Here is a 72,089-nt window from a genome sequence, read left to right on the forward strand (position 1 = left end):
AGAGTAAGTTTCCAAGTCAAGGGAAGTTAAAAGTTGAGTCTAGAAGTTCAAGAAGGAAGTCAAAGCAAGTCTTTAAAGCTTTCAAAGAGTCTTTGTTGAATGTTTTAACTTCATTTTAAGGCTCAAGTTTCAAGTTAAGTCAAGTTTCAAGTTAAGTCAAGAGTTTAAAGTTGAGTTCATTTCTCAAAAGTTATTAGGGAACTATGTATTCCCAAAGAAGTTTCCAAATGTTTTACATTTGAGTAAGAAAGGAACTATGATTCCAAAAGAGCCTTTGGGCTAGTTTTCAAGAAAAAGGAACATTGTTTCCAAGTGAGCCTTCGGGCAAAGTTTTGAGTAATTATCTCAAATTAAGAAAGATGTGTTTAAAACACTTATGAGCTAAGTATTTTTGGGAGTAGTCTTGAGCACCGAATTGGGGACACGAGTTCATATAACTCAATTCTCCATAAGAACCATGCGCCAACATGGGAGTTAACGGGTCATACTTTTTAGATGAATCCGTAAGATTAAGCTAGTGGATCCACTTAGTAAAGTTAGCTTCCTATATCACGGAAAGGTATAAGATGGTCCTTGGGCAACGTGAGGTAAAACGTTGTACACCACTAGGGCTCATAGTGGTGGTTGTCGGTTAAAGAATCTCCCACTAAAGTTATATTACTTTTATATAAGTAAAATTGAGTTTGTTATTGTTTTATCTTTAACAAGCTAACTTAATTACACTATTTTACAAGCTTTATATATTGCATGTGTCTTATTGCTTTATATATTGAGTTCAGTTATTCATGAGTTGAACAGAGCCAAGGTAAGAGGTCCTTTGTACTCCTTCCAAGATTTAAGTTGGGGTTTAGCTTTCTAGCTCGCATACTCGTACATTCAATGTACTAATGCCAGTTGGTCTGCATCTTATTATGATGCAGACACAGGTACCCAGGGCCAGCAGCCGGTTCGTCGTTGATCCAGTTGAGTACTTCGAGTCAGTGGTGAGCCTCTTTGTGTTCCGGAGGACTCGATTATGTTGTTCTCTTAGTTTTGTTTTATTAGGATGTTGCGGGGTCTGTCCCAACATCCATCTCAGTATTATAGAGGCTTATAGACAGTCAGTCAGTTAGTTTGGAGTCTCTCATCTATGTATATATGTAAATATTCTATTTTGAGACTCGAGTTGCCTTTTTGGCAAGATTTTATTTCAGTCAGGTTGTTTTAAAACCTTGCATTGCATTGAGTTTTTCACTGAGTTAAGAAAGCCAGGCCAAGGGTTCGTTTGGGGGCCAGCATGGTCTTCGAGTGCCAGCCACGTCCAGGGTGTAGGCTCGGGGCGTGACAAACTTGGCATCAAAGCAAGTTCAGAGCCCTAGGGAGTCTATGAAGCCGTGTCTGTAGATTCTTAGTTATCGGTGTGAAGCGCGCCACATCTATAATTGGGAGGCTACAACATTTAGGAAATTTTATCATTTCTTTCAGACTCATCTCATGCGTTAGAGTTGATCTCTAAAAAGTTTCTGTCTAATCCGTGCTTACGCATGTTTCAGATAGTCATGCCTCCACGAAGAGTTGGCAGAGGGCGTCTTCCTAGACGTTATGTTGATGAGCAAGAGTTACCATATGCCCCGGGAGTGCAACCACAAGGGAATTTTCAATCCCGAGTTCAGAGAGACAATTAGAATTCTGAGTCAAGCAGTGACTACTCAGATTGGTCAGCAAAGGGGAGTTCGACAGGAAGGAGCTGACACTTCTAGGATTCGTGAGTTCTTGGGGATGAATCCTCCGAGTTTTATGGGTTCAAGCACTACTGAGGATCCAGAGAATTTTATTGAGGATTGAAGAGGATTTTCGATGTGATACATGTGGCAGATACTGAGCGGGTTGAACTAGCTGCGTATCAATTGAAAGATGTTGCTAGAACTTGTTCGACCAATGGAAAGGGGGCAGAGTTGATAATGCACCACTTACGAGTTGGGCCTATTTTAAGGAAGCTTTCTTGGGGCGTTTCTTTCCTCAAGAATTGAAAGAGGCCAAGGTACGTGAGTTCCTCACACTTAAGCAGGAGTCTTTGAGTGTTAATGAGTACAGTCTGAAGTTTACCCAACTCTCCCGTTATGCTCCGGAGATGGTTGCGGACATGAGGAGTAGAATGAGTTTGTATGTTGCTGGACTGTCTCGATTATCGAGTAAAAAAGGTAGGGCTGCAATGTTTATCGGGGACATGGACATATCAAGGTTGATGGTTTATGTGCAGCAAGATGAGGAAGAAAAGCTGAGGGACAGAGAAAAGTTTAGAAATAAGAGAGCTAAGACCGGTAATGAGTCCGGGCAGCAGAAAGGTAATGCGAACTGTCCGTCCTTTCAACAAATGCAAAGGGGACCTGTTCCATCATCTGCTAGTGCACCTGTACCCAGAAATAAAAGTGAGTACACTGGACAGAGTTCGCAGAATTTCAGAGCTGGACCTGCACAGTCTCAGAACAGTGTGGCACAAGGAAGTAACCAGGTTCTTGGATGTGCTAGGTGTGGTAGAGTCCATCCAGGGAAGTGTCGTCAAGGCCAGACGGGTTGTTTTAAGTGTGGACAAGAGGGCCACTTCATGAAGGAGTGCCCAAAGAACAAGCAAGTTAGTGGAAATCTGGACAGTAGGGCCCAATCCTCTTCAGTTGTCCCACCAGACAGGACGACACCTAGAAGAGCTACTTCTAGTACCGGTGGAGGAGCAAATCGCCTCTATGCAATCACTAGTCGCCACGAGCAAGAGAGCTCTCTGAATGTTGTCACTGGTATGATCAAAGTCTTTGTTTTTGGTGTATATGCTTTGCTAGACCCAGGAGCAAGTTTATCTTTTGTAACTCATTATGTTGCAAATAAGTTTGATGTTCTTCCTGAAAGACTTTGTGAACCATTTTGTGTTTCTACACTTGTTGGGGAGTCTATTCTAGCAGAAAGAGTTTATTGTGATTGTCCTGTTTCCATCAATCACAAGAGCACCATGGCTGATTTGGTTGAGTTAGACATGGTAGATTTCGATGTCATTCTAGGTATGGATTGGCTTCATGCTTGTTATGCATCGATAGATTGTAGAACTCGAGCAGTCAAGTTTCAGTTTCCGAATAAGTCAGTCATAGAATGGGGTAGCAGTTCAGCAGTGCCTAAGGGTCGTTTTATTTCGTACCTTAAGGCGAGAAAGTTAGTCTCAAAGGGTTGTATCTATCACTTAGTCCGAGTTATTGACTCTAGTGTTGAGATACCTCATTTGCAGTCAGTTCCTATAGTAGGAGAGCTTCCAGAAGTGTTTCCTGATGATCTACCCGAAATTCCTCCTGAGAGAGAGATAGAGTTCAGCATAGATCTCATTCCAGATACTCGTCCTATCTCTATTCCTCCATATAGAATGGCACCAGCAGAGTTGAAAGAGTTAAAGGAGCAGTTAAAAGATCTCTTAGAAAAGGGTTTCATTAGACCGAGTGTCTCACCTTAGGGTGCTCCAGTTTTGTTAGTGAGAAAGAAAGATGGTTCCCTTAGGATGTGTATAGATTACCGCCAGTTGAATAGGGTTACCATTAAGAATAAGTACCATCTTCCGAGGATTGATGATCTTTTCAATCAGCTACAGGGTGCCACTTGTTTTTCAAAGATTGACCTCAGGTCAGGCTATCACCAGTTAAGAGTAAGGGAATGTGATATTCCAAAGACAACATTCAGAATCAGATATGGTCATTTTGAGTTTTTGGTCATGTCCTTTGGTTTGACCAATGCACCGGCAGCTTTCATGGACCTTATGAATAGAGTCTTCAAACCTTATTTAAATGTGTTTGTTATCGTGTTCATTGATGACATACTAATCTATTCAAGGAATGATGAAGATCATGCTAGTCATCTCAGACTAGTCCTTCTGAATTTGAAAGATAAGGAGTTGTATGCCAAGTTCTCTAAATGTGAGTTTTGGCTTAAGTCTGTGGCGTTCCTAGGCCACATTGTGTCCGGTGATGGTATTAAAGTTAATACTCAGAAAATTGAAGCAGTGCAGAATTTGGCCTAGACCCACATCTCCTACAGAAATTAGGAGTTTCTTGGGATTAGCTGGCTATTATAGAAGGTTTGTTGAAGGTTTCTCGTCTATTGCATCTCCTTTGACAAAGTTGACTTAAAAGACAGTGAAGTTTCAATGGTCTGAAGCTTGTGAGAAAAGCTTTCAGAAATTGAAAAAAAGGTTGATTACAGCTCCAATTTTGATGTTACCAGAAGGTACTCAAGATTTTGTGGTGTATTGTGATAAATCTAGAGTTGGTTTGGGTTGTGTCTTGATGCAGAATGGCAAAGTTATAGCTTATGCCTCCAGACAGTTGAAAGTTCATGAGAAGAACTACCCAACCCATGACTTAGAGCTAGCTGTTGTAGTGTTCGCTTTGAAGATATGGTGTCATTACTTGTATGGTGTGCATGTTGACATATTCACTGATCATAAGAGCCTTCAATATGTGCTTACTCAGAAAGAGCTTAATCTCAGACAGAGGAGGTGGGTTAGAATTACTTAAGGACTATGACCTGAGTATTCTTTATCACCCAGGTAAGGCTAATGTTGTTGTTGATTCTTTAAGCAGGTTGTCTATGGGTAGCACCGCCCATATTAAAGAAGAGAAGAGAGAGTTAGCAAAAGATGTGCATAGACTGGCACGCCTAGGAATCAGACTTACGAATTCCGCAGAAGGAAGTATAAGAGTGACGAGCAGGGCCGAGTCATCAGTAGTGTTAGAAGTGAAAGAGAAACAAGACCAAGATCCCATTTTGCTTGAGTTGAAGGCAAATGTTCAAAATCAAAGAGTATTAGCTTTTGAACAAGGGGGAGATTGTGCTTTGAGATAAACTCCAAGAGAGGGTGATGGATGAAGCTAATAGCTCCAGATATTCCATTCATCCAGGTTCCACGAAGATGTATCGTGACTTGAGAGAAGTTTATTGGTGGGATGGCATGAAGAAGGAAATTGCAGAGTTTGTTGCTAAATGTCCAAATTGCCAACAAGTGAAAGTGGAACAGCAAAGGCCCGTTGGTTTAGCACAGAGGATAGAACTTCCAGAATGGAAGTGGGAGATGATCAATATGGATTTCATCAAAGGGTTGCCAAGGTCTCGCAGGCAACATGATTCTATTTGGGTGATTGTTGACAGAATGACAAAATCAGCCCATTTTCTACCGGTAAAGACTACCAATTCAACAGAAGATTATGCCAAGTTGTATATTCAAGAGGTGGTGAGACTTCATGGAGTCTCAATCTCAATTATTTCAGATAGAGGTGCACAGTTCACTGCACAGTTCTGGAAATCTTTTTAAAAAGGCTTGGGTTCCGAGGTGAACTTGAGTACTGCCTTTCATCCTTAGACTGATGGGTAAGCCGAGCGTACTATTCAGACTTTAAAGATATGTTGAGGGCTTATGTGATCGATTTCAAAGGTAATTGGGATGATCACCTACCTCTCATTGAGTTTCCCTACAACAACAGTTATCACTCCAGCATCCAAATGGCTCCATACGAAGCTCTTTATGGGAGACGATGTAGATCTCCTATTGGATAGTTTGAAGTTGGTGAAACAGGGTTGATAGGACCAGATTTAGTTCACCAAGCTATGAAGAAGGTGAAAGTGATTCAAGAGAGATTGAAAACGGCACAGAGTCGCCAGAAATCCTACACTGATGTTAGGAGAAGGGCGTTAGATTTTGAAATAGATGATTGGGTATATTTGAAAGTTTCACCCATGAAAGGGGTTATGAGGTTTGGTAAGAAGGGGAAACTTAGTCCCCGGTATATTGGACCTTACCACATAGCCAAGAGAATTGGCAATGTTGCATATGAGTTGGAGTTGCCGCAGGAACTAGCAACGGTTCATCCGGTATTTCATATCTCCGTGTTGAAGAAGTGCATAGGTGATCCTTCACTGATCCTGCCAACTGAAAGTGTTAGGATCAAGGATAACTTATCTTATGAGGAGATTCCTATTCAGATTCTAGATCATCAAGTTTGTATGTTGAGAACGAAAGATATAGCCTCAGTTAAGGTCCTTTGGAGGAACCAATTTGTTGAGGAAGCCACTTAGGAAGCCGAAGAGGACATGAAGAAGATATACCCATATCTCTTTGAATACGGAGGAAATGCAGACCAAGGTACTAATTTCCTTCTTAGTGCTCTTTAAATTATAGTGAGCATGCCGCAGTTATTTTTGCATGATTGCTTGTTGGGTGTTTGAGTTTGACGTTACAGCCTTAGCCTAGTAAGAGTAACCTCATTTGAGGATGAATGTTCCCAAGGGGGAGATATTGTGACATCTTGCAAGTTGGGGACTAGGAAGAAGCTTAAAAAAAAATTGGAAATAGTCTTTTCGGAAAGAATTAAAAATCTGGAAAATTTGGCTAAGTATGGAAAATAATGAATTTTTGGCCAACTTTGAACAGTTATAACTCCTAGCTCAGGATGATCTAGGTGTGGTTCCAGTTATGGTTGCAAATTTCGTGGATTGGTCTTTCCAACGCCATCGAGTTTGCTCGTTTCTGACTTCGTATGAGCGAGTTATGCCCTTTGAAAGTTGGGCAGTTGGCAGGGAATCCGTCCGGAAATTGTAAGGGTATTTTGGTCTTTTCCCTAGCCTTGTTTTTGGATATATATTAAGGTGTAAGACTGATTTTTGATCAGTTTTTCCTTTTATAAAAAGAGTAAGAGTTAGGGTTCTTGAGAGAAAAGAAGAGAAAGGAGAAGAAGAAGCAAACTTCATAAAGATCGTCGTGGTTTTCTTCGGGGGTGATCCCTAATGAGGTATGTGAGTTCATACTGTTGGGTTGATTCTTTCTGTAACGACTCGGAAAATGATAGAGTGAAACTAGAGCCTCACATGTGAGTTTGGAGTTGAGAACTTAATGAAATGATTATATTTGAATTTGACCCAAAAGTTCTTAAAAATGTGCTTCGGAAGTTACCGGAAACTTGTTTAGCTGTATATAAAGAGATCCGTTTCGTTTTTCGAAAATCCGACTTCATATTCTTGTTTAGGGGGTCAAATTGAGTGGGAAATGGGTCTAACCCAAATTTTAGAGCAACCGTATCAAAATCCGAAATTTCCAAGTGAAGCCTTTTTCGAGGGTCTACTTTGGAGGGTCATATCTCCTAGCACACAAATTATTTGGGTGGCCAATAATATATCCATGGAAATCCCTTTGAGTTAGCTACCTAACTCACTTCGTTTCACCTCATTCGGAGTTCGGACGAAGAAGTTATGCCCATTTTCGTAAAGTCTGTCCGGCAGAAAATGCAAATTCCAGTAGCTGATTTTACTGTTCATTTACTGTTCACCCGCCTGATTTTTTCAAAGTGTTGGACCATTTTTTTCAAAGGACTTATATTATTTCCTAGATACCATAATCCAATTCCCATCCCTAAAAACATTTCCCTCTCTACAATCCTCCATTTAAGAAGAAGAAGAAGAAGTGGGAGCTAGGGCTTTGGATTCAAGGCTTTCTTCATCAATTTTCGTGGGAGATCATAGCAAAGGTATGGCGGTCTTGATCCTTGTCTAATTTTCCATTCAAAGAGCCAAATCCAAAGTTACTTCAAAGTATGAAAAATCTAGGTTTTCACTCAATCTCATGGGTTCTTCCACCAAATGGTTTTAAAAGGTTTCTAATGGCACTTTATGGTTATATTGTTGTTGTATTGACGATTTAAGATGAAAATACTCCATGAACCCATGATTTCTCTCTATTCCTAGTTTATGCCTTTATGAAGTGGGTTGCTAGATAATGAATGTATATGAATCAAACTTGTTTAAAGGTCTTTAGATTGTTGAAGTATGTCATTACCCATGCTTATTTTATGGTGTATTGTTGGTGTATTGGTATGTGAGGCTTATGGCCTTAAAGACATAGTATGAGAAATTGGAGTGTTATCATGACATTATATGAATGAGAATTCAATGAAGATAATGTGATCATGTTATGAATGTAAAGGTGTTGTTGTAGGTTGTTCACTGGTTTGGTTGCATAATTACTACCCTAATTTCCATGCTCTTTGATTTCATTACATGCCTTCAAGGTGTTTGACAAAATGTCCAACTATGGAAAATTGATGAATCGATGCTTTAAAGTTTGAGTTATGAGATGTATGGAAATCCAGAAATGTGTTGATGACACTCATGAATGTTGATGATATAATATGAAGGATTCTTCAATATAAAGTATACATTGAATTGGTAGGGCTTATGCATCATTTTCTTGTATAAATGATTATATTGTTGATTGTTGAATCCTTGGATCGGTAGGCTTATGGCACCCTTCCACACATGCTTATAATGAACCTTGGATCGGTAGGCTAATGGCACCCTTCCATTAATGATAAGTAATGAACCTTGGATTCGGTAGGCCTATGGCACCTTTCCATAAAGGTTAATGATGAGACTTGAATCGGTAGGCCCATGGCACCCTTTCAAGAGGAGTTAATGAGCTTTCCTAAATGTACCTTGAATCGGTAGGCTTATGGCACCCTTTCATGTGTTAAATAATGTACCTTGAATCGGTAGGCTTATGGCACCCTTTCATGTGTTAAATAATGTACCTTGAATCGGTAGGCTTATGGCACCCTTTCATGTGTGATGATGTCAAAGTAATGAACTATTCTATGGGAATGTAGGCTAAGCACCGAGTGGATTTGGTTAGATGGAAACTCCCCCGACAGTTAGGCATGAGTTTCAATGATCGTCTACCTTATCCCATAAACTATGTGCCCGCATAGGAATCTAGTGGATCCATTAAGCTATATATACCGGTCTTCCTTAGGCAAGTAGACCACCTCTTTTCGGTGTGGGGACTCATGACACCGGATTCCATGACAAACTCTCATGGTCTATGTCGGTTAAACGCTTACTTCCCATCATGTGAGATTTCATTATGGTTTCTTGACAGGTTCTACAAAGTGTAGGTAGTAGTATGGGATGCTACCTATACATTGCACGAGTAGGCTTGGAGAGGGTCATAGTGAGTTTCTCTAAATCCTAATGACTGTGACATGAATGTACCCTAAATGAGGTTATTAAAGAATGTTGGCTCTTAAATGCTTAATATGTTATGCATGTTATACTTGGGTTATATTACGAGTTATTTTCCCTTGTCATGTCTTAATTAATGATATACCTCTTATGTATGAGTATTGTGCAAAGGTGAAAGAAAGGAATGATAGGTTACTTTAAGTGACCTAAATGTGGTGCCTTAGTATGGATGGTGGTATGGGACGCCATCCATACATTGCACGAGGTATAGCATAAGGGTTTCTTGAGGTGAGGGTCCAAGGTAAAGGTTTTCATGTTGATATTGTTTAAAGGTGATATTATGACTTACTTGATGTTATGCTGTCTTGTATGTCTTTTATGCTATTGTTCATGATATTTCAAAAAGGTGGCATAATGCATGGTTTCTAACTAAAATGTCCCTTTTTAAGCATTCTTGCATGGTCATCATACTTAGTACATTTTGTGTACTAACCCATATTCTTCATACTTTTACTATAAGTGTAGGTTCTGGCAAGTGATCCCTCCTAGCTAGTTTGAAGTGTTGGATTGCTTTCCTCCAAGACTTGGTATGTCCTCATGGATTCGAGGATAAGACTTTTAAGTTCTTTTGTTCATGTAATAGACTTCTTTTGATTGTAAAGGGTCGTGTCCCTACTTATGTTTTGCGACTGTGTCTAAGATGGCCATGTGAGACTTAGACTTCCGCTGTGTGTTTTTAAAGTTGTTTTAAGAAGTTTAAATGTGTGGATGTAAATAAGTTTTTTTTATTCCGCACTATTTTCATTATTGAATGCAATGAATGACTATGTGGCTCGTATAAGACCCCTTCGGGGTCGAGTACGCCTTGTTACGACTTGGGGGTGCTCCTGGGTCGTGACAAACATGGTATCAGAGCATAAGATTTTGGAAATGTTTTTTTAGGATCGATGTCTCACATGCCACATCTTGTAGAGTCTTGTTCATCGGTGTGAGTCGCGACACATCTATGAGCGAGAGGCTATAGGATGCTAGAAGTTACACTTCTTTCATATTTTTAAAGTCGTGCCTTAGAGTGTGGTTCTATAAGTGTTCTTATCCTTATCCTTCTCTTGTGTTTATAGGATATGAATACAAGAGGGAGACCCGCAAGGAGAGTAGGAGAAGAGGATGTGAATGAGGAAGTTCCTCCCCAAGTTGTGCAAAATGGTCAAGGTGTGCAATGCAATCAAGTTCCTATAGGTGAGCAAGAGAATGAGGTTCCGGTGGTTCCCCCGGATATGACCAATGAAGAGATTAGGTCGGCTTTCTTAATCTTGGCCCGAGCCATGGCGGCTCAAGCGACTAGAGATATGGGGCCTAGGGTGAATGCTAATGAGGGTACTATGGCTTCTAAGTTGAGAGACTTTGTGAGGATGAATCCTCCGGTGTTTCTAGGTTCTAAGGTGGGAGAGGATCCCCAAGATTTTTTGGATGAAGTGTATAAGGTAGTGAGTGCTATGGGGGTGACTTCAAGAGAAAAGGCGGAGCTTGCCTCCTATAAATTGAAAGATGTTGCCCAAATTTGGTTCACTCAATGGAAGGCTAATAGGCCGGTGGGAGCGGATCCTATAGAATGGGAGGAGTTTAAGGAAGCTTTCCTTGGTAGGTACTTTCCCCGTGAGATGAGGGAGTGTAAGGTTGAGGAGTTTATCAATCTTCGGCAAGGTAATATGAGTGTGCAAGAGTATTCCTTGAGGTTTACCCAATTGTCTAAGTATGCCCCATCTTTGGTGTCAAACCCTAGGGATGAGATGAGTAGGTTTGTGACCGGCGTATCCGACCTAGTCAAGGAAGAGTGTCATACGGCAATGCTCCATAATGACATGAACATTTCTAGGCTCATAGTGTATGCTCAATCCATTGAGGAGTCCAAACTTAAGAGGATGAATAGGAATGTGAAGAGGGGTAGATCCGATGAGCAAAGTCAACCTAGGTTCAAGAAGAGGGCTCAAGATCAAGATTTTTCAAGTGCTCCTAAGGTTAACCAAGATAAAGGTGGTGGATCTCAATTTTCTAAACCTACTTGCACCACTTGTGGCAAGAGGCACTATGGGAAGTGCCTAGCCGGTACTAATGGATGCTATGGTTGTGGGAAGAATGATCACAAGGTGAAAGATTGTCCTACTTTTACGGCTAGAGGAAGGGAGGCAAAGCAAGCTTCTAAAGATGGAACGGTTCCTATTCCTCCAAATTATGGTCGTTTCTATGCTCTCCAAGCTAGCAAGGACAAGGAAGCTAATCCGAATGAAGGCGCCGGTAAGTTTTAGTTCCTTATGGTCATGAATGTCTTGATGAGGTTTCTATGGTGTTGTTTTTCATGTTTGCCTTAATTGGGTTTTCTTCTAAGTGGGGGATGGTAGGTTGAATAGCAAGGTTGTTGAGAGTGTTGATATCCTTATCTCATTCCTTCTATTCTTATTCAAGCTTGAGACCAAGAGTTCGTAGTAGCTTGTTTTATGTTTTGGAGTCTTGGGTGAAAATGAGTTTCCATGGTCTCCTTATGTTATGCATGTCCTATTTGAATTCTTGTTAAATGATAAAATGAGTTTTCATAAACGTGTTCCTCGTGTTGATGTGCATTTAGTTGAGTTGACTATATGCTTCATGAGGATAAATGTTGAACATGCTTAAATGTTGCTTGAGTTGATTTATTAGGCATGCTTAAATGTGTTCTTGAGAATGTTGCATAATTGTACTTTTGTGAGAAAATTGCATAATGTGCCTAATAATTTTGGGATGAGTGTGATGTAAATTGGAGAAGGAAGTTCATCCAATGAAATGAGAAATGGTAAAGCTTGATGCATAAGGAATTGGTAGATGTATTCCTAATTTCTTGAATTGCATGAAGTTGTTTGAGCCTCATTGATGTGGAGTTGATGTTTCCTCCGATATTTATGTACTTGTATTGATGTTGTATGCATGTTGATGGGCTGTATACTTGAGTTGTTACCCCTTATGTGTTTAAAGTGTCATTCGAGGACGAATGTTCCTAAGTGGGGGATAATGTAACGACTCGGAAAATGATAGAGTGAAACTAGAGCCTCACATGTGAGTTTGGAGTCGAGAACTTAATGAAATGATTATATTTGAATTTGACCCAAAAGTTCTTAAAAATGTGCTTCGGAAGTTACCGGAAACTTGTTTAGCTGTATATAAAAAGATCCGTTTCATTTTTCGAAAATCCGACTTCATATTCTTGTTTAGGGGGTCAAATTGAGTGGGAAATGGGTCTAACCCAAATTTTAGAGCAACCGTATCAAAATCCGAAATTTCCAAGTGAAGCCTTTTTCGAGGGTCTATTTTGGAGGGTCATATCTCCTAGCACACAAATTATTTGGGTGGCCAATAATATATCCATGGAAAGCCCTTTGAGTTAGCTACCTAACTCACTTCGTTTCACCTCATTCGGAGTTCGGACGAAGAAGTTATGCCCATTTTCGTAAAGTCTGTCCGGCAGAAAATGCAAATTCCAGTAGCTGATTTTACTGTTCATTTACTGTTCACCCGCCTGATTTTTTCAAAGTGTTGGACCATTTTTTTCAAAGGACTTATATTATTTCCTAGATACCATAATCCAATTCCCATCCCTAAAAACATTTCCCTCTCTACAATCCTCCATTTAAGAAGAAGAAGAAGAAGTGGGAGCTAGGGCTTTGGATTCAAGGCTTTCTTCATCAATTTTCGTGGGAGATCATAGCAAAGGTATGGCGGTCTTGATCCTTGTCTAATTTTCCATTCAAAGAGCCAAATCCAAAGTTACTTCAAAGTATGAAAAATCTAGGTTTTCACTCAATCTCATGGGTTCTTCCACCAAATGGTTTTAAAAGGTTTCTAATGGCACTTTATGGTTATATTGTTGTTGTATTGACGATTTAAGATGAAAATACTCCATGAACCCATGATTTCTCTCTATTCCTAGTTTATGCCTTTATGAAGTGGGTTGCTAGATAATGAATGTATATGAATCAAACTTGTTTAAAGGTCTTTAGATTGTTGAAGTATGTCATTACCCATGCTTATTTTATGGTGTATTGTTGGTGTATTGGTATGTGAGGCTTATGGCCTTAAAGACATAGTATGAGAAATTGGAGTGTTATCATGACATTATATGAATGAGAATTCAATGAAGATAATGTGATCATGTTATGAATGTAAAGGTGTTGTTGTAGGTTGTTCACTGGTTTGGTTGCATAATTACTACCCTAATTTCCATGCTCTTTGATTTCATTACATGCCTTCAAGGTGTTTGACAAAATGTCCAACTATGGAAAATTGATGAATCGATGCTTTAAAGTTTGAGTTATGAGATGTATGGAAATCCAGAAATGTGTTGATGACACTCATGAATGTTGATGATATAATATGAAGGATTCTTCAATATAAAGTATACATTGAATTGGTAGGGCTTATGCATCATTTTCTTGTATAAATGATTATATTGTTGATTGTTGAATCCTTGGATCGGTAGGCTTATGGCACCCTTCCACACATGCTTATAATGAACCTTGGATCGGTAGGCTAATGGCATCCTTCCATTAATGATAAGTAATGAACCTTGGATTCGGTAGGCCTATGGCACCTTTCCATAAAGGTTAATGATGAGACTTGAATCGGTAGGCCCATGGCACCCTTTCAAGAGGAGTTAATGAGCTTTCCTAAATGTGCCTTGAATCGGTAGGCTTATGGCACCCTTTCATGTGTTAAATAATGTACCTTGAATCGGTAGGCTTATGGCACCCTTTCATGTGTTAAATAATGTACCTTGAATCGGTAGGCTTATGGCACCCTTTCATGTGTGATGATGTCAAAGTAATGAACTATTCTATGGGAATGTAGGCTAAGCACCGAGCGGATTTGGTTAGATGGAAACTCCCCCGACAGTTAGGCATGAGTTTCAATGATCGTCTACCTTATCCCATAAACTATGTGCCCGCATAGGAATCTAGTGGATCCATTAAGCTATATATACCGGTCTTCCTTAGGCAAGTAGACCACCTCTTTTCGGTGTGGGGACTCATGACACCGGATTCCATGACAAACTCTCATGGTCTATGTCGGTTAAACGCTTACTTCCCATCATGTGAGATTTCATTATGGTTTCTTGACAGGTTCTACAAAGTGTAGATAGTAGTATGGGATGCTACCTATACATTGCACGAGTAGGCTTGGAGAGGGTCATAGTGAGTTTCTCTAAATCCTAATGACTGTGACATGAATGTACCCTAAATGAGGTTATTAAAGAATGTTGGCTCTTAAATGCTTAATATGTTATGCATGTTATACTTGGGTTATATTACGAGTTATTTTCCCTTGTCATGTCTTAATTAATGATATACCTCTTATGTATGAGTATTGTGCAAAGGTGAAAGAAAGGAATGATAAGTTACTTTAAGTGACCTAAATGTGGTGCCTTAGTATGGATGGTGGTATGGGACGCCATCCATACATTGCACGAGGTATAGCATAAGGGTTTCTTGAGGTGAGGGTCCAAGGTAAAGGTTTTCATGTTGATATTGTTTAAAGGTGATATTATGACTTACTTGATGTTATGCGTGTCTTGTATGTCTTTTATGCTATTGTTCATGATATTTCAAAAAGGTGGCATAATGCATGGTTTCTAACTAAAATGTCCCTTTTTAAGCATTCTTGCATGGTCATCATACTTAGTACATTTTGTGTACTAACCCATATTCTTCATACTTTTACTATAAGTGTAGGTTCTGGCAAGTGATCCCTCCTAGCTAGTTTGAAGTGTTGGATTGCTTTCCTCCAAGACTTGGTATGTCCTCATGGATTCGAGGATAAGACTTTTAAGTTCTTTTGTTCATGTAATAGACTTCTTTTGATTGTAAAGGGCCGTGTTCCTACTTATGTTTTGCGATTGTGTCTAAGATGGCTATGTGAGACTTAGACTTCCGCTGTGTGTTTTTAAAGTTGTTTTAAGAAGTTTAAATGTGTGGATGTAAATAAGTTTTTTTTTATTCCGCACTATTTTCATTATTGAATGCAATGAATGACTATGTGGCTCGTATAAGACCCCTTCGGGGTCGAGTACTCCTTGTTACAACTTGGGGGTGCTCCTGAGTCGTGACACTTTCCCCCACATGCCAAGCTCGTTTAATTTTGAGAAAAGATTGAATGTGTTTGTTGAAGTTGTTGGTTATAATTGTTGAAGTTGTAGTCGTGTTGTGTTGAAGTTCTTGTTGGTTTGGTGTATGTTTCGGTTGGTGTTTGTGAGTTGAATCTATTGCATGTTGAGAGGTTTATGATCTTAAGTGTTTGAGGCTGGAAACTTTGATGTGTAGAAGGTTTAGAGTTGGAGAAAACTAAGGAGAAAAGTCAGTTTTCAGGGAAAAAGGGTGGGGCGTCGCACCTGTCAGTGAGCCCCAAGAGGAGCTCTAAACTTCCCCCCTTGGGGCAGCGCGCCCATCAGAGCGCCAGCAGGCTTCCTCTAAAGTTTTTGGTCTAGCGCTCCGCGCCTCTCAGAGCGCCATGTTTTCCCATTCTTTCCCCATTTTCCCATACATGTTCCTAGGTGTTGTACCTATGTTCCCTAGTTGTTTCTAACACTCCAAGGTACGTTTAAACGTCAAGAACTCGTCCATAACACGTGATCAAACACCTTGAATCCATGATTCCAATTCAAGGAGAGTAAGTTTCCAAGTCATGGGAAGTTAAGAGTTGAGTCTAGAAGTTCATGAAGGAAGTCAAAGCAAGTCTTTAAAGCTTTCATGGAGTCTTTGTTGAATGTTTTAACTTCATTTTAAGGCTCAAGTTTCAAGTTAAGTCAAGTTTCAAGTTAAGTCAAGAGTTTAAAGTTGATTTCATTTCTCAAAAGTTATTATGGATCTATGTATTCCCAAAGAAGTTTCCAAATGTTTTTACATTTGAGTAAGAAAAAAACTATGATTCCAAAAGAGCCTTTGGGCTAGTTTTCAAGAAAAAGAAACATTGTTTCCAAATGAGCCTTCGGGCAAAGTTTTGAGTAATTATCTCAAATAAAGAAAGTTGTGTTTAAAACACTTATGAGCTAAGTATTTTTGGGAGTAGTCTTGAGCACCGAATTGGGGATGCGAGTTCATATTAACTCAACTCTCCATAAGAACCATGCGCCAACATAGGAGTTAACGGGTCATACTTTTTAGATGAATCCGTAAGATTAAGCTAGTGGATCCACTTAGTAAAGTTAGCTTCCTATATCACGGCAAGGTATATGATGGTCCTTGGGCAACGTGAGGTAAAACGTTGTACCACCACTAGGGCTCATAGTGGTGGTTGTCGGTTAAAGAATCTCCCACTAAAGTTATATTACTTTTATATAAGTAAAGTTGAGTTTGTTATTGTTTTATCTTTAACAAGCTAACTTAATTACACTATTTTACAAGCTTTATATATTGCATGTGTCTTATTGCTTTATATATTGAGTTCAGTTATTCATGTGTTGAACAGAGCCAAGGTAAGAGTTCCTTTGTACTCCTTCCAAGATTCAAGTTGGGGTTTAGCTTTCCAGCTCGCATACTCGTACATTCAATTTACTGATGCCAGTTGGCCTGCATCTTATTATGATGCAGACACAGGTACCCAGGACCAGCAGCCGGTTTGCCGTTGATCCAGTTGAGTACTTCCGAATCAGTGGTGCGCTTCTTTGTGTTCCGGAGGACTCGATTATGTTGTTCCTTATTTTTGTTTTATTAGGATGTTGCGGGGTCTGTCCCAACATCCATCTCAGTATTATAGAGGCTTTATAGACAGTCAGTCAGTTAGTTTGGAGTCTCTCATCTATGTATATATGTAAATATTCTATTTTGAGACTCGAGTTGCCTTTTTGGCAAGATTTTATTTCAGTCAGGTTGTTTTAAAACCTTGCATTGCATTGAGTTTTTCGCTGAGTTAAGAAAGTCAAGCCAAGGGTTCGCTTGGGGGCCAGCAGTGGTCTTCGAGTGCCAACCACATCCAGGGTGTAGGCTCGGGGCGTGACATTTTCAAATAGCTGGTTCAAGTTTGTATTCTTATGTTGTTTTTCACTAACTTGTTTGCTCGTACCTGCAACTGTATTTAAACAAACATTATGGGTTTTAAGATGTTTCCCAACGTCACCTTTTAGGTCTGGATTTTTAAAGTCTTCCGATCGACTTAGCTCCGCATTTTTATAGTCATGCTGCTGACTTCGTATTTGTTGTTGCTCTTTGTCAATATTTTCTACTTTTGTGCAAAGTAGGTTCATAGCTTTGAGTATTTCTTCTATAGTATTTTCTTTTTCAGTCTGTTTAGCTTTGTCTTGATAAGTAATCTACAATAACATTCTTGTCAGTTTTTATCACTTCAATAGTAAATGTAAAGTTTAATATATTTAATACCAATCTTCTCATTTCTTTTGTAGTTATCGAATCTTGTATTTTTTTTGTTAGCCACCATTTTACTTGTGTATTATCGGTCCTTATAATAAATTTGTTATATACAATATATGGTTCAAATGATAGTAAACATTTATATACTGAATATAATTCTTTCCTATTTATTTCTCATCTTATTTCTGTATTAGTAAATGTTCCTGAATAATATCTACAATGATGTTCTATTTTTTCTTTATCATACATGTATTTTAAGACTCCTCCATAACTTTTTTCACTGGCGTCTGATTCTAATATATAAGTAATTTTTTTGTTTTCATCCAGAAAATATAGTTTAGGTAGGTTCTTACATAATAGTTTATTTTTTGTATTTGTGTTTGGTCTTTTTTATCAAACTGGTATTCTACATCTTTCTTTAATTTTTATTGTAATAGTTTTAAGTTCTCTGCTAATTTTGGTATGTATTCTCTTACTTGATTTACTAGTCCTAGAAATGATTATAATTTTTTTTTTTGTATCTAGTTGTTAATTTGATTTAATTATTTTTTGTACTATGTGTGTTTGCACTTTTATTCCATTTTTATCTATTTGTATTCCTAAAATTTCTATTTGTTTTTTCATTATGTTTGCTTTCTTTTTATTTAAACTTATGCCTGAATATTCTATAATATGTATAAATTTTTCTAATAATCTTATATGTTCATCTTGTGTTTTGGAATATAGTAATATATCATCAATATATACTACACAATTTTCTAGTTGTTTAAAATAGTTATCCATAAAGTGTTGATATCTATCTGGTGCATTTTCATATTCAAATGGTAATACATTCCATTCATAAAATCCTTGTGATACTGTAAATGCTGTAAGTTTTTTAGATTCCTCTTCTAACTTTAAGTGGTAAAATCCTGATTTGCAGTCAAATTTACTAAAGTAATTATATCTTTGTATTTGTCTTATTTTTAATATTTTATTTTGTATTGGTAGTTATATGTTTTAGTTTTTGCATTTAAATTTCTATAATCAATAACCATTCTACTTTTTCCTCTTTTTTGTTCACTATGTTTATTTACTATAAATGCCGGGCTTGTATGCTTGCTATTGCTTTCTTGTATGTACCATTTTTCTAGTAATTCACTTATATGTATTTTAAATTCTGTTAAATCATTAAAATTATATTTTAATGGTTTTTGGTTATTATACTATTATTATCAATTAGCTCAATTTTTACTTTTGTTTTATGTTTTTCCCATCCTTGTAAAGGATCTTCACTATATAATAATTCTAACTTATCTTGGATTATTTTTACTTTATCTATAGAGAATATAATTAATTCTATCGTAGGGTATTATTTTTTTATATTTTCTAATTTTTGTGTAATTTTTTCACTTCCTTTTATCCATTATGTTGTTTTTCCTTTTTTGTTATTTACTCTTTTTGCTCATATTTTTTGTTTACATGGTGTTGTGAACCACCAGTGTGTTTTTGTTATTATATGTGGGTATAATTTTTCTAAAAATGGCATTCCTAATAGCATATCTTTTGTGGTCAATTCAAAGTTATATATTTTTTCTATAGTTAATATCTTATCCCATATTTGTATTTTTATATTTTTTGCCTTATATGTAATCATGCTTCCTTCATTATTAAATCATGTTACTACTATCGGTGTTTTTAATTTTTCCCATTTATCTTCTGGTAAACAATTGTATTTGCATATATTAGCTTCTGCTCCCGTATCTATCATTGGTGTATAATATATGTTGTAATATCCTTCTATTATTATCTTTGCAAGTATATATATTTTCATATTTTTATCATACTAAAGTCCTTTTTATTATTACTCTTTTATTTTCATAATTTATTATTAACTGTTTGTCTTCTAGATTATATGGTTTTACTTGTTCTAGCCATTTTATTCCTAAAGTGATATTTTCATCTCCTTGATATATTTTAAATTTTATTACTATTGGTACTCCTCCAATGATTATTTCCTTTTCTGTAGTTTCTTCGGTATACATTAATGCTTTTGGTAGTTCGGGGCATTATTGTTCAGTAGTTATTATTTCATCTTCCGTCACTAATTCTCTTGTAATATAGTTTTCTTCTTGTCCTGTATTTATTAATATTAAATATTTTCGTTGTTCCATTACTCCCGTTATATAGTAATGATGTGGTTTTATTTCTTCTTCCATTGATATTTGTGGGGTTTTATCTATTCTTCTTGAGGTACTCATTTTTTATGAAATTTGTGGTATTTCACAGTTTATTCTTTTTGATGTGCTTAATATTTCTTTTACTATTTCTAAATCTTCTTCTATATCAATCTCATTATAACTATAATTATTATTATCTATGACTGTAACTATCCTTTCAAAAGGATTTTCTATTTTTATTTTTTTTATTTTATTTTTTGTTGTTATTTTATGTTTTGTTGTTAAAACATATAAGTTTTTACATCTAACTGTAAATATTTTACTTCCCGGGGCTAGTTCTATTCCTGACATTTTCCAATATAATACTAGTGATTTATCTATGTTTCTGTCATTTATTGCTACTGAGTAGTTAATACTTATTATAAATTTAAATTTTTGGTATATGAGGTTGCCTTTTACTGTACTTATTATACTTTTTTCTATAGGTTGTATGATCCTATCATCTGCTAAGTATATTTCTATGGGTGTATCTATCCCTTCTCTAAAACATGTTTTTATTAGTATTTCTGTTCCTCCTAAATGTACATATTTAATTGAATTTTTAGCCTTAATTTTTTGTATTTCTTTATTTATTATTCATTTATTTATTATTGATATTTTAGCCTTTCCTTAGGTATATTTGCAATCTATAATATGTTCTCTTTGACTTACTACATAATATTCTTCTTTTTGTCGTTTAAATCAATTTTTTATTGTTGGTATTTCGAATATTTTTTCTACGCTTAGGTCTAATTCTTTTCCTTTTATTTGTTCAAATATGCTATTATCAAATATTATTTTTTGTTCTAAAGATTCTTCATCTTGATGATTTTCTTTAGTTATTATTTGTATGTATGTTTCAGTCATTTATATAGTATTCATTATCTGATTCTGTTACTGAATTATTTTCTATTTCATTTTCCTATAATTCATATATACTATCATTGCTTTCTAATTCATAATCTATGTATTCTATTTGCATATATTTTTCATCGTCTATTATTATTTATGATATTTGTTTTTTCTTTGGATTTTTAGGTAATTTACAATCTCTAGCTATATGTCCTAATTTCCCACAATTATAACAAGTACATTCCGTTAGTTTTCTTTTTGGTCTATATGGTCTTTTGGTTTTGTAGTTTTTTACATAGTATCTTCTTCTTGATTTTTTATATTTATATTTTGACCTATATTTTTTGTTATATCTCTTTTTATAGTATTTGTCCGTACAACCAAATTGGGGTGCCGTTTTATTTTTGCAACATGCTAAGTTTTTTATTAGTATTTTTTTCACTTTTATTTCTTCTTTATAGTTTTCACATAGTTCTATAAACCATCGTTGTAAGAATTTTATTCTAGCTCCTAAGGTATCTGTTAATCCTGCTTCATTCTAACTTTTTATTACTTTTGAATTAAAAGGTTCCGGTAATTTTGTAAAATATAATTTTCTTATTTCTTTACTTTCGTCTATGTTATATGTTCCTTTATAATAGTATTCTCTAAATGCACATGTATATTCATCTATATAACACATGTTACATATTGCTAATTTTGTCATTAGATTCCGGTTTATGATTTTTTCTTTATTTTGTTCTTCTACTTCTGTTGTCATACTACTAAATTCGTTCCTTATAGCTATTTCATATTTATATAATATTTCCATAGTTGTAGTAGCTATTTCACCATCAAATTTTTTATTATTTCTTAGAGTTTGTAAACTTTCATCTGATAAATTTTGTAGCCATAATTTTACTGTTCCTATAAGTATTCTCTTTATATATCCTGGTGTTTCTATCATTACTATTTTGTTATCTATTATTGGATTGTTTTATTTATATCTGCTACACAGTCTAAATCTAAAAAAATATGTTGTTCAGTTATTGGTTTAGGAGTTCATTTTTTATTTCAATCTTTTATCCCATATAGTTTTTTCTTTATCATATTGTTCACAGTTTGTATTATAATATTTTAATTTTTTTGGGTTTTTTATTCCTGATGTACTAGGTTTTTCATCCATGTCTATGTCTCCGACATTTACTTCTAAATTCTTTGTATTATCTATATTTGTTAAAAGTTCCGTATATGTTTCGCTTGTTTCTGAATGTTGTTCATCTAGATCATCGTCGTTTATTTCATCAATTCTTATTTCAGGTAGATTATCTTGGTTATTTTCTTCTTTTCCTTCTAATTCATCTTCTAATTGCAATTTTTCTTTAAATTTAATTATCTCATTTGCTAATTTTGTTTTTTGTTCTTTTTCTTTTTGTTTCATTTCATACATTTCTTTTAACATTGCCAGCTCTTTTTCTAGTTCTATTATTTTAGTATTTTTTACTTCTTCTAATTGTTGTACTTCCTTTTTTGCTTGTTGTTTTATTTTTTCAATTTCCATTTTTCTATCTATTTCTTTGTTTTCTTTTGTTATTCTTATCATAGCAGCTAAACTATCTTCTAGTTTTACTGTTTCTTTTTTCTAACATTAAACTTATATTGTCACTTATTTTTTTTGTATCTTCTTCCTAGATTAGAAAATATTATCTTTATTTTTAATCCGTCATAGTTTTCATATATTTTTTCGTCTATGGCATATTCTTCCTTATTCATTTATAGATTGTGTTTGAAATTTATATTCTAAACTTTCTATCTGTATTTGTAGATATAAAATAGTTTTCCTTTGTGCTACTATAGATATTTTACAAGTTCCTGCAAATATATTATTGTTAAGTCTACTTTGCCTATGTGCTAATTCTTGTCTTTTTGCTATAATTATTTCAGTAAGTTTTTATCTATATTCGTTATTCTTGTTATTCATTGTATTTTAAAATATTGAATATATTTATATTCTATTTTAGATATATTATCTATTAATTGATCTAATTTTCCGTTATTACTTTTTGTGATATGAGTTGTTTATATTCCGGATACAATTTGTTTAATTTTCTTCTTATTTTTCTTAATTTTCTACTAGTACGTTTCTTCTTATATTTCTTTTCATCCATAAAGTTTTTTTCGTTCTTTTCAGTTTAAGGTTTATTTCTTTAAAAAGTGGCTAATGATCATTGTTCTTTTTTGTGAATTTTGAAATGAAGATTATTCAATGAATATTCGCATCCAAATGAAAATCAACGAAATCAACTGGGTAGGAAAATAGGGCTTAGCTTGACCCTAAGCAAATCATGATTTGGTATCAAAACAAAATGACTCAAACAGAGGTAATATTAATTAATTTGTCCTTCTTCTATAAATGTAGTTATACTTAATAGATGGCTTATAATTGTTTTTAGCATTATTGTTGTTGTTGTTCTTGTTCTTGTTATGCAATAATTAGAAATGAATGACTAATTAAAAGTAGGGAAGACTCCATGGTGTGGCCAGTGCATCTCTTTTGTTAGGCCCCAAAATTTCTTCTTCAAACTTGCTTACGTTGTTCGAATGTGTTGTTTGATACAACAATTTATTCTTATACTAAGAATTAGTACATTTACTTCCTTATTTTATTTTTCTTCTTTCAATTTACAATCAACTCTATTATGGATGATTTGACTTTTTCATAATGAAAGTAAAAAAAAAATGGTTTTACAAGTAGGAACTAATGATTTTCCTGTTATGAATTTTTTGACTAATTAAAGAAATCTTGTATTATTAAATGTGTGGTTTGAACTAAGTCCAAGATAGTCAAAATGGTTTGAATAAACAAATTATTGGATTGATAAATTATTTGGGATGAGGTGGACTTAAAATAGACCACAACCCAATATTCCAACTCTAACCAAAATTTACTTTTTTTTTTAGTTTGTTTTGATGTTATTTGTTTATTACCAAACACATTAGTTAATTTTTTTTTATCATGATCATATTTAATATATCTTTCTAGCTAATTAATCAATATTTTGAAAAGAATCATTTTACACCTTATCTACTTTAAAGACAGGATTGATCTGTCTTTATTTCCCAGTCTAATCAGGATGGTCTGAACAAACAAATGAGCGGGTTAAAAATTCTTTGGGATGAGTTGGGTTAAAAATGAACCACAACCTATTTTTTAACTTTAACCATAATTTTATTTTCTTAGTTTTTTTTATTGTTATTTCTTTACTAACAAAAACAATTAATTAATTTTTTCTTTATGGTTATATGTGATATCTCTTTTCTAGCTAATTCTTTAACAAATATTTTGAAGGAATCATTTATGCCTCATCTACGGTAAGACATGGTTGATCTGTCCTTATTGTTTACAACACTCTCAGGCATTTTTGTCACTCAATTTACCATTAGTGAAAGGTTTTCTAAATCATGTAGTACTTATTGTTTATTCCTAATGAAATTGTATACAAGAACTCAATATGATGAATGGTGAACCTATAATCGTCCACGCAAAGTAAAATTTCAAATAATAACTATATTTATGTACTTGTTTTATATCAAATATTTATCTTGATAAATTTCTCATTTTGATATTTCAATACACAATTTATATTTGAATATGTGCAAACTTAGTTATTATTCTAGATATTTCATGTCTAAACAATTATGACTCGTCTTTGAGAAATGTAGTCTCCTTTTAAAGTAGATAAATATCAAGAAGTTCTCACCAAATAAATTTAGCATCTTGTACGAGTTAAACAAAAATACGATTAATATATGTCTTCTTTAAAATGTCTAGTAGATCATATCAATTTTGCGTACATAAAATTCACAAGGGACTAATAAGAACAACATAAAAGATTTTTATGTTGATATAACTTGCAGATAAGTTTAATAAAATAGTATATGATACAAATTTCATCAAATTATATATGATGATAATGATATGATGATGATGTGATATGCTTACTTAGTATAGTAACTAACTTAAGAATTTGTTTTTTGTTTTGCAGCACGAAAGAATATTGAATATCATCCCAAGTGTTCTTGAAAGGTCTTCTGTTATGGGTTCAAATTTCGCACCACAAAAATCCTCTCTCGGATATCCATCAAATTCATCTAATGAAAGTTTGTTGAGACAAAATATATGTGGATCTCTCAATGCATTTCATCCTACTTTTCCTCAAACTAATAATACTAATGTTAGAGAACATCCAATAAATACTAAAATATCCCAATAATTTTCTCATCACTACAAGAAAATTATGAATTTCATCATGATAATAGGGATAAATCAACTATTATTTAGATTGATGTTGCAGCTATGAATGAAATGGTTGAACTTTTGAAATTGAATAATCCAATTTGGATAGAATCGCCATGTGATGAGGGGTGTTTAATTCATCGTGAGGTTCATGACAAGCTATTTCCAAATCAATATCGACCTTGTAAATCACCAACTACTCGATTTGAATCATCGAAGGTTTGTGGAGTTGTGCCAATTCATGCAATTGAGTTGATTCAAAATTTTCTTGATTCGGTAAGTTTCTTGAACATTTTCATGTTATAATTGTTATTATTTGCATTGGACCTAGGTTGGTACAAATTTAAAATGTGTTAGTACTAGGGTCTAAGTCGTTCTTCATTTTATATATATAGCTTTCTCTCATGTGTTTAAAAGGGCAAAAAATGTGCATCCTAACAACTTTTTTGATGGATTTATCGGAAGTAGCCAATGATTTAGAATTTGCGATAAACTAAAAGCTTTTGATGCTGAAACATACCAAGCTAGAATCATCACTTTCAAACTTGGGAAACTGAGAGATCGAAGATACTAGTATGACTTTGTATGTTTTAATGACTTTTGAATTTTATCGTTATTTTAATTGACTTAAAATTTCTGACTATTTTTATATTGGCCATTTTATTTTAATTTTCTTTCACAATATAATTAATTAAGATGAGTTCAAATATATTGACAAATATGGACAATGAGTGGTTATATAGGAGTTTTAGGGCTAACCAAAAGAAAAATAAGTTAATTACATGAGTTTCAAACAGAAATTTGGATTAATAATCCATTTATTTGGTTTTATATAACTCTTATTAGTTGATTCTATTTTGAAGCGTAACTATTGCTCTTGCTTAATCATTAATCATATACTTAAAAATGATTGATTTTGTGTATGCAGATTAAATGGATGAACATGTTTCCTAATATAGTCACAAAAGCTAGGACTACGAAAGTACTTGATTTCGGAAATGTGGGAGGCTCTATACAATTGGTAAAATTATATTAGTTCATCTTTATATCTTTTTTCCTAAATATTAAATTTTATTAATAAAAATAAACTAATTTTTCATTGGTTCTTGAAAACAGATGTATGAAAAGTTACATATTCTATCTCCTCTGTTGGAAGCTAGGGATTATTTCTTTATACGTTATTGTAGAAAACTTGATCAAACAACATGGATTATGGTGGATGTTTCATATGATTTAATCAAAGATATTCAAAGTGGTGAACCTTCTCATGCTTGAAAGTTTCCTTCTGGTTGTGCAATTCGAGATATGGACAATGGTGAAAGTATGGTAAGAATCATCTACTTTCTTTGTTGTATGCAACTTTACCTTGTATTTCTATAAGACTTTGTTTCAACAACCTTATAAGTTGTATTTTGGGATTGCATTAGATTCAATCCATTTTTTTTACTAATCTTAATTTAATAGTGTTGAACCTAGCTCACATTATGTTATTCATGCCTAAGCTGTTGAAATTAAAACAAGAGTGGATGAATAGTTTTCTCCTTATATGATATTACAAAATCCTCATCTTATAAACCATTACTAAAAATACAAATTTTCAACGTACGTTCCTATCATAAATGTTTCCGATGGTCAAGAAAAATATATATACTTTTTTGCTTTCTTGATTGTTTTTTTCCTTGTAGGTTACTTGGATTGAACATGTTCAAATAGATGAAAAAATTCAGGTTCATCATATCTTTAGAAACTTTTTGATTGGTTGTGAAACATATGGAGCTAAAAGATGGATCATTACACTTCAAAGGATGTCTGAGAGATACAATGTTGAAGTGGGTGCAACATGTTTTACTAGGGATGCATAATCTCAAAGGAGGTTATGCTTTATGTACCCTTGTTTATATATTTACAGTCTTTTGGATGTAAAATGTAAATTTATATGATAAGATAAGGATTTATGTAAAAAACAAAAAAAGTTAGTCACCTCAAGTCGGTTTTGATTAAGAAAGAAAATCGTGATGGGGTCTAAATCCATCCTCTTTTCTTTGTTTGTTTGAAATATAACCTTTTTAAAAAAAGTTTCTTTTTCTATAAATGTGCTTCTACTTCCATATGGCTTCCTCATTCATTAAAAAGTGTTTTTAATTTTTTCAAAGATGTTAATACAAGGTGTCAGGTATGTTTGAACATCTTTATAGTGACGTGGTTTGTTTAAATATTTATTTAGTTGTTATATTGAAAATGATGATATTGATATCGGTATTAAGGAAAACTTATATGTTATACTTGAATGTTGTTATATATAGGTTTTCTTGTATGTATATTTTCGAAGATTCAACTTTTAATTCATTGAATCAAACATCTGATAAAAAATAAATTTTGTGTTATCAATTCTTGTACAACTTGTTTTTTAAACCAAACAAACCCTAAAACTACACTTATAAAAAGTAAGAGAATCTGAACTCATAATTTTAAAAGTAAAATGAGTTATTTGTTAAGAATCTTCGAAACCATTAAGTAATAGTCCTAAATTAGAGTAATCTACTAATACTCATACTCAGCTCTCAGATTATGTTATCTACATGTTTATTTCTTGACATTCATTTCACATAACTTTTTTTATTCTTATTTTTATTGTATGATCTTTAAATAATCATCTCATGAACTAACTTCTTACAATTACATTATAATTTTGTTTATCATTTTTTTATGATTTTGTTTATCATTTAATTTTTATTTTGATTTTTATTCTTAGTGGGATGTTTTGACTGGTGAGAATAATGTGACTGAGTTAGCTCAAATAAATACAAGAACTATTCTAGGAAACAGTATTACAATCATTCATGTATTTGTCATACTTATTTATTAATTTGTTATTTTTTGCTTGAATTATCAAATAATTGTATTTCACTAGTCCTCAATAATTAAATAAACTAACTTAGATAAGGATTTATCTACGAAATTTGGCATTGAACTATTGCCAATGGGATGTAGCAAACAAGATTCTTTGATAATATGTTCATAGATGGGATTAGTGACGACTTTTTTGTTGTTAAGCGGTAAAAAAATATCTTTCACTAATTCTTATTTTTTTTTAGTTCTTACACTAACATTTCTTCAATTGTTGTAATTATATGCAACCTTATGTATCAAAAGAGAACAACATGTTAGTTCTTCAAGAGTCAGGCATTGTTGAAATTAGAGCATTTTTAATCTATGCATCCATAGATGCACTAACAGTCAATTCAATTGTCAATGGTGGTGATGCCAAAAAAGTTACCACTTTGCCTTCAGGTTTCATCATTAGTCCTGATGGTCGCTACTCCTTGGGCAGAGACAATAATGGAAATGCACAAAATGGTTCAATTTTGACAATAGCTTTTCAAATATTAATTATTGTCCATCCCAATGATAATTCAATCTCTCAAAAGGAACAGAAGAGTGCAGTGACTTCTGTTCATACCCTTTTGAGCTCTACAGTTTTAAAAATCAAGACAATATTGGATTGCTCTGACTAAGGATTATAATGGTTTAGTTTCGTAATGTAAGGATGATGGTTATTCTTCTTGTGTCATATGATATTTTCAAGACAGTGAAATATGTTATTGCAATTATATCTTATATTGATAGACTAAATGTGAGATTTCTCATTTGTTTGGTAACTTAATTTGGCCTGTTTTGACAAATTATCAATAATTTCTTCGTATTTTACAGCTCAATTTGATAAGTACTTTTTTTGTTCATTATGTTTGTCTTTGTCATGTACGAATTTCACTCCTTTCTGATTTTACAAGTCAAATCTAGTGTAGTAATAGTATATATAACATTCATGATTGGATGCACTTATACATAATAATGTAGTAATGTCGTCAGCTTCCATCATGCTTTTAATTCTATATATTCTTTTTCAAAATATCTTACTTGTATCCTTCATTGACATACTTCAACTTCCTCCGCCTCCGCCTCCTCCCCTTCTATGTTTTGTTATAGTCAATAGTATTTGCTTTTTGTCACTGTACAATCAATTTGTGTCCTTGGAATTGAAATTAAATGTATATTTTTTTCGGTTTATTATAAAAGATGGGTCATTAATACAACACAACTTTATAATTACTTGGTGACACCATCACCCAAAGTACAAAAAGCCTAACAAATTATACAATTTTGTGATGCTAACTATGTACCCAAAAACTTATCTTACAAAAACACTAGCTTTGCTGTACTTCGACCTAAGGCTGGGCATTTGACGGTTGTCAAGTTGAAGTTGGTCTTTGATACGCTCAAATTACACCTCCCTAAAGAAGCATAAGCGATCGTTATCAAGTAAAGAACCCAACTTGTAGATTGGGGTCGATCCTACGAGGAAAATGGTTTAGACTTTACTTTAACCAACAATTATATTCAATTAGTCAAATTACTTCCAGAAACAAGTAATTAAAGGAAGGGGGGGGGGGGGGGGGGCTTGTGAAACAAATTGTAAGAATTCAATAAGTAATCATTAATCAAAAGTCAATTTTGGTTGTTATCAAGATGAGAGAAATAACTAGGGTATACGTGTTCCCCACAAGCGCATAACGCAGAAATCTTAGTAATAGCAATCCTTTCCTAGTGTACTACATGCAAAGTGATAAGTTAGGTATCTCTAAATCCTTGGTCCGGCATCTAGAGAGTTTCACCTCGTACCTTGGTCCGGCTACGTGTGTATAATTTACTAACCCTTACCTTTACCTCATATTAGACATCATAATCGATGTTTTGCTTAGTTATTACTTCACACCAATCGACACTAGCCTATTAGATAGTATCACACTAAATCTATATTGCTTACCTCCTTGGTCCGGCAAGTAGCAACAAGGCGAGTTCTAACGCATGTACTCATTAAAAAGACTTCTAAATGAAAGAATTATCAATGCACGCAAGACACTATTCAAGAATTGCTTATTTACTATTCATATTTTATTAATCGCTCATGGTTCCCACATCACAAGCCATAAGTACTCGGATCACAAGCCATCCACTCGCACTTGTGCCTTTGGAAAAGCTGGTGAATAACTGGCATAGTGTGGAGGCTTCTGGTGAGAAGTCTGCGCTCCTCCGTAATCGTACGGGCCATCTTTTCCTTGGCATTCTTCATCCTAGTGTCACAGTAAATCTACCACTACCCCTCAACGCACCACCTGTTAGGCTCTCTGTCTACAGGATCCGGTTGGTCATTTTGAGGGATGGAAATCCCGTCAGAGCTAGATGCCTCATCAGACGAGGCAGCCGCTTCACGTGCACTTTAATCGGTGTCGGACCCGCACCCAGACCTAGTCGGTGACCCGATCAGTGTATCCTCCTCATCAGACTGGGAGGCAGTGACTACATCGGGGAACACCTTCTTAGACTGGTTCCGAGTGGCCCGAGCAGGTGTGGGTGAGTAATTCAGGTCTCGTTGCCTGTCGGTATCCTCATCGATAAGTCATAAGGTCGGCGCCACGGATTTAGACCAGCCCCTGTTTATGACGACTTTCTTGTTTGGTATTATGGTACTTGCGGATGAGATGTTAGTACCCAACACATAAGAAAGAAAACAAAACAATACAAAAAAATAAAATAAAAATTCAGTACCCTATAGTGGTAACCGACGGAGGTAACCAACGGTCCGTCGGTCAACCTACGGACCGTGGACCTGCTCCGTAAGTCAAAAGTAACCAGGGCATAGGCATAGATGGGAATGACAAGAACTATTCTAGGAAACAGTATTACAATCATTCATGTATTTGTCATACTTATTTATTAATTTGTTATTTTTTGCTTGAATTATCAAATAATTGTATTTCACTAGTCCTCAATAATTAAATAAACTAACTTAGATAAGGATTTATCTACGAAATTTGGCATTGAACTATTGCCAATGGGATGTAGCAAACAAGATTCTTTGATAATATGTTCATAGATGGGATTAGTGACGACTTTTTTGTTGTTAAGCGGTAAAAAAATATCTTTCACTAATTCTTATTTTTTTTTAGTTCTTACACTAACATTTCTTCAATTGTTGTAATTATATGCAACCTTATGTATCAAAAGAGAACAACATGTTAGTTCTTCAAGAGTCAGGCATTGTTGAAATTAGAGCATTTTTAATCTATGCATCCATAGATGCACTAACAGTCAATTCAATTGTCAATGGTGGTGATGCCAAAAAAGTTACCACTTTGCCTTCAGGTTTCATCATTAGTCCTGATGGTCGCTACTCCTTGGGCAGAGACAATAATGGAAATGCACAAAATGGTTCAATTTTGACAATAGCTTTTCAAATATTAATTATTGTCCATCCCAATGATAATTCAATCTCTCAAAAGGAACAGAAGAGTGCAGTGACTTCTGTTCATACCCTTTTGAGCTCTACAGTTTTAAAAATCAAGACAATATTGGATTGCTCTGACTAAGGATTATAATGGTTTAGTTTCGTAATGTAAGGATGATGGTTATTCTTCTTGTGTCATATGATATTTTCAAGACAGTGAAATATGTTATTGCAATTATATCTTATATTGATAGACTAAATGTGAGATTTCTCATTTGTTTGGTAACTTAATTTGGCCTGTTTTGACAAATTATCAATAATTTCTTCGTATTTTACAGCTCAATTTGATAAGTACTTTTTTTGTTCATTATGTTTGTCTTTGTCATGTACGAATTTCACTCCTTTCTGATTTTACAAGTCAAATCTAGTGTAGTAATAGTATATATAACATTCATGATTGGATGCACTTATACATAATAATGTAGTAATGTCGTCAGCTTCCATCATGCTTTTAATTCTATATATTCTTTTTCAAAATATCTTACTTGTATCCTTCATTGACATACTTCAACTTCCTCCGCCTCCGCCTCCTCCCCTTCTATGTTTTGTTATAGTCAATAGTATTTGCTTTTTGTCACTGTACAATCAATTTGTGTCCTTGGAATTGAAATTAAATGTATATTTTTTTCGGTTTATTATAAAAGATGGGTCATTAATACAACACAACTTTATAATTACTTGGTGACACCATCACCCAAAGTACAAAAAGCCTAACAAATTATACAATTTTGTGATGCTAACTATGTACCCAAAAACTTATCTTACAAAAACACTAGCTTTGCTGTACTTCGACCTAAGGCTGGGCATTTGACGGTTGTCAAGTTGAAGTTGGTCTTTGATACGCTCAAATTACACCTCCCTAAAGAAGCATAAGCGATCGTTATCAAGTAAAGAACCCAACTTGTAGATTGGGGTCGATCCTACGAGGAAAATGGTTTAGACTTTACTTTAACCAACAATTATATTCAATTAGTCAAATTACTTCCAGAAACAAGTAATTAAAGGAAGGGGGGGGGGGGGGGGGCTTGTGAAACAAATTGTAAGAATTCAATAAGTAATCATTAATCAAAAGTCAATTTTGGTTGTTATCAAGATGAGAGAAATAACTAGGGTATACGTGTTCCCCACAAGCGCATAACGCAGAAATCTTAGTAATAGCAATCCTTTCCTAGTGTACTACATGCAAAGTGATAAGTTAGGTATCTCTAAATCCTTGGTCCGGCATCTAGAGAGTTTCACCTCGTACCTTGGTCCGGCTACGTGTGTATAATTTACTAACCCTTACCTTTACCTCATATTAGACATCATAATCGATGTTTTGCTTAGTTATTACTTCACACCAATCGACACTAGCCTATTAGATAGTATCACACTAAATCTATATTGCTTACCTCCTTGGTCCGGCAAGTAGCAACAAGGCGAGTTCTAACGCATGTACTCATTAAAAAGACTTCTAAATGAAAGAATTATCAATGCACGCAAGACACTATTCAAGAATTGCTTATTTACTATTCATATTTTATTAATCGCTCATGGTTCCCACATCACAAGCCATAAGTACTCGGATCACAAGCCATCCACTCGCACTTGTGCCTTTGGAAAAGCTGGTGAATAACTGGCATAGTGTGGAGGCTTCTGGTGAGAAGTCTGCGCTCCTCCGTAATCGTACGGGCCATCTTTTCCTTGGCATTCTTCATCCTAGTGTCACAGTAAATCTACCACTACCCCTCAACGCACCACCTGTTAGGCTCTCTGTCTACAGGATCCGGTTGGTCATTTTGAGGGATGGAAATCCCGTCAGAGCTAGATGCCTCATCAGACGAGGCAGCCGCTTCACGTGCACTTTAATCGGTGTCGGACCCGCACCCAGACCTAGTCGGTGACCCGATCAGTGTATCCTCCTCATCAGACTGGGAGGCAGTGACTACATCGGGGAACACCTTCTTAGACTGGTTCCGAGTGGCCCGAGCAGGTGTGGGTGAGTAATTCAGGTCTCGTTGCCTGTCGGTATCCTCATCGATAAGTCATAAGGTCGGCGCCACGGATTTAGACCAGCCCCTGTTTATGACGACTTTCTTGTTTGGTATTATGGTACTTGCGGATGAGATGTTAGTACCCAACACATAAGAAAGAAAACAAAACAATACAAAAAAATAAAATAAAAATTCAGTACCCTATAGTGGTAACCGACGGAGGTAACCAACGGTCCGTCGGTCAACCTACGGACCGTGGACCTGCTCCGTAAGTCAAAAGTAACCAGGGCATAGGCATAGATGGGAATGACAAGAACTATTCTAGGAAACAGTATTACAATCATTCATGTATTTGTCATACTTATTTATTAATTTGTTATTTTTTGCTTGAATTATCAAATAATTGTATTTCACTAGTCCTCAATAATTAAATAAACTAACTTAGATAAGGATTTATCTACGAAATTTGGCATTGAACTATTGCCAATGGGATGTAGCAAACAAGATTCTTTGATAATATGTTCATAGATGGGATTAGTGACGACTTTTTTGTTGTTAAGCGGTAAAAAAATATCTTTCACTAATTCTTATTTTTTTTTAGTTCTTACACTAACATTTCTTCAATTGTTGTAATTATATGCAACCTTATGTATCAAAAGAGAACAACATGTTAGTTCTTCAAGAGTCAGGCATTGTTGAAATTAGAGCATTTTTAATCTATGCATCCATAGATGCACTAACAGTCAATTCAATTGTCAATGGTGGTGATGCCAAAAAAGTTACCACTTTGCCTTCAGGTTTCATCATTAGTCCTGATGGTCGCTACTCCTTGGGCAGAGACAATAATGGAAATGCACAAAATGGTTCAATTTTGACAATAGCTTTTCAAATATTAATTATTGTCCATCCCAATGATAATTCAATCTCTCAAAAGGAACAGAAGAGTGCAGTGACTTCTGTTCATACCCTTTTGAGCTCTACAGTTTTAAAAATCAAGACAATATTGGATTGCTCTGACTAAGGATTATAATGGTTTAGTTTCGTAATGTAAGGATGATGGTTATTCTTCTTGTGTCATATGATATTTTCAAGACAGTGAAATATGTTATTGCAATTATATCTTATATTGATAGACTAAATGTGAGATTTCTCATTTGTTTGGTAACTTAATTTGGCCTGTTTTGACAAATTATCAATAATTTCTTCGTATTTTACAGCTCAATTTGATAAGTACTTTTTTTGTTCATTATGTTTGTCTTTGTCATGTACGAATTTCACTCCTTTCTGATTTTACAAGTCAAATCTAGTGTAGTAATAGTATATATAACATTCATGATTGGATGCACTTATACATAATAATGTAGTAATGTCGTCAGCTTCCATCATGCTTTTAATTCTATATATTCTTTTTCAAAATATCTTACTTGTATCCTTCATTGACATACTTCAACTTCCTCCGCCTCCGCCTCCTCCCCTTCTATGTTTTGTTATAGTCAATAGTATTTGCTTTTTGTCACTGTACAATCAATTTGTGTCCTTGGAATTGAAATTAAATGTATATTTTTTTCGGTTTATTATAAAAGATGGGTCATTAATACAACACAACTTTATAATTACTTGGTGACACCATCACCCAAAGTACAAAAAGCCTAACAAATTATACAATTTTGTGATGCTAACTATGTACCCAAAAACTTATCTTACAAAAACACTAGCTTTGCTGTACTTCGACCTAAGGCTGGGCATTTGACGGTTGTCAAGTTGAAGTTGGTCTTTGATACGCTCAAATTACACCTCCCTAAAGAAGAATAAGCGATCGTTATCAAGTAAAGAACCCAACTTGTAGATTGGGGTCGATCCTACGAGGAAAATGGTTTAGACTTTACTTTAACCAACAATTATATTCAATTAGTCAAATTACTTCCAGAAACAAGTAATTAAAGGAAGGGGGGGGGGGGGGGGCTTGTGAAACAAATTGTAAGAATTCAATAAGTAATCATTAATCAAAAGTCAATTTTGGTTGTTATCAAGATGAGAGAAATAACTAGGGTATACGTGTTCCCCACAAGCGCATAACGCAGAAATCTTAGTAATAGCAATCCTTTCCTAGTGTACTACATGCAAAGTGATAAGTTAGGTATCTCTAAATCCTTGGTCCGACATCTAGAGAGTTTCACCTCGTACCTTGGTCCGGCTACGTGTGTATAATTTACTAACCCTTACCTTTACCTCATATTAGACATCATAATCGATGTTTTGCTTAGTTATTACTTCACACCAATCGACACTAGCCTATTAGATAGTATCACACTAAATCTATATTGCTTACCTCCTTGGTCCGGCAAGTAGCAACAAGGCGAGTTCTAACGCATGTACTCATTAAAAAGACTTCTAAATGAAAGAATTATCAATGCACGCAAGACACTATTCAAGAATTGCTTATTTACTATTCATATTTTATTAATCGCTCATGGTTCCCACATCACAAGCCATAAGTACTCGGATCACAAGCCATCCACTCGCACTTGTGCCTTTGGAAAAGCTGGTGAATAACTGGCATAGTGTGGAGGCTTCTGGTGAGAAGTCTGCGCTCCTCCGTAATCGTACGGGCCATCTTTTCCTTGGCATTCTTCATCCTAGTGTCACAGTAAATCTACCACTACCCCTCAACGCACCACCTGTTAGGCTCTCTGTCTACAGGATCCGGTTGGTCATTTTGAGGGATGGAAATCCCGTCAGAGCTAGATGCCTCATCAGACGAGGCAGCCGCTTCACGTGCACTTTAATCGGTGTCGGACCCGCACCCAGACCTAGTCGGTGACCCGATCAGTGTATCCTCCTCATCAGACTGGGAGGCAGTGACTACATCGGGGAACACCTTCTTAGACTGGTTCCGAGTGGCCCGAGCAGGTGTGGGTGAGTAATTCAGGTCTCGTTGCCTGTCGGTATCCTCATCGATAAGTCATAAGGTCGGCGCCACGGATTTAGACCAGCCCCTGTTTATGACGACTTTCTTGTTTGGTATTATGGTACTTGCGGATGAGATGTTAGTACCCAACACATAAGAAAGAAAACAAAACAATACAAAAAAATAAAATAAAAATTCAGTACCCTATAGTGGTAACCGACGGAGGTAACCAACGGTCCGTCGGTCAACCTACGGACCGTGGACCTGCTCCGTAAGTCAAAAGTAACCAGGGCATAGGCATAGATGGGAATGACAGATATGCAGAACGGTCCGTGGGTCATTCCACGGACCGTAGTCCACCTCCGTCATGTGAAACTGGGGAAATTTCCCAAGTGCCCCTGCCACGGACCTAATCAACGGTCCGTTGACTGAACGACGGTCCGTGGACAGGGTCTCGTGGGTGGTTCTGGGGACAATAGTGTGCATCAGCACTTATCATGTGGCCATACAAGAGGATCAACAACAACACTAAGCAAGTCTACTAATGTATTTCAACACTCCAAATGCTAGTTCGTCATTCTCGGGGGTCCAATAATTTAGTTAAGCACGCCATTCATACAAGTGATGGAACCCTAAGTTGGAACTTACATTTAGACTCGTAGTTCTACTGGTTTTATGTTAGAGTTACCTACAATCACTGACCATCGTCCCAAAGGTGGCTAAATGTCATAATTAGCATGCATCTAGGGATGATTAACTACCCAAGGTCAAGACCCACTCCCGACTTATCCTATTTAAGCTATGAACTCTCATTTAAAGTGAGGGGACAGTCAGTTACTTTACAAGAGAAACGAGGAGTGGTGTGATTGCGTGCCGAAACTTAGACTCCGATTGAAGGTGTACCGTACCTGGACACCAGACCCTCTTGAAGATAGGAATATGCAGGGAAGAGGGGAAGGGTGTGAGTGTGTGGATTTTGGGGGTGAATTTCTTAGGGAGATCTGATAGAGGGTGAAGTGATGGAGTAAATTTGTGGGTTTGAGGGTGTGGGGGGTATGGATGGGCATTTTGGAAAGAGGGGGAAATGTTTTAAACTTTGGGGTTTTTAAATAGGGGAGGTCCGGGTCAGGTTTGGCAGACTAGGGTTTCGACCTACGAGACCCCGCTAATGGTCCGTAGGTCGATCTACGGTCCATAGGTCAAGACCGTAGATCACCTCAACACTTAAAAATAATTTAGGGACTTGCCTTGGGTCTACGGACACCATTCACAGTCCGTGGAGTGAACGATGGACCGTCGATGGAGTCCGTACACCACTGCACCAGACATTTTTTTGCAGATTCTGCTTCTCGCCCCTGCACATGTATCATCCCTTAGCCCTTTCTTTTTGTATTTTGTGGACACTTTTTAGACATGGACCCTATGCTAATTCTAGCCAACACTAAAAAAAAAAGTAAAACACCTATCTAAATTAATACAGAGACTCAACAAAACACAGAAACTGTTAGGTGGAAAACCAAACACCTATTGTTGACTAGATTGTACACCTTGGGTTGCATCCCAAGCAATGCTTGATTTAACGTCGCGGCACGACGCATGCCTCTTGATTACTCAGACTTCATTAAGATGATAGGCCTCCACCACTTCTTGCACACTTTCTGCGTTTCCCAGATAGATCTTGATCCTTTGCCCGTTAACCATGAACCTTGTTCCGTCATTGTTCTCAAGCTCAATCGCTCCATGAGGAAGCACCTTTGTGAGCAAAAATGGTGCGGTCCATTTAGATTTAAGTTTTCCCGGAAACAAGCACAACCTAGAGTTGAATAGAAGCACAAGATCACCCATAACAAATTATCATTTTCTAATTTTTTGATCATGATACCTCTTCATCTTCTCTTTGTACAAGGCTGAACTTTCATAACCTTTTAGGCGAAACTCATCAAGCATATTCAAGTCCTTCATTCTTTGATTAGATGTGGCGCCTCAATCCAAATTTAGCTTCTTCATTTCCCACAAAGCCTTATGCTCTAGCTCTACCGGTAAATGGCAAGACTTCCCATATACAAGTTGGTAAGGAGACATACCTATGGGAGTCTTGTATGCAGTGCGATAGGCCCATAGAGCATCATCAAGCTTCCTTGACCAATCCGTTCTATTAGCATTAACAGTCTTGGCCAAAATCTGTTTGATCTCTCTGTTGGGCACTTCAACTTGTCCACTAGTCTGCGGATAGTAAGGAGTGGCTACATTGTGGCGGACACCATATTTCTCAAGTAGCGCCTTGAACAACTTATTACAAAAGTGGGAACCTCCATCGCTGATAATCGCCATTGGTGTACCAAATCTGGAGAAGATATTCTTTTTTAGGAATGCGGTGACACTTTTACCTTCATTATTGGGAGCGCAACTGCTTCCACCCACTTCGATACATAATCAACTGCAACAAGAATATACTTCATCCCATGTGAACTCACAAATGGACCCATAAAATCAATGCCCCATACATCAAACAACTCTATCACCAATACAGTATTCATAGGAAGCTCTTGACTCTTAGAAATCCCTCCTTCTCTTTGGCAATGATCACAAGACTTAGCGAAATCATAAGCATCTTGGTGGATAGTAGGCTAGTTGTACCCACACTGCAAATCTTATGTGCGGTTCGAATACCACTATGTTGCCCACCAACAAGCAATGAATGACATGCTTCAAGTACACTCAACAACTCAATCTCAGGCACACATCAACGAATAATTCCATCAGCACAACTACGATACAAGTAAGGCTCATCCCAAAAGAATTTCTTCACATCATGCATAAACTTTTTCCTTTGGTGAAAAGACAAATTCGGGGGCACTATATCACTTGCCAAATAATTAGGAAAGTCTGCGAACCAAGGAATCAGATCATGAGAAGCAGCCAATACCTATTCATCTGGAAAGACATCATTAATTTCAGCCCCATCACCAAGCTTTGGCATAGCCTCTTCCTCCAATCTGGACAATTGATCAGCAACTTGATTTTCGGTCCCTTTTCTATCTGTTACCACAAAATCAAACTCTTGCAGCAATAATACCCATCTACTCAACCTCGGCTTTGCATCCTTCTTTGCCATCAAATATCTCAATGCAGAGTGGTCAGTGTGTACTATGACCTTGGTACCAAGCAAGTAGGATTGAAATTTGTCAAATGCGAAAACCAGTGCAAGAAGCTCTTGTTCAGTCACAGTATAATTCTTCTGGGCCACATTTAGAGCCTTGCTAGCATAGTAAATAGGGTGAAGAATTTTTTCTCGCCTCTGTCCTTATACTACACCAAGCGCCACGCCACTTGCATCACACCTTACCTCAAACGGTTGTCCCCAGTCCGATGAAATAATGATAGGGGTAGTAACTAACTTCTCCTTCAACTCTCCAAACGCTCTAAGACAAGCATCATCAAAATAGAACTTACACTCCTTCTCGAGCAGTTTGCACAAATGATGTGCAATTTTTGAGAAATTTTTGATGAATCTCCTGTAAAAACCTGTATGCCCAAGAAAACTCCTCACACCTTTTAAAGAGATAGGTGGGGGAAGTTTTTCTATTACTTCAACTTTCGCTTTATCTACCTCAATGTCCTTTTCAGAAATTCTATGACCTAGAACTATCCCTTCTTTCACCATAAAATGACATTTCTCCCAATTCAGCACCAGATTGAAATCTTCACACCTTTTAAGTACCTCAGTCAAATGATTCAGACATCGATCAAAAGAGTCACCTACCACAGAGAAATCATCCATAAATACCTCAATAGTGTCCTCCGCCATATCAGAGAATATCGACATCATACAACACTGGAAGGTCGCTGGAGCATTGCACAACCCAAAGGGCATCCGTTAGAAGGTGAAAGTCCCATAAGGGCAAGTGAAGTTGGTCTTCTCTTGGTCCTCCGGAGCTATAGAAATCTGATTCTTGCCCGAATAACCATCAAGCAAACAATACCAACCCTTACTAGCAAGCCTATCTAACATCTGATCCATGAATGGCATAGGGAAATGGTCATTTTCTGTCCAAGCATTTAGCCTCCGGTAGTCCATGCAGACTCTCCATCCAGTCACGGGCCGCATCGGAACAAGTTCGTTTCTCTCGTTAGGCACCACAATAATCCCACCTTTCTTGGGCACATATTGAACAAGGCATACCCAACTACTATCTGCAATGGGATAGATAATTCCAGCATCTAACCATTTGATGATCTCCTTTTTAACTACCTCTTGCATAGATGGATTTAATCTTCTTTGATGCTCAATACTAGGTTTGTGATCTAGCATGAGTTGGATTTTGTGGGAACAAATACCAGGAGGAATCCCAATAATATGCACAATAGTCCACCCAATAGCTCGCTTGAACCTCTTTAACACAGTCACCAAGCACTCTACTTGTCTTGCATTTAGATTTGCCGAAATGATGACCGGCAAAGTGTTATCTCTGCCCAAGAATACATACCTCAAATGTGGTGGTAGAGCCTTAAGCTCCAATTTCAGTGCCTCCACAATAGATGGTCTCGCCGGTGGAGACTCGTGATTCTTCATGTCTAATTCATACTTCTTTTGTTTTGACCAATATTCACGCCTATCTAGTGCAGCTATCAACTCATCGTACTCTTCAATACCATCACTATCGAAATTCATCATAACTGTTGCTAGTGCCTCAACACCGAGTTGCTCTTCAATTTGCACTTCTGCTCCACTCTCAACTCTGTAAGTTATAGCAGATACCGTTTGGAGCTCACCACTCTGCTTCATGGACCTACAAATATTGAAAGTTGCTTCTACATTGTTCAGTCTGAACCTCATCTGTCCCTTCTCCATATCAACCAACGCACGGCCTGTGGCAAGGAATGGTCTCCCAAGGATAATAGGAACACCAAAATCAACCTCACAGTCAAGAATCACAAAATCCGTTGGAATGATGAACGACTCCACTTTTACTAGCACATCATGGAGTTCACCAATGGGCCTTTTCACGGTATGATCGACCATAACTAGACGCATCATAGTAGGCTTTGGGTCCCCTAGACCCAACTTTTTATAAATAGACAATGGCATGAGGTTGATGCTAGCACCAAGATCACACAATGCCTTAGCAAAGTGTAACAACCCTATAATACATGGGATCGTGAAAGCACCAGGGTCTTCCTTCTTCTGCACAATAGATCTTGGAGCAATAGCGCTACAATGCTGTAATTTATCATCATCTTTAAAACTCACAGACCTTTTCTTTGTCACCATATCTTTCATAAACTTCGCATACCCATGCATTTGCTCCAAAGCTTCTATCAAAGGAACATTGATGGAAAGTTGCTTCAACATAGTAATAAACCTGCGATATTTACCATATTCAGTCTTCTTCACTAACCTCTGTGGAAAATGTGGTGGAGTCTAGGTATGGGGACCACTTTCTGAGATATCTCTGCTTCTTTATCTATCGCATTCTTAAACTCTTCTCTAACCTCTACCACATCATCTTCTTTTCTAATCTCAACATCCACCACAGACGACATATGTGGATCTATGGTTTGCTTACCCCCTCGAGTAGTAACGGCTATACAATGACCATCATTCTTTGGATTATGGATGGTGTTGCTAGGAAGAATGTCAGGTTGACGTGGGTTCACTGTAGTAGACAACTGAGTCATCTGCTACTCTAGATGCTTTATTGACACTGCATGGGCATCAACCTTTTGACCAATACCAGATAAGTCATTTCTCATCTCCTTCACATTCTCATCAGTTGCATCAAACCTTCTTATCATTTTATGCATCATATCTTCAATACACGCCATATTGCCTCCAGCTTCCCTAGTACCAGATTCCCAATTTTGAGGGGGAACATAAGGTCCAACCCGATCGTTTTTGTTGCCATAGTTGTTCCGGTTGTAGTTGTTGTAGCGATTGAAGTTCCCATCCTTGACATATTGACCCTCTCGGTTGTAATTGCCATAGTTCTGACCTTGGCGCCAATTTTCCGTGTTGGATCCTTGGGCGTTTGGTCAGAAACCCTCCGTCTGATCATTCACCGTATAGGCATCCTCTTCATAGTAACACTATTCAACTGGTGGTGGCGTTCTAGTCAAGTAATTAATAACATTTACCTTCTCTGCACCTCCGCTCACATGCTTCAATACCAATCCCAACTTGGTCCTCATCTGAGCTATCTCCTCACGAATCTTCTCTGCAGACTGGTTGTTCGTAGCATGAACGACAAATGTGTTTCTCCCAGTATCCGACCTCCTAGTGCTCCATGCTTTATTTTTGCGAGAGATCTTCTCTAATTTTTCTGCAATTTGCACATATGTTCACTCACCATATGATCCTCCAGCAATAGTATCAAGCATTGCTTTATTGTTGTCATCCTAACCTCGATAGAAATATTCCTTCAGCGACTCATCATCAATACGGTGATTCAGAACACCTCTTACAAATGCAATGAATCTGTCCCAAGAGCTACTCATAGACTCTCCAGGTAATGCTACAAAATTATTGACCCTATCTTTGTGATTAAGCTTCTTGGACACTTGATAATATCTTGCGAAGAACACATTCGTCAGTTGGCCCCATGTATATATTGAGTTATAAATAAGCTTAGTGAACCATACAGCAGCATCGCCTGTCAGTGATAGAGGGAACACTCGTAACTCCATGACATCCATATCCAAGTCTGTTCGACCCACACAACTCTTGCAAACCGCCCTTAGCTTGGCTATGTGAGCATGTGGGTCTTTCGATGGTGAACCCGAGAATAAGCCCCTCACTGTAAGCATCTACATCAAGCTACTGGTCACTACAAATGTGTGCCCCGGAGGTAAAGGGGGTAGGATAAGAGGTCCATCTGAGTCAGCAATATTTACGTTGCCCCTATAGTTGTCATTGGGTCGAGGGCCTGGTGGACCATGCACCCTCACTGCATCCCCCAATTGATTTTCAGCTAGAACCTGGTTGTCTCCCCCAACCACCCTCAGGGGTTGCAACTCAACTTCATCACCTAGATTGCCACCGATAGGATTAACTTGAACTCCTTGATTGTTCATTCTTCGCAAAGTTCGGTTCAACTCTTGGTCGTAAGGAGTAAGTGGTTCACCCTGGCTCCGTGTACTTGCCATACACTAGAGTTAGAACCTGAGAGAGACAAAAACAAAAAGAAAAAGTAAAATTAGGAAATATTTGACTAACGTTCAATAATATAGTTAAAATAAATCTAAAAGCCAAAATTCCCCAGCAGCGGCGCCAAAATTTGATACGCTCAAATTACACCTCCTTAAAGAAGTATAAGCGATTGTTATCAAGTAAAGAACCCAACTTGTAGGTTGGGGTCAATCCCACGAGGAAAATGGTTTAGACTTTACTTTAACCAATAATTATATACAATTAGTCAAATTACTTCCAGAAACAAGTAATTAAAGGGGGGGGGGGGGGGGTTGTGAAACAAATTGTAAGAATTCAATAAGTAATCAGTAATCAAAAGTCAATTTTGGTTGTTATCAAGATGAGAGAAATAACTAGGGTATACGTGTTCCCCACAAGCTCATAACGCAGAAATCCTAGTAATAACAATCCTTTCCTAGTGTACTACATGCAAAGTGATAAGTTAGGTATCTCTAAATCCTTGGTTTGGCATCTAGAGAATTTCACCTCGTACCTTGGTCCAGCTACGTGTGTATAATTTACTAATCCTTACATTTACCTCATATTAGACATCATAATCGATGTTTGGTTTAGTTATTACTTCGCACCAATCGACACTAGCCTATTAGATAGTATCACACTAAATCTATGTTGATAATTCTTTTCTTGTTGATTACCTCCTTGGTCCAGCAAGTAGCAACAAGGCGAGTTCTAACACGTGCACTCGTTAAAAAGACTTCTAAACGAAAGAATTATCAATCCATGCAAGATACTATTCAAGAATTGCTTATTTACTATTCATACTTTGTTAATCGCTCATGGTTTTTACAACCCTAGTTGTGGAGTTTAGTTACCCATAATCATATAAACACAATTCATTGTTTTAGATGAAAGAATTATGAACTTACGCAAAAAGAATAATAAACCCAGAAATTCAACTTGAACTGCAACACCAAAATCTTCAAAACGAACTTAGGAAATTAAGAATTGCTAAAGGTGCAAGTTAATCTCCCAAGTCAAGAACTAGAATAAATATAATAATGTCTAACTCCCCAAAAATTAGGTTTACATACCCTATTTATAGAAGACAAATCCTAAAATAAAAGGGAAACAAAATAAGGAAATAAAACTGCAGGACGTGTCTCCATTCCACGAGGCTGACCTACGGTCTGTAAGTCAAATGACGGTCTGTAGGTCTCTTCCGTGACTCCATACTTAGCCGATTTGAAATCTTCACAAATCCCCCTCTCTCAGTCAACTTCCACGAACCAGCAACATGGTCCATCAGTGATACGACGGACCGTCAGTGACCTCCGTCGCTCTATACTTAGATTATTTCAACTCAGGTACTGGAACCACTCCTCTGATCACTTCTACGGAGCTGCAGGACGGACCATAAGTCATTCAACGGTCCGTCAGTCCCCACCGTGGTTCCACACTTTGTCAGATTTTCATGATCTTCAATCTTGCCATTCCTGGTCGTCCCACGACCTTTATCTATGGGGCGTCGCTCATCCTACGGCCCATAGGTCTCTCCGTAGGTGACTCTTTTTCAGCACTTGCCTCAGCTACATTTTCATCTTTTAGCGCCTGAGTTTATTCCCTGAAATTATTGCAAAAACACATAAAACTAACATACAAATGCCCTAGACATTCACAAATCCTAAGAGAAACGTATCAATAGTACCAAAAACTCACGGTACATCAGTCTTCACTGTAAGATGTTGGAAGGAATTGATTCAAGTCCTCGTCGTTGCTTGATGAGAATTTAGCAAGAAAATTACTTACTTGGTTTCCGTCTTTAGTAATACTAAGTGATTTGGATTCGGTCCCTCTTTTTGTATTAAATGATGTCGTCCACAATTTTCTTAAGATTCAGGTTGGAAACATCCTCCTTTCATCATGTTCGTGTTCTAAATTGAAATTAGTATGTCCATTATTTGAGACCACCAATTCACTCCGTCTTATTCCTACTACTACAATGTATTGAAAAGGAGAATTTAATGATGTCACGACCTAAAGTATCCCATATGTGTGTATAGGACCCCAACCAGCCCTACACAAGATTCTTAGCATACATCATACAACATAATAGAAGTAAAGAGTTCAAAATCATGGATTTATATCATAAAGGAGTTGAACAAAGTAAAAGTCGAGTCATAAGTCTTAGTAAGCCATCTATTACATCATAAGGAAAGTGATTGGGACATAACCCTACATCACATACAAATCTGAAAACTAAAGAAAGATATGACCAAATAAAACTATCTCGGTCCTCAGAACATGAGGATTCACCAACCTTCAATGTCAAAGAAATCAACTAGCCACAAGTATATGCGGTAGGAGTATCGGGCCCTGCATTAGTGAAACAATGTAGGCACAAGTATGCATTAGTACATGGAATGTACTTAGTATGGGGAAATATGCATCAAATAGACATGGTAGCATGAATGGTTTAAACCATGTAGTGCATGACCAACATTTGTGATTTAAAATCTTAAAGAAGCATTGGCATATAAAGCATGAAATATCGCCAATGCATTTAAAATAGGAGACATAAGAATGCTCTAAAGAAACATAGTCATTTTTGTGGGATCTTAGCTTTAACCGACAATAAGACAATGTGAGCTATATCATGGAATTCGGTAATGTCGAAAGAAGGGGATTCTACTTGCCAAGGTAGAATCCGTACATATAATCTTTCCAAAGTGGATCCACTAGCTAGGTCATTTAAGACAATCCTATGGAGGTACGTAGTTTGGGACTAGAGGTTGCTACTGGAGACTACCCTATTTGAGCCTCCACCTTAAAGATCTCTTGGTGCTAAGTCTAAATCTCAACGAAATAGAAAAAAGTCAAATATCAATGTAACATAGAAAAGGCAAAGGTCAATACCAATCAACACTTTTGAGATCAAAACATACAATAGCTCCTTAAACACCATTCTACAAGGATGAGAAAACTTTTTCACCAATGTGAATCCATATGTGAGAAATACCTTTCACAATCATGATCACAATAGCATGTGAAAAAACCATTCGTAATAACATTGATATTTCCCTTTCAAAGCATCCCAAAATCATTTACAATAACTTCATAAAAACATGAACATCTTCATAAATTCATAGTTCATAGGTTTATGGGTTCATCATAGGTTCATAGTTGAAAATCATAATTTAGGCATGGTCAATATAATTTAAACTAAACATCATTAGTAACGTTGAATCATGTATTAGAAGACTTAATCAACAGTAATAAACCAGAATTGGATGAAACCCACAAAGATTGAATTATAACCCTAACTTGATCAATTGGGTTGAAATTGAGGAATTGAAAACCTTGGGGACCCATGAAGGAATGGACTCAATAGGTGAATACCCACATATCTTGCTACTGAAAGACCAAGATGAATGGTGAATTGAACACTTGAAGCTCTTTCTTCTTCTTCCTTAGGTTGAGAGAAAATTAGGGAGTGAATTTGGTTAAGTTTTGGGGAACTAGGAAAATGGATTTGAAATGGATAGTTTTAGGACTTAAAAGCTTTATATAGGGCTTACGTTAAAAGATAAAACGTCACAGTATTAGTTTAAAACAATTAGAGAAAAGACCCAAAAACCTTTTTTAAATAAATGTCGAAGCCCTTCTATGGTTTGGACCAACGGTTCGTAGAAAGGTTCAGAACCATAATTTAGATCAACTTTAGTAGGGAGTTATATATGGCTCGTAGGTCTTCCAACTGTCCGTAGACACTAGTAGTAGAAACTAACTTTACCCCTTAAAATTCACTAAGTTATGGACCTACATGCGAGACCCCATTTACGACTCGTAGATCAATTGACAAACCGTCTTGGCGGATCGTAGAAAGAGGTACTGGGACTTGATTTTAAAAATTATTTTTCCTTTTTTCTATGAGACTGGTCTACAACCCGTACAAAGTCCTATGGGGTGTAGATTGGTCTCGTAGACCTGAACCTGGTGTTGCCATTTCATGCAGTCCTTCCCCTTTGAGATCCGAGGTGTTATATTATCTCCCCCTTGGGAATATTCATCCTCGGATGGAACTCGAGGGTAGGAGAAGAGATGTAACAACCCAACATGAATACAACTCCATCAAAATGCACATAATCAAGGAGGAACATCAACTCCAAGCTAAAACATATTTTAAAATCATTCCATAGGGCACACATGCAAATTATCTCAATTCCACATAATCATGAAGAAATCAATTAAGCTAATTCAAAATCGCAAAATTAATTTTTTCATGAGCATACATGCATAAGAAAACTTGACAATGAAAAAGACACATGAATCCTAAAGAATAAACCATGAAGAGCTAAATACCTCAACTTAGATTAGGATTGGAGGGAAAGAGATGGCAATAACATGACATCATATCGGTCTCAGCCTCTCAAGTATCACCCTCAACCCTTTGTTTCCTCCACAACACTTTCACAGATGCCACTTCCTTATTCCTCAACTTTTTAACTTGCCGGTCGAAAATATCAACTAGAACTTCTTCATAAGAAAGGATCTCCTTTATATCAAGACTCTCAAATGGCACAACAGATGTCGGATCACCAACACATTTCTTCAAAAAAGAGACATGGAAAACTGAATGTACTAATGCTAGGTCATTAGGTAAATCAAGTTCATAAACAACTTTACCAATACGCCTCAAAATATGATATTGACCCACATAACAGGGACTAAACTTCTCTTTCTTTCCAAATCTCATTACATCCTTTATGAGTGAAATTTTCAAGTTGACCCAATCATCAACATCAAATTCTATATCTCTTCTTATAACATCAACATAGGACTTTTGTCGACTTTGAGCTATTTTCAACCTTTCACTAGTAAGTTGAACCTTCTCCATAGTATCATGTACGGATTCATAACCAATCAAAGCAATCTTACCAACTTCAAACCAACGTATATGAGATCTACACCTCCTGCCATAATGAGCCTCAAATGGAGTCATACCAATGCTTGAATGATAGCTATTATTATAAGCAAACTCAATCAAAGGCAAATGATCAACCAAATTACCCTTGAAGTCAATCACACAAGCTCTCAACTTATTTTCTAAAGTTTAAATAGTACGCTCCGCTTGCCCATCATTTTAAGTATGAAAGACCGTACTAAGCTTAACACGAGTACCAAGATCTTTCTTGAAAGACTTCCAAAATTGAGAAGTAAATTGGGTACCACAATCGCAGATAATGGATAGGGGCACTCCATGCAACCTAACCATCTCCCTTAGATACAACTTAGCATAGTCTTCCAACGAATAAGAACCCTTGACAGGAATTAAATGATCCAACTTCAACATACGATCTATAATAAACCAAATCAAGTCATGTTGCCGCCGGGTGTGGGGTAAACCAACAAGAAATTCCATATTTGAATCTTCCCACTTCCAAGTAGGTATACTAATATCTTGGGACAAACATCCCAATTTTGGTGCTCAACTTTTACTTGTTGATAGGTGGACATTTTTGCCACAAATTCCACAATATCCTTCTTCATCCCATTCCACGAATAGACCTTCCACAAGTCACGGATCATCTTGGTGGCTCTTTAGTGAATGAAATATCGAGAACTATGGACTTCTGATAAAATTTTCTCCCTCAAATCATCAACATTGGGAACACACAAATGACCTTGATACCGAAGCACACCATCTACCCCTTGGAAGAAAACCTCAATGGAATTTTTAAGCACCGCTTCCTTCAACTCAACAAAAATAGGATCAAGACCTTGCTTGGCTTTCACATCTGCACAAAGGATGATTCTGAACCATTGTGAACAATGGCACAACCTTTATTATAATCAACCAACCAAACACCCAATCGGGTTAATCTATGAACATCACGAACCAAATCCTTCTTATCATCCTCAACATGAGCAACACTACCCATTGATAGTCGACTAAGAGTATTCGCAACCACATTCGCTTTGCCGGGGTGATAGAGGACACTCATGTCGTAATCCTTTAGCAACTCAAGCCACCTCTTTTGGAAAAGATTTATGTCTTTTCTCTTGAACACATATTGTAAACTTTTGTGGTCGATAGAAACATCAATATGAATACCATACAAATAATGCCTTTAAATCTCTAAGAAAAAACAACCACTGCTAGTTCCAAATCATGCATAGGATATAAATCTTAAGTTGCCTTGAAGAATAAGAAATAACCTTCCCTTTTTGCATAAGAATAAAACCTAGACCAATCCTTGAAGCATCTCAATAAACTACAAACCCATTGGACCCATCCGGTAAAGTCAACACCGGAGTGAAGGTCTAGGCCAATTTTTAACCACTCCCATCTTCTTAGGATCTACCTCAATAACCTTAGTGGAAACAATGTGACAAGAAAAGCCACGGATCTCAACCAAAAATCACACTTAATAAACTTTGCAAAAGGATGTTGGTCCTTGAGGGCTTGTAATACAACCCTCAATAGATTGGTATGCTCATCCTCACTCCTTGAGTAAATCAAGATGTCATCAGTAAACACAATCATAAACATATCAAGGTATTGTCTAAACACTTTATTCATTAAGTCCATGAACGTGGCTGGAGCATTAGTCAAACCAAATGACATCACCAAATACTCATAATGACCATACCAAGATTGAAAAGCCATCTCAGAATGTCCTCTTTATTCACCCTCAATTGGTGATAACCCGATCGGAGGTCAATCTTGGAGAAGTAACTCTTAACTTGGAGTTGATCAACCAAATCATTTATCCTTGGAGGAGGATACTTATTCTTAATGGTAACCTTCTTCAATTGTCGGTAGTTGATACACATGCGAAGTAAACCATCTTTCTTACAAACAAACAAAATTGGAGCACCCTATGGAGAGATACTAGGTTGGATGAAACCCTTATCCAACAAATCCTTCAATTGTTCTTTGATAACGCTCAACTACACTTCATCAAATTGTAAGTGTAGGTGGTCGCAATCAAGTATAAACCCAATAAAGAGTTGGGATCAATCCCACAGGGAGTGATATGAAATGGAATTCAATTACAAAGTAAAAGGCATGTTCTAGTCATTTGCAGAAGTAAACACTATCGAAACAAGTTAGAGTAAATTGAAGAGATAGACAACTAGTGTCAAATGGGGGGATTAGAGTGACTATTAACAACTACGAAAATAGGGGAGTAATCAAGTAGAGAAGGATTCTTGGGGATGTGATCAATTAAATGCTAAATTTGCTATATGGGTGATAATAATTTACTAAAAGATATTAAATCTTAGTGGGTAGGCTAGGCTTTAGATGTAAGAGCCATCTCTTGATCAACTACCATGATTCAGGTGAGTTCTCTCGAACCTCGACAAGCACAACAATATGAACATCTCAAAACCTCAATTAATCTACTCTCTCGAGCTAGATTGGTAGGATCAAATTCAGATTCACTTACCCAAGCTGAATCAACAATAGCACAAGCACTACAATCATCAATTGATAGTCTTAATTCTGAAACTCCTTTCTCAAGCAAGCCTAGAATACTAAGTTAGAACTTATTTTCAACCCACAATTCATGAATTAAAACACAACTACCAATCAAACTCACTTCAAATCAACATTTAAATTAGTAAATAATAACATCCATACGCTAATTAGAACATTTAATCACATGATAAAACCCCCAAGAATGGGTGTTTTAGCCACACATCATAAAAATCAAGAAAATATTACCAACTATATTCTTCATCAGTTGGATAACAAAATTTGAGTCTTCACAATCCTTGGAATCAAGTTAAAATCAAAACCCAATTCAAAATTCCACTCAAAAACTACTAAGAGTAGTGTTTGGATAAAAAACGCAGAGTTGGAATGTGTAGGAACTTTCAGAATTGGATGCTCTAAAAAAAACTCTCTTTCATCTTTAAAAAATCACATTTATACTTTTCTAGATTTTTCGCTTCAGAGAAAATCGGTGGAGTAAGTCGTGTATGTTTTATTAGGAAAATATTATTTGACTGGTTTTAGAGTCGCCACTTAATTTTTGAAGGGAAATTAAGAAAACCGATTTTTTTCAAAAAATTAAAACAGGAAATCAATTGAAAAATATTTAAGGGGGTTCGGGGTTCTTATTAACATTTCGGGAAGGGTTTGAAAGCACCTAAAATGTCCGCTAACTTGCGGTTATCCGACAATTAAAATATTTGGCTAACAATAGGCATGCTTGACTAGTTACTGAATGAACGAATTTTATAACTTAAAATCATTTAAAGAGGAAAAGGGAATATATTATCTAAAATGTCCAAGTAGAGAAAAGCTTCTAATTTTTTTAGAAATTAATTTGGAAAAAAAAGACAAGTATACTTAGTTATTTTAAGATAAAGTACTATAAGTTAGCTAACTCAAAATGGGTGTCCTTTGGGGAATTATGAGTTAAGAACCTTAAAATTAATTAGCATATAAGCATGTATTAACAATAAAATTAACACGAAATATATAATAAGTGGAGAGGGAGATTTAGGCCCAAGTCTGGTTTCTGTCCGCCTGGGCCAGTACTTGGGCCTGCTTTTAGTTTTGGGCCTTTGGCCCATTTAAGTCATTTATACCTGTCCTATTCTAACGTAATAGAAATATTTTCTATTTGGGCCTTAGGCTCAATTCTTCCACCTGTCCTAAATTCTAACAAGATAATAATAAGCAAGACAAGAGGGGCTTAGGCCTAAAGTAACAAAATACAATTTTTGGAATTTGGGACTTGTAGGCCCATTTTCCCACTATACTAGTGTATATGATCCCATAAACCTGTTCCGAACACATGTACGCCGAATTCATGGACTTATTCTTCGGTTCCACTTGTCGGCTGACTCGAAAGGAAAGATTTGAGCCTTTATGGCTCTCTCGAAATGCAAGGGAAGAACATGTGGAGTTCAAATGACTCAATCCGAGGGAGCTCATGCAAGAAAGATGATAAGGATTAGAAAATAAAATAAAATTAGGGAGCAATTAATAACTGACTAACTATTGGCTTCTAAAAATAAAATGGAACAAAGAGAAGTGGCATAAACAGATTTTAGAGTCATTTTTAAAAGGGAAACAAACATGTATTAATTGATTATACATTGAAAGATAACAATTATATGATAACGAACTAGATGTAAACTAATCACACGGACTATATATATATATATTATTTTTTTTTATGAGAGCCCAATTCTAACATATTAATTTAAAAATAAGCAAGACACATTATGAACACTTGGTGTAAACAAATCAATTTCAGCAAAGTACTAAAATGAGAACATATACTACACTAGACACAATTACGAGGATTCGACCTTCGAACCAAAAATAATCACAAAGAGAGATAGCATATTTTGCAAATAAAAAAAAAAGTTCACATACATCAATATATAATTTACCAACACAACTTAGCAGATTCTGACTTATATGAACAACAGACAGTTTAAATCATGAAGCAAAAATGAAACAGTAAAGGGGAAAAACACAAAACTGAAACCAAGATCACCTAAGCTTTAACTTAAAAGAAATGGAAAAGATAACATCTGGTTGACACAATCTCATGGAGGCATAAATGAGTTATTGGAAAACAAAAAAAATAAAATAAAATAATAATAATAATAATTCCAACACTTGAAAGACATGGAACTCATTGAGGGAAGCAATAACTACTAATATGATTTTAACTTGAAAGCAAATATTTTCCAGATAACACAACCCATTAACCCAATTTAAATGCAAAGTTCATGCCAAGCAAATGCCTCATGTATCGCAAACTTAAAGAGAACGAAACACATATTCGAAGAAAAGCAATCTTAGAACACCTAAGGCTCCAATAGGCGTTAACCGCTTATAAAATTGGATTAAGCATGTGAAAGGAAGAAAGAAATGAGCCAGCGATTACTAAAGTAAGTAAAGGAACTATATATTACTTCACAACTGTTGAAAACATGCTTAAAGTTAAGAGGAATTAGAGCTAAATGAGCAGTGTTCAAGTATATAGATAAATACTATGAGATTACGCTAGCATTGGTAAGAGTTTATAATGATGGATCAAACAACAGAAAAAGAGACCCAAGAAAACGAGTAAACAATGAGGAAACCGAACTATATAGCTAATGCATTAGAAGTCGAAATTAAATGATCCCAATTCATATCAAACAAAATGAAGCAGAGATCCAGCTAGCTATACACACATAACATCGAACCAGCTGATCTATCCACATAATGCCGAAGAGACTTAATCAATGAGATTCATGTTGCAGCCCAGAAATTCACAAAATAGGCAACGATAAAGAAAACACTAATACTAGGAACCAAGTACATTTAACATCAGATTCTACACCAAGCATGGAACATACAACACACAACATTGGGACAAAATACAAAAGGAAGTGAAGTTACCTTTCTTGGGGCAGCGAACTGAACTCAAGCTGTTGAAGGCGATTCCACCACCACTAAAGGATTTCGATGAAGAGACTTCAATTAGAGTTTCAGAAAAAGAAAACAAAACTCGAAACTTCCCCCTCTCAAGTCTATTACTGTGTGTTCTTTATGTTATTTTTTCTTAGAGGTAAAGTCTAAAGAAGAATCAAAAACTCAACCCCTTCTCTGTTTTCTGCCTATCAGTAAAAGAAAGAAAAATAAAAATAAAAAAACCCCTCTATTTCCCAACTCTTTGTCAGCTAACCCCAACAATGAATAAAGAGGTGGTTTAAATAAGAGGAAAATAGGGCACGATTTTTTGGGGGGAATTCGGGTGAAAGATCGGTAAGGGACCATTTCGAAAATTCAAAATCCAAATCCTTTCACCATTTCGGACACACACTTTTTCCCTGAAGTTTCAACCCTTTCCGGAAGAGGAAAAGGCGAATTGGCGCTCCAGATCAAAGCATTGTCCTTGGGCATCGACGTGGCATGATCTCGCGGCCATAGGGACAAATTCTGCGTGCTAGCAAGTGCTGGAAATGTACTGCTGGAACAGTACTGGGTTTGTAGTAAAGAAGATGAAGTTGGGGAGGTGGGGTCGTGTGTCTTGGTATTGCTGTTGAATCGTTGTATGTATGTATGTATTGCTGGAATGGTAGGCTGCTGGAAATAAAGAGAGTGGGCTGGAAAACAAGAAAAATGGAATTAAGAGTGGGCTGAGAATTTTAAAAGGGGGTTGTGCTGTTGGCCGGATTAAAATGGCCCAAAGTTGGTCCTTTAAATGGGTTGAAATGAGGTGAGAAATAGATGGTTGGATTTGAATTAGACAAATGACCAATTAGATTGCAAACTTAATCAATTTAAGTTTAAAACCTAGCCAATTTGAATTTAATTGGTGAAATTGGCTTTAAATAAGATGAATTAATAAGAAATTAATTATCGAGTTTCTTAATCTTAACAAAATAAAATAATTAACTTAATTGTAAACTAATTAATTTAAAAATATAAACCATTACTTAAACCAAACCAATTAACAAAATATTTAACTAAAACTAAAATCTTTTGAGACAATTTCAAATATTCATAAAATATAGTAATTATATACATAATTATGTAAAACCTATACATTATTTTAAAATTATAAAAAGTGACAAAACTATTTAAAATAATTAAATTTTTTTTTTTTGAATTTTATAAAGTCAATTATTTCAAATCGTTTGAAATTTAAGAAGCTCGATGATTAATATATATTGTGGAGGTCCAAAATTGGGTGTCAACAGTGTATCGTCGAACAGGTTGGCGACGCGCCGAGTGAGCTTTGACCTCGCTGCCTTGGCCTGCCCCTTTATTACTTCTTCACTAGAACTTTAGGCGATCAGAATTTCAACTGTCGATCCATTTGGTGTTGCGCCGAGGTGCACTTTTCATCACTGAGTTGGCTTTTTCCCAGTGCTGGCCTTCTGAAACTTTTGGCGAGCTGAAGAATCACTTTGGCGGTTCGGCGAGTGTTCTTGGCGATCCTCAGCCTTGCTTTTCTTCAACTTTTTCAGCTTTTCCGCTCCTCTTTGTCTGGTAATGTCCTTGCCTTACTCTTTTGCCTTTATTGCTGCAAATTATCATTTTGACATCAGTTTAAAGCATAAAGTAGGAATTGAGGAAAATAAAACTATGAGAATTTAGCCCCAAATGAGTCAAAATCCCCGACTCATCATTCTTTCAATTCCTTAAGTTCTGTCGGAGCCATACATAGGGAGGAATAGAGGTAGGTTTTGCATCTAAGAGAAGGTCAATATCAAATTCTATTTCCCTTTTGGGAAGGACATAGGGTAAATCATCGAGAAACACTTCCGAAAACTCATTTACAATAGGGACCTACTAAAGAGTAGGGATTTCAAAATCTATATCCCTAACCCAAACGAGATGATACAAGTAGCTCTTAGAAATCATTCTTCTATCTTTAAGACAAGAAACAAACTAACCCTTAGGCATAGAATTTCCCCTTTTCCACTATAGGAAGGGCTCATTTGAAAATCAAAACTTGATCACTTGCGTACTATAATCAATTGAAGCATAACATGAATGGCGCCAATCCATACTAAGAATAACATCGAAACAAACATATCAAGCTCTACAAGATCAACATGAGTAACTCTATAGGATAAGGAGATGGGAAAATTTCTATAGACTTTGTTAGCCACAATAGATTTACCAATAGGTGTAGAGACAAAAAAAAAATGTCTAGAAATACATTCAGAGAAACCTCAAAACTCCTTGTCACGACCCAGGGGTACCCCCTAGATGTAACAAGGCACACAGAACCCCTAAAGGTACCATGTAAGCCCCTTAGCATATCATAACATGAATATAGAACAAAAAAAAGTAAAAACAAATATAGAGACTTAAGAAATGTTCATAAAAACAAAGCAGAAGTCTAGACTTGTCTCAATTAGCCATCTATTAAAATAGAAGAATCAAATAGGGTCACAGCCCTTATTACATAGTTTTCAAATGAAAGCACAAGAAAGGAAACTATAAAAACATCTTCCTTCCTCGAACCATGAGGACTCACCAACAAGCAAAGAGAATAGTCAATCTAAGCTTTGACCAAGAAGGGAGATCACCTCAAGAACTGGATCCTACACTTGTTGAAAAATGTATAAAATATGGGTTAGTATTAAAATGCACTAAGTATGATAGCCATGCATAAAATAGTGAAACATACGAAAAGGGACATTTTAGTTTAATGCATGCAATTTGGTAAGTTAAAACATCATTTTGAAGATAATGGAATCACATAAGTCATAAACATAATTAAATCATAAATCATTATATCATAAGAGAGATAGACCATAAGTACCCTTAAAGTCTACTTGTGCAATGCGCAAATAGGATCCCATACTCCCACCCATGCTAAGTAAAGCTCCTTAGGTAACCATAGTTCATTGCCCATGTAATAATACATATTATGCCATAGTGGGAAATAAGCCTTAACCGACATAGACCATGTGAGCTAACCATGAAATCCGGTGTCTATCCCACAGCAAAAAGGGGTTTCCTACTTGCCTGATGTAGAACCATATTATTAGCCTAGGTGGATCCACTAGCTAAATACCTGTGAGGGAACATAGTTATGGGATAGGTAGATTGCTACTAGAAACCTGGCCTCAACTAAGATAAAAGGTTTTCATCTCATGAGATACATAGTTTGGGAACCCGGACTCAACTATTGTAAAAGGAACCTATTTGGAAAGCCGGTCTCAACTAGCGTATAAGGTTTCATCTCATTTTCATATCCACTCGGTGCTAAGAATAAGTTCCCGTATATTGCATATTAAGTCTTGACTTAAGTTCATATTCATGGAATAATGTTTTGACACGCAATCCACCATAATTCATACTATAAATCTTAGATTCAATAGGTGAGAATAGTCTTTCAACCTTAGAATCATCATATTGTGAACAAACCCTTCACATAATATCATATTCATACATAGGTGTGCATATGAGGATATCATGCAACACACAACAACTAGATCATAATCATAATCACTTTGCTCTCAAAGTAATCTAAAAGCATATACATAAATATCATTGTCATGCATAACTATCATATTTTATCATTTAAGGACCATAGATCATATTTCCATCAACACATCTAGAATTACTACATTAGACATGGATGATAACATAATTCAAGTAATCCAACTATCACAAGCATAATTATCATCCTTTTTGAATCATCAAACCCTCATCATAGTTCATAATTAGGGAATTTAGGGATTTCATGGGTTCTTGGGGTGGTTTCATCATAAATAAACAATAATTCATCAATTCAATCATAATCCATCACAACTCAATCATTAAAAACGTTTTTGTAAAGAACCCATAAGATTGAAGTAAAACCCTAACTAATGGGGAAATCACTAGATTTGAAATTGAGTTTGGAGGGACTCCATGGATGAAAATATCCATGGATGAAGGAGTACCATACCTTTATGAAGAAACCCTACGAATTTGAGTGGAAAAGATTGATCCTTCAACCCTAGCTTTCACTTTTTTCTTCTTTGAGATATCTAGCTAGAGAGAGAAATTTTGTAGAAGATGAACTTTGCGGAAAATATTTGGGTGTTTGGAAAATATGAAGTAATTGGGAGTATTTTGACTTAAAATAACCAACTTATATAGGTGTATAAAAATAATACAAAACAACCTCACTTTGATAGGACTTTAAAAGGAATTACCCAAAACACCACTCACTTTAAGTTAGGTGCCAGGGACCACGCCCAGGATCAGGATCCATCAAAGGCACCACGGCCCGTGAAGGTTCCCGTGATCCCTTGACCAGTAGCTATGCTACACACCCCTAAACCCCCTAGACTTGAAGGGAATTGTAACACCCCGTATTCGAAACAGACAAGAATGCAGATTTTGAGAAGTTGCAGGTGCAACTTACGGCACCATCCACGGACCGTAGGTCAGAGCATGGCCCGTGTTGGTGGTCCGTGGTTCACCACTGCAACCCTCCCCAAACCAGCTCAGAAAATTGGCTAAGTCCCGACTCACTGACAGACCCACGGTCCGTAGATCAGACCACGGTCCGTGGTCTGTGTCCATGGATCAAGACTTCCCTTACCAGCCTCTGACACAAACTACGGTCGACCAGCATGGACCGTCATTCGATCCACGGTCCGTAGGTCTGACCGTAGATGAGGGTCAGCAGCCAATTAGGTGAAAAATATTGATGGGTCAACTTCAGATGGTCATAACTCTTATCACAAAATTAATTATGTGTCAAATAAACTATGGTTAGATAGATAATTGAATTATCTTTCCAACGCCACCGAGTTTGCTAAATTCCGACCTCCGAGTAAAACGTTATGCTCGTTTTAGTGAAGCCCTGTCAGACAGACTCGATTGACGGATCCAATCGACGGACCGTCGATTGAATGAAGGCCCGTCAGTCCATTCCGTCGGTCACACTGACAGCAGTTAATTCAGGGGTCTTTTGGTCTTTTCCTATTTTGTTTAACCCCTAAGGTACGTCGTTTAGACCCTAAATCATGAGATTTTAATCAGTTTAAGCCTAGAAACATAATTAGAACTTACCTAAGTCAAATCATTAATCAAACTTAGAAGAATTAGAATCAAGATAGGAGAAAAAGGTCAAGAATCCTAGTTCAAGAACGCAACAAGGATCCATCAATTCCAGCCCCGAAATCGAAAGATTTTTCTGTGGAATTCGTCACCAGGTATGTGGGATTTCACTAGTGGGTTCCTTTCGCCCATTAGGTCCCTAGAATTTAGTAAGATTCTTGATTCCATGATCATGAACAGACCTAGGGTTTCTAGAATTATAGCAGATCATCATGAATTAGTTATTTAAATGTTCCAAATCAGATTATCATGTTATTGCTCAGCTTATCGCATGAATTTCAGAACCCTAGCTATGTATTTCTTTAGTTCTTGAATTACACATATTAGGTCAGATATTTCAGTATTCAGTTTTACATGCCTCAGTTTATGAATGCATCATTATCAGATTAATTGTTGCATTCTCAATTTGCATGTACAGTTTTGAGCTATCCAGTATTTACAGAAATTCAGTCATAACCAGTTAACTACTTAATTCATTGGGAGTAGCATAATACCGAGTTGGACTAGGGTTCAGTGTACCCATATAGTTCTAGAACTACGAGCCATGTAGGTGTAAGTCCCCTCTGTGGGCAACATCAGTTTAGTGATCACGCCAGCATGCCTCTATACCTCTGGTAGGGTATATTGAGTCCTCTCGATGGGGCGTATACATCGGACTCCACATTTAGCTCATATGGTTTTATGTCGGTTATTAGTAGCTCCCACAGTTCAGTCAGACTCTATTGCATTGACCATATTTCAGTACAGTCAGTATTTAATCTGAGCATGTTATAAATTTGGTCATTGCATCAGTTAGCTCAGTATTCAGTATTTTCAGTATCTATATCATGTTCATCTTATTTCATTGCTTCATTGCTTTGTTCAGTTTATTTTTTTTCAGTTTTAGTCTATCCTGCATTCTCAGTACCTTTCAAGTACTGACGCATACGTGCGCTACATCTTCTCATGATGTAGGTTTAGGTTCTCAGCATCCAGATCACGTTTAGATCGGTTCCCGATCTCCAGTTCAGCAACATCAGTGGTGAGTCATCATTCTTCGAGGTCTAGTGACATGTTTATCCTTACTGCTTTTAGTCTTTAGTTTCAGTTTTGCTAGATCTAGTTGAGGCATGTCCCAACATTTCTAGTCAGTTTAGAGGCTTAATTCAGACATAGTTAGATTCAGCTTAGTATTTTGAGTTTGATATCTCTTTTCTATTAAACTCTCAGATTTGATATATCTCAGTTATAGTATATGGGTATTCCCCATCTTTTCAGATTTATTTATGATTTAGCTTCCGCATCAGTTTATTATCTTTAGTATGCTCATGATCATGCCAGCAGGATTAGCTTGGGATAACTTGTAATCCTAGGTCCCGTGTCTGCGTCTTGGGGGTAGTTCGGGGCGTAACAAACTTGGTATCAAAGCATTAGGTTTTTGTGTCCTAGGATGTCTGAAAAGCCGCACTAAGTAGAGTCCTTTTCATGGGTGTGAAGTGCACCACATCTAATGAGAGGGAGGCTACAAAGTGATTTTAGGAAAACTTCACTTTCTTGTTACTCTTATCGTGCGTAAGGTATGATCTAATTCCATTCTAACTCGACGTTCTACGTTTCAGTGATCATGCCTCCTCTTAGAGCTTATGCAAGGAATGCGAATGCCAGGAATGCAAACGCAGCTCCTCCAGTTTCGGATCACGAAGTCTCAAATGCTGAATTCAGAAATGCCATTCAAATGTTGGCTCAGAGTGTCGCTAACTAGAACAATCAGCGGGTTCAAGCTCCTGTGAATGCAAATGGTGGATCAACAGCAACAAGGGTCCGTGACTTTGTTAGGATGAATCCGCCTGAGTTCTTAGGATCACAGACTGGTGAAGATCCCCAGAATTTCTTGGATGAGATCAAGAAGATCTTTGAGGTGATTTAGGTCACTGGGCATGATCGGGTTGAGTTGGCATCTTACCAACTTAAGGATGTGGCTCATAGCTGGTATACTCAGTGGAAGGAGAACAGGGGTACGGATGCCGCTCCTATTACTTGGGATTGTTTCAGTGAAACCTTTCTGGCAAGTTTTTCCCCAAGAGTTGAGAGAAGCAAGGGCCCAGGAATTTATGAACTTAAGGCAGGGTAACATGACTGTCCAAGAGTATGGGCTCAAGTTTAACCAACTCTCCAGGTATGCTCCTCACATGGTTACTGATTCCAAGGCTCAGATGAATAAGTTTTTGTATGGAGTGTCATACTTAGTGAAAACAGAGTGCAGGAATGCTATGTTGTTGGGAGACATGAACATCTCTAGGCTCATGACTCATGCTTTGCAGGTTGAGGGTGATAAGCTTAGGGAACAGGCAAAGGAGACTAAGAAAGCAAGAACAGGTAACTATGAGTATTCCCAACAGAAATCAGGTGGTGGAAATCGCTAGCATTTTCAGTAGAAGTCTTTGACTCCAGCCCCTTCATCAGCTAGTGTTCCATCCCCCAGGTTCCGTAATGATAAAAAAGGTAGGGCGTCAGGCTCTAAGTCTCAAGGTAGTGTTTCAGGCACCATACCTTACCCAACTTGCCCGAAATGTAGTAAGAACCATCTGGGTGAGTGCCTTGCAGGTAAGGAAGGATGTTTTGGGTGTGGTCAGTCTGGTCATAGATTGAAAGACTGTCCTTTTAGACAAGGTCAAGGAGGAAATAATAGTAGAGCTCAGTCTACAACTTCAACAGCACCAGCAGGTCGCCCGACTCAGTAGGGTAACTCTTCTGGTACTGGTGGCGGACAGCGCCAAAAAAGGCTTTATGCTCTTCAGGCTCGTCAAGATCAGGAAGATTCTCCTGATGTAGTCACTGGTACGTTACGAGTCTTTGATCTTGATGTTTATGCATTGTTAGATCCAGGGGCTACTTTGTCTTTTGTAACTCCTTACATAGCAGTCCAATTCAGTGTTAGCCCAGAAACTCTTTCAGAACCCTTCTCAGTCTCTACTACAGTCGGTGACCCAGTTATAGCTAGACGGGTATACATAAATTGCCCTGTTACAGTCTCTCAGAAAGTCACCTCAGCAGATCTTGTAGAGTTAGAAATGGTAGACTTCGATGTCATTCTAGGCATGGATTGATTACATTCATGTTATGCCTCAGTTGATTGTAGAACTAAGATTATTCGTTTTCAGTTTCAAGACGAACCAATCTTAGAATGGAAGGGTAATAGCTTAGCGCCTATGGGTCGATTCATTTCTTACCTTAAGGCCAGAAAGATGATCTCTAAGGGTTATCTCTATCATCTAGTTCGGGTTAAGGATTCTAGTTCTGAATCCCCAACTCTTGAGTCAGTTCCTGTAGTCAGTGAGTTTCCAGAAGTGTTCCCAGAAGATCTTCCCGGAGTTCCTCCCGAAAGGGAAATCGACTTTGGAATAGATCTCCTTCTAGATACCCAGCCTATCTCTATCCCTCCTTACAGAATGGCTCTAGTTGAGCTTAAGAAATTAAAAGAGCAGTTGAAAGACATTCTAGATAAGGGCTTCATCAGACCCAGTATTTCGCCATGGAGTGCACCAGTGTTGTTCGTGAAGAAGAAAGATGGTTCTCTCAGAATGTGTATTGACTATAGGTAGTTGAACAAAGTCACAATCAAGAATAAGTATCCTATCCCCAGGATTGATGACTTGTTCGACCAACTTCAGGGTGCTAGTCATTTCTTAAAAATAGACCTCAGATCAGGTTATCATCAACTTAGAGTCAGAGATAGTGACATTCCGAAGACAGCCTTCAGAACTCGGTATGGTCATTATGAATTTGTTGTCATGTCATTTGGACTAACCAATGCTCCTGCAGCTTTCATGGATTTGATGAACAGAGTGTTCAAGCAGTACTTGGACTTGTTCGTTATCGTCTTTATTGATGATATCCTCATTTATTCTAGGAATGAGGAAGAACATGCAAGTCATTTGAGAGTTGTTATGCAAACTCTCAAAGATCGCCAGTTATTTGCAAAATTTAACAATTGCGAGTTTTGGTTACAATCAATTACCTTCCTTGGGCATATTGTGTCTAGTGAAGGAATTCGAGTAGATTCCCAGAAGATAGAAGTAGTGAAACAATGGCCCAGACCTACCACTGCTACAGATATCAGAAGTTTCTTAGGTCTAGCAGGTTATTACAGAAGGTTTGTGGAAGGATTTTCATCCATAGCTTCACCATTGACTAGGTTAACTCAGAAAAAGGTTAAGTTCCAATGGTTAGATGATTGTGAGTAAAGCTTTGCAGAACTGAAAACTAGGTTGACTACAACACCTGTCTTGACTCTACCAGAGGGTTCAGATGGTTATGTGATCTATTGTGATGCATCCAGAGCCGGCCTAGGTTGTGTGTTGATGCGGTGAGGTAATGTTATAGCTTATGCTTCTAGACAGCTTAAGGTTCATGAGAAGAATTATCCGACTCATGACCTCGAGCTTGCAGCAGGGGTATTTGCACTCAAGATTTGGAGACACTACTTGTATGGTGTTCATGTAGATGTGTTCACAGACCATAAGAGCCTTCAGTATGTGTTCACCCAGAAAGAGTTGAATCTTTGCCAGAGAAGATGGCTTGAGTTCCTCAAAGATTATGATATGAGTGTGCATTACCATTCGGGTAAGGCGAATGTAGTAGCAGATGCTCTTAGCAGATTATCCATGGGTAGTGTAGAACATGTTGAGGAAGAAAGAAAAGAGCTAGCAAAGGATGTTCACAGACTTGCTCGCCTAGGAGTTCGTCTTATGAGCATATTAGATGGTGGTGTAACGGTTCAGAATGGAGCAGAATCTTCTTTAGTAGTAGAAGTTAAGGAAAAGCAAGACAGTGATCCGATATTGCTAGAGCTTAAGGGTGCAGTCCAGAAGCAGACAGTTGAGGTATTCTCCCAAGGCGGAGATGGTGTGCTTCGCTATCAGGGTCGATTATGTGTTCCAAATGTGGGTGAGTTGAGACAACATATTCTTGCAGAGGCCCATAACTCCAGATATTCTATTCATCCAGGTGCTAATAAGATATACCGCGATCTGTGGGAAGTCTATTGGTGGAATGGTATGAAAAGAGATATAGCAGATTTAGTGGCTAAGTGCCCCAATTGCCAGCAAGTCAAGGTAGAACATCAGAAACCAGGAGGTATGACTCAAGAGATTGACATTCCTACTTGGAAGTGGGAAGTGATCAACATGGACTTCATCACAGGTTTACCTCGTACTCGCAGACAACATGACTCCATTTGGGTGATTGTTGATAGGGTTACTAAGTCTTCTCGCTTTTTGGTGGTCAGGACTACAGATTCGGCGGAGGATTACGCCAAGCTTTACATTAATGAGATTGTGAGGTTGCATGGGGTTCCTTTGTCTATCATCTCAGATAGAGGTCATCAGTTTACCTCTCATTTTTAGAAGTCATTTTAGAAAGGTCTTGGTACCCAGGTTAATCTTAGCGCAACATTTCATCCGCAGACGGATGGTCAGGCAGAGCGTACCATTCAGACCTTGGAGGACATGTTGAGAGCTTGTGTGATCGACTTTAAGGGTAGTTGGGTGATCACCTTCCTCTTATAGAGTTCGCCTACAACAATAGCTACCATTCTAGCATTTAGATGGCCCCTTATGAGGCATTGTATGGGCGTAGATGTAGATCTCCAGTTGGTTGGTTTGAAGTAGGTGAAGCAGCCTTGATAGGACCAGATTCGGTCCTTGATGCTATGGAGAAAGTGCAACTCATTAGAGATAGACTTAAGACTGCTTAGAGTCTCCAGAAGTCTTATGCAGATGTGAGAAGAAGGGAACTAGAGTTCCAAGTTGATGATTGGGTTTTCCTGAAAGTGTCACCCATGAAGGGGGTGATGAGGTTTGGCAAGAAAGGGAAGCTCAGTCCCAGATATGTAGGCCCTTACCGGATCTTGAAAAGGATTGGTAAAGTGGCTTATGAGTTAGAGTTGCCAGCAGACTTAGCAGCAATGCATCCAGTCTTTCACATTTCTCTTTTGAAGAAGTGTGTGGATGATCCAGCATCCATAGTGCCATTAGAGAGTGTGGCCGTGAAAGATAGCCTTTCTTATAAGGATGTACCAGTTGAGATTCTCGATCGTCAGGTTAGAAGGTTGAGAAATAAAGAAGTCGCTTCAGTCAAGGTTTTGTGGAGGAGTTAGTCTGTAGAGGGAGCTACTTGGGAAGCAGAAGCAGCCATGAAGTCCAAGTATCCTCACCTCTTTCCTTCCGATTCCATTCCAGCTTGAGGTAATAGTTCCTCTTCATTATTTCAGTCATTCATACGTAAATTCACCCTTAGAATCATGTTGCTTCAGTTGTACTTGCATTTTCAGCGTATTTTCAGCCCTCTCCCTCCATTTCAGCTAGTTTAGTCTTCATTCGAGGACGAATGGTCCCAAGGGGGAGATAATGTAACACCCCGTATTCGAAACAGACAAGAATGCAGATTTTGAGAAATTGTAGGTGCTACTTACGGTCACCATCCACGGACCGTAGGTCAGACCGCGGCCCATGCTGGTGGTCCGTGGTTCGCCACTACAACCCCTCCCCAAACCAGCTCAGAAAATTGGCTAAGTCCCGACTCACGGACAGACCCACGGTCGGTAGATCAGAACACGGTCCGTAGGTCTGACCGTAGATGAGGGTCAGCATCCAGTTATCTGAAAAATATTGATGGGTCAACTTCAGATGGTCATAACTCTTAGCACAAAATTAATTATGTGTCCCACAACCTATGTTTATATAGATAATTGAATTATCTTTCCAACGCCACCGAGTTTGCTAAATTCGGACCTCCGAGTAAAAAGTTATGCTTGTTTTAGTGAAGCCCTGTCAGGCAGACTCGATTGACGGATCCAATCGACGGACCGTCGATTGAATGACGGCCCGTCAGTCCATTTTGTCGGTCACTCTGACAGCAGTTAATTTAGGGGTCTTTTGGTCTTTTCCTATTTCATTTAACCCCTAAGATACGTCGTTAAGACCCTAAATAATGAGATTTTAATCAGTTTAAGCCTAGAAACATAACTAGAACTTACCTAAGTCAAATCATTAATCAAACTTAGAAGAATTAGAATCAAGATAGGAGAAAAAGGTCAAAAACCCTAGTTCAAGAACGGAACAAGGTTCCATCAATTCCAGCCCCGAAATCGAAATATTTTTCTATGGAATTCGTCACCAGGTATATGGGATTTCACTAGTGGGTTCCTTTCGCCCAATAGGTCCCTAGAATTTAGTCAGATTCTTGATTCCATGATCATGAACAGACCTAGAGTTTCTAGAATTACAGCAGATCATCATGAATTAGTTATTTAAATGTTCCAAATCAGACTATCATGTTATTGCTCAATTTATCGCATGAATTTCAGAACCCTAGCTATGTATTTCTTTAGTTCTTGAATTACACATGCTAGGTCAGATATTTCAGTATTCAATTTTACATGCCTCAGTTTATGAATGCATCATTATCAGATTAATTGTTGCATTCTCAGTTTGCATGTTCAGTTTAGAGTTGTCCAGTATTTACAGATATTCAGTCATAACCAGTTAACCACTTAATTCATTGGGAGCAGCATAATACCGAGTTGGACTAGGGTTCAGCGTACCCATATAGTCCCAGAACTACGAGTCACGTAGGTGTAAGTCCCCTCTGTGGGCAACATCAGTTTAGTGATCACGCCAGCATGCCTCTATACCTCTAGCAGGGTATATTGGGTCCTTTCGATGGGGCGTATACATCGGACTCCACATTTAGCTCATGTGGTTTTATATCGATTATTAGTAGCTCCCACAGTTCAGTCAGACTCTATTGCATTGACCATATTTCAGTACAGTCAGTATTCAGTCTCAGCATGTTATAAATTTGGTCATTACATCAGTTAACTCAGTATTTAGTATTTTCAGTATCTATATCATGTTCATCTTATTTCATTGCTTCATTGCTTTGTTCAGTTTATGTTATTTCAGCTTTACTCTATCCTGCATGCTCAGTACCTTTCAAGTACTGACGCATACGTGCGCTACATCTTCTCGTGATGTAGGTTCAGGTTCTCAGCATCCAGATCGCGTTTAGATCGATTCCCGATTCCAGTTCAACAACATCAGTGTGAGTCCTCATTCTTCGAGGACTAGTGACATGTCTATCCTTACTGCTTTTAGTCTTTAGTTTCAGTTTTGCTAGATCTAGTTGGGCCATGTCCCAACATTTCTAGTCAGTTTAGAGGCTTAATTCAGACATAGTTAGATTCAGCTTAGTATTTTGAGTTTGATATCTCTTTTCTATTAAACTCTCAGATTTGATATATCTCAGTTATAGTATATGGGTATTCCCCATCTTTTTAGATTTATTTATGATTTAGCTTCCGCATCAGTTTATTATCTTTGGTATGCTCATGATCATGTCACCAGGGTTAGCTTGGGATCACTTGTAATCCTAGGTCCCGTGTCCGCATCTCGGGGGTAGCTCGGGGCGTGACAGGAATTCCACAGCCACTCCCACAAGCCGTGAGGGCCTTCACGAGCCGTGAAATGGCTCATGTGGAGGAAGTATTTTCGGACAGCCTTTGAGGGCTTACTGCCTAACCACCACGGGTAGCACCATAGGACTTGGTGGCCACCACGAGCCGTCAAGGCTGTCGTGGAGGTAGGCAGTGCCCTGGCAAACTAGGGCAGCCTTTTCCCCTTGCCTTGGCCATTACCCATTCCCCTAGGTTCTAATCCTCCTTCCTTGGCATTAATCTACGCGTTTTAGCTCTAGTTAGCCTACTAAGATTCTGGGGTGTTACATTATCTCCCCTTTGGGAAAATTCATCCTCGAATGACGATCTAGACACCTTATGAAATTAAAGACTCAAGACTAGCAGCCCATCATGCATGCAACATCAAAATAATGCACAATTCAAAGGAGGAAACTTCAACTCAATCTCAAAATAATCAATGCAACATAAGGAAGTAGGAATTACATCTTACAACCCATTAGGCATGAAATTTGAACATTTTCTCATATCATAGGAGGAACTATCTTCTCCAACTAAAAGCATGCTCAACACAACATTATGGAGCCAATATGCAATTACTCTCAAAAGCATATTAAAGAATGTCCATCAACTCATCTCATAAAGTCAAATATGCCACTCATACTAAATGCACAACAACATGAGGAACTCATAAATCATAAAAATTCATTTTCTTACTAGACATGAATTTCTCAAGAACATGCATAGCATAAGGAAATCATGGAAAACACATATAACACACATGACTCCCAAAACTAGGAACTCAAGAGGAACTACTTACCTCAAGCTTGAATAGGAGCAAAAGGAAAGAGATGAGGATATCGGGATTTCATATCGGCCTCGGCATCCCAAGTAGCACTCTCAACTAGATGGTTCCTCCATAAAACCTTCAGGAAAGCTATTTCCTTATTTCTTAACCTCTTGACTTGCAGGTCTAGGATCTCTACCGTAACTTCCTAATATGAAAGACTTTTGTCAACTCCCAAACCTTCCAAATGGATAATGGATGTTGGATCTCCGATACACTTTTTGAGCGTAGAAACATGAAATACCTGATGGACCGGAGCCAACTCATTTGGCAAACCCAATTCATAGGTAACTTTCCCAACACGTTTCACAATTTGATATGGGCCCACATACCGCGGAATAAGTTTCCCTTTCTTGCCAAACCTCATCACACCTTTCATAGGTGAGATTTTTAGATAGACCCAATCATCAACTTCAAAATTTAGATCCCTTCTTCTCACATCGGTTTAAGACTTTTGTCTCTTTTAAGCCATTCTCAACCTTTCTCTAATGAGCCGAACCTTCTCAATGGCTTCATAAACTTGTTCAGGACCTATCAAGGCAATTTCACCAACCTCAAACCAACCAACCGGAGACCTATACCTCCTACCATACAAGGCTTCAAAAGGAGCCATAGCAATGCTTGAGTGATAGTTATTATTGTAGGCTAACTCAATTAATGGCAAATGGTCATCCCAATTACCCTTGAAGTCTATAACACATGCCCTTAACATATCCTCCAAGGTTTGGATGGTATGCTCCTCTTTCCCATCGGTTTGGGGATGAAAAAGTCGTGCTAAGCTTAACCTTAGTACCAAGCCCTTTTTGGAATGACTTCAAAAAGTGTGAAATAAATTGAGTACCTCAATCCGAAATAATAGACAAAGGAACTCCATGCAACTTCACTATCTCTTGGATATATAACTTGGCATAGTCTTCCTCCATAACAGAAACCTTGACGGGAATGAAGTGGGCTGACTTTGTCATTCGATCTATAATGACCCAAATTGAATCATGTTGCCTTCGAGTGCTAGGCAGACCCACAATAAAGTCCATATTCAATTCTTACCACTTCCAAGTGGGAATATCTATATCTTGGGATAAGCCTCCCGGACTTTGATGCTCGGCCTTAACTTGTTGACAATTCGGACACTAAACTACAAAACCCGTTATATCCTTCTTCATACCATTCCACCAATAGACTTCCCGTAGGTCACGATACATCTTGGTGGCTTCCAGGTGAATATAATATCGAGAACTATGAGTTTCTTCAAAAAAATCTCCCTCAAACCATCAACATCCGGAACACATAACCGACCTTGGTACCTAAGCACCCGATCTCCCCGTTGGGAGAAAGCCTCCACGGACTTTTTGAGCACCGAATCTTTCAACTCAATTAATATAGGATCAAGGTCTTGTTTAGACTTCACATCCATCACAAAGGACGATTCAGACCCATTATGGACCATGACACCACCCTTAGTGGAATCCACTAGTTGAACACCTAGCCGAGCCAAACTATGCACATCATGAACCAATTATTTCTTATCATCATCAACATGAACCACACTTCCCATTAACAACCGACTAAGAGCATCTGCTACCACATTGTCCATACCGGGGTGATAAAGGACACTCATGTCATAGTCCTTCAATAATTTTAGCCACCTTCTTTGCCGGAGATTCAAGTCATTTTGACTAAACACATATTGAAGACTCTTGTGATCGATAAACATATCGACATGGACCCCATATAGGTAATGCCTCTAAACTTTTAAGGCAAATAAAACCGCCGCTAACTCAAGGTCATGGGTAGGATGATTCTTCTCATGTGCGTTAAGTTGCCTTGAAGCATAGGCAATCACCTTACCATGTTGCATAAGCATACATCCCAACCCAACTCTAGAGGCATCACAATACACCACAAATCCATCTGTACCCTCCGGTAAGGTCAACACTGGAGCGGAGGTAAGTCTATCTTTCAACTCTTGGAAGGTTTTCTCATAAGCTTTTGACCACACAAACTTAGCTTTCTTTTGAGTCAAAGTTGTCAAAGGAGAAGCAATGGAAGAAAATCCCTCGACAAACCTCCTATAGTAACCGGCCAAACCCAAAAAACTTCTAATGTCGGAAGGGGTTAGAAGTTTAGGCCAACTCTTGACCGCATCCGTCTTCTTTGGATATACCTCAATACCCTTGCTTGATACAATGTAACCAAGGAATGCTATGGACCTTAACCAAAATTCACACTTAACTTTGCAAAAAGTTGTTGGTCCTTAAGAACTTGCAACACAATCCCCAAATGGTCCATATGCTCAATCTCACTCCTTTAATAGATCAAAATATCATCAATAAACACTATCACAAACATATCAAGGTATTGCTGGAAAATTCTATTCATTAAGTCCATGAATGACGTCGGAGCGTTAGTCAACCCAAAGGACATTACTAGAATTTCACAATGACCATATCTTGTCCGGAAAACCGTATTAGGAATATCGGCCTCTCTAACCCTCAATTTGTGATAACTCGAATGAAGATAAATTTTAGAGAAATAACTAGCCCCTTGAAGTTCGTTAAGCAAGTCATCAATTCTCGAAATGGGATATTTGTTCTTGATGATCACTTTGTTCAATTGACAATAATCGATGCACATTCTAAGAGACCCATCCTTATTTCTAACAAATAATATGGGAGCACCCCATGGAGAGATACTCGGATGAATAAAACCCTTATATACCAAATCCTTTAGTTGCTCCTTCAACTCTTTTAACTCCGCCGGAGCCATTCTATAAGGAGGAATAGAGATACGTTGCTTATCCGGTAAAAGATCAATACCAAAATCTATTTCCCGCTCAGGAGGAACACCAGGAAAATCATCAGGGAAAACTTCTAGAAACTCATTGACTACCGAAACTGACTCTAGAGAAGGGGTTTCAGACTCAACATCCCTCAGCCTAACAAGATGGTAAATACACCTTTTGGAGATCATTTTCCTAGCTTTGAGACAAGAAACAAATTGACATCTAGGCATAGAATTTCCCCCCTTCCACTCAAAGATAGGCTCATTTGGAGATTGGAATCTAAGTACCCGAGTTCTACAATCAATAGAGGCATAATATGCATATAACCAATCCATACCCAAAATCATATCAAAGTCTAACATGTCTAATTCTACCAAATCCACCAAAGTGACTCTATGATACAAGGAAACGGGACAACTTCTATAAATCCTTCTAGCCACAACCGAATAACCAACCGGGGTAGAGACCGAAAAAGGTTCTACTAACACTTTAGGGAGCATATCAAACTTCTTGGTCACATAAGGGGTCACAAAGGACAAAGTAGAACCGAGATCTAATAAGGCATACACATCAATGAGAAAACTTTTAACATACTGGTAACCACATCTGAGGAGCTCTCTTGGTCACTTCGGGATTGAAGAGCATAAAAACGGTTTTCCTTGGGAACATCGGAGTTTGAACCACTCGGAGGAGTTTGCTTGTTTTATCTCCCCTTAGTCCTGAGCATTGGAAAATATCTCATCTTGTGGCCAACCTTCCCACAACTAAAACACCCATCCTTGCCAACAAGGCACTTACCATCATGCTTTCTTCCACATTTTGCACAATTGGGCCTAGCTACATAAGAACCACCACTATTACCTTCTTGAGGTTTAGGGTTAGACACCCTATCTTTGTTGACCCTTAGAGGAGCACTATAGGAACCTTTGTTGGAGAACCTTTGATTGAACCTTGGTCGACCTTGTCCATCGGACCTAGCATTGGAGAAGTTCCCATCACCGATTCTAGCACGTTTTACATCTCTATTCTTCTTCTTGAGCTTAGTCTCTTCAATTTGTTGGGCGTACACCATAAGATGTGAGATGTTCATATCACCAATGAGAATTTCCATACGTCATTCTTCTCCAACCAAATTGGACACTCTCATCACAAATTTATTCATCATAGCCCTTCAGTCCGCCACTATGGTTGGAGCATATACTTGGATAGTTGGGTGAACTTGAGAGAATGTTATTTCACACTCATACCCCCTTGACGAAGGTTAATGAACTCTTGCATATTTCGTTCCCCCAACTCTAGGGGAAGAACCTA

The 72,089-nt window shown here is 37.2% G+C and overlaps 1 pseudogene; it reads left to right on the top strand.

Moving 5' to 3' along the window:
* Positions 1-2,353: 2,353 nt before the first annotated feature.
* On the top strand, positions 2,354-26,590 carry LOC125812046 (uncharacterized; annotated as a pseudogene).
* Positions 26,591-72,089: the final 45,499 nt, after the last annotated feature.

This window comes from Solanum verrucosum, unplaced genomic scaffold, assembly GCF_900185275.1.
Source record: "Solanum verrucosum unplaced genomic scaffold, falcon-dt-bn FXZP01000010.1, whole genome shotgun sequence".
NCBI lineage: Eukaryota > Viridiplantae > Streptophyta > Magnoliopsida > Solanales > Solanaceae > Solanum > Solanum verrucosum.